Below are 72089 nucleotides of genomic sequence, written 5' to 3'. Positions count from 1 at the left end.
CTCTTTCTCCTGCATCAAAAATGAAACCAGTATGTGCCTAGGGGGGCGTGTATCGAACTATAGTTCCTCAATTGTTGCACTATGCGTGTTGTTCCCGTGTTGTGTCGTTATTTCGTGCAAAGATAACTTAACCTGGTATATTCAGGACACCCTCTTCCTCACGAGGCGATCATTTCCTCGTGTCCATCTTGCCTTGGTGGCCTGCATTCGCTCGGGAACTGCAAAAAATCGTCAGGAAGTGCATTAAAAGATCCGTCGTTCACCTCGCCCTGACCTGGCGCTTTGTATCGTGGTACCCGAGGGGCACGGACTAGGAGAAGCACGCCAGCTTTTGGGCTCGAACGAGGGTGGCTCGCGAGAAGGCAGAGAAGCGAGAAAAATGCTCGCGAGGGCACCTACCTAGCTCCCTCGCGAGGAATGCGAGAGAGAGAGAACACGAGCAAATCCGAGCCAGAAAAATGCAGTGAGAGGTGAGGGGGTCAGATCAGCAAGGAATGACAAAAGAAAACTTCGGTTAAGGAAAAGCGAGCCAACTACGGAATGCAGATGAAAAGCCGCGTCCGGCACCTAATCTAGTCTTCAAGTCTTGTCACCTGTGCGGAGCTAAGTGCTGTCACTAGGCATGGGCGGGAACCCCAGGTCCTAAGGCCGGCACTCCTGAGACTCTAGGGCGTCTATAGCCCCAACTCATTATTATGTGAGAGTGTCACGGGTGGCGATTCTTCATAGGCACTGGCTTTCTTCACAGGCTCTGGGCCTTTCTTTACAGGCTCTAGGCCTTGCTTCACAAGCTCTGGGCCTTGCTTCACACACTCTGGGCCTTGCTTCAAGGGTAGAACTTCCTGAGGTGCTGGATGTTCCAGGCGTTTTGGATTGGTACCCCGTCTTTTGTCTCCAGGCGCACGACGCGAGGCCTGGAGATGTGGACGACCTTAAGCGGGCCCTCCCACATTGGTGAAAGCTTATGCAGCCCTTCCCTGGAGAGGACCTGCCTCAGGACTAGGTCGCCCGTCTCGAGTGTCTTGGTGCGGATGTTGCGGTAGTGGTGTCGCCGCAGTGCTTGCTGGTACCTTGCCGCCCGTAGCACAGCGACGTTCCTCCCCCAGCACGAGGTCCATCCCCTGCGTGGCGTCCTGTTGCATTTCGTCGAACGCCAGGACCTGTGCGGAGCGATACTTGACCTTGTGAGGAAGGACCACTTCAGCTCCATAGACGAGGAAGAATGGAGTCTATCCCGTTGGCTTGGTGGCGGTGGTTCGGATGGACCACGGTACAGACTGGAGCTTGTCATGCCAGCCCCTGCCGCAAGCCTCCAACTTCTTCTTGAAGGTCCTGGTCTTGAGGCCCCTCAGGACCTCCGCGTTAGCACGTTCGGCCTGACCATTACTCCTGGGGTGGGCCACCGAAGCGTAGCATATCTGCGTTCCAAGATTAGCACAGTAGGTTTTTAAGAGGTTGCTAGTAAACTGCGAACCGTTATTTGTGATGATGCGGTTGGGGACCCCGAAAAGGCTTATGAGGCCCTTGATGGACTTGACAGCAGAGCCGTCTGGGATGGTACAGATGACTTCCACTTCCGCCCACTTGGTGAACTTGTCGATGGCGACGTAGAGGGAGCGGTAGCCCCTGGCTCCCGAGGGAACGGGCCTAGGATATCCAGCCCCCAGACCCCGAACGGCCATGTGAGTGGGATAGTTTGAAGGCCCTGAGCTGGTCGATGGATTTGCTTGGCGTGGAATTGGCAAGCTTCGCAGGATTTCACCAGCTCGGCCGCGTTGTTGAGTGCTGTAGGCCAGTAGAATCCACTATGAAACACCTTGCCGATGAGGGTCCGTGACGACAAGTGGTATCCGCGGTCCCCGCCATGTATGTCAATCAGCAACTCCCTTCCTTGATCGCTAGATATGCAGCACATCATGACATCGTTCGGTCGTTTCCTGTATAACTCGCCTTCTTGGATACAGTATGCCGTGGCTTGCCGGGCCTCGCGCTCCGCCTCCTCTTCCTTCTCCGGCAGCGTCCCATGATTTAAGTACTCCTTGAATTCCTTGGTCCAGGATTCCTCCTTGGGCTCGAGCACCAAGAGTAGCCGAGCTCCTGACATTAGGCCACAGGCTGGGGCTCCTGTGGCCGGAGGCTGGGGGAGCTCCTCTCGAGGTTGAGCCGAGCTTGAAAGAGGTGGCGCAACTGATGGCTTGAAGAGCCGCTCCTCAAAGACGCCTGGCTCCTGCGGTTGCCGCTTGGATGCTCTCCTGGCGATGTCGTCGACTTCCTTGTTGGTGCCCCAGGGCACGTGCTGCAGCTCCAGGCCCGAGAACTGCTTCTCCATCTTGCGCACCTTCATGAGGTAGGCCTCCATATGCTCGTCCTTCGGCTCGTACACCTTGTTGAAGAAGTTGACGAGGAGTTGTGAGTCGCCTCTGACGGTGAGGCGCTTCACCCGTAGAGCCGCCACAGCCTTCAGGCCAGCTATGAGGCCTTCGTATTCTGTGATATTGTTGGACACCTTCTCCTCGTGCTAAAAGCGGAGTTGCACAGCGTAGTAGAGCTTGTCCTGGGTGGGCGAGATGAGCACTGCTCCAGCCCCCGCGCCCTAGTGCACGAAGGCGCCATCGAAATACATGACCCAGCCGTCCAGAGCCTCACTTCCTGGGGAGGTGGACCGGTCTTCTCCTTCCTCAAGTGTCGGGGCATCTGTCCATTCTACCAAAAAGTTAGTGAGTGCAGCCCCCTTGATGACCCTGGTAGTGCTGAACTCCAACTGGAATTCTTGCAACTCGATGTTCCACTCAGCGACCCTTCCGGCTGAGTTAGGGCTCCTAAGTACCCTCTCCAATTGGTAGGCTGAGACGACCTTGATGGCGTGGCCCTGGAAGTAGTGTCACAGCTTGCGCAAGGCCACTAGGAGTGCGAGTAGGAGTTTCTGGGGCATGGGGTAGCGTGCTCTTGTGTCCCGTAGTACGGTGCTGACAAAGTATACCGAGTGTTCGATGAGGGCTGGCACATTGTCGAGGCTCGGGTCCTGCGGAGATTGGGGCATATCCTGAGGTAGAAAGATCCCTAAGACCCGATTGTCCTCAGGGGCTTCTGCGATGCCGCCCTGCTGAGCTTGGTCTTCCACTGCTGATGCCTTTGCTGCGCCTTTCTGACCCCGCGCCACTTCAGCCCTGGCTTGGCGCGGCGCGCCCTTGGCTTGGCGCTCCTCCCGAACCGCCACCAATGCCGCGCTGGCGGAGTACGGGGTGGCAGCAAGGTAGAGTACCAGAGGCTCAAGGGGTCGTGGTGCCACTATCACTTGGGGGCTACTAAGGTATTTCTTGAGGTCTTGGAAGGCCCGGTCGGCCTCTGGGTTCCACTTGAACGGGCCCTTCTTCTTCATGAGCTTCAAGAAAGGTAAGGCGCACTCTCCCAGTTTGGAGATGAAACACCCTAACGCGGTCACCCGCCCCGCTAGCTTCTGCATCTCTTTGAGGGTCTGTGGTGGGCTCATGCCCTCGATGTCCTTGATCTTCTCTAGGCTAGCCTCGATCCCTTTGTGGGATACGAGGAATCCCAGCAGCTTGCCAGAGGGGACGCCGAACACGCACTTCTTCGAGTTGAGCTTCAAGTTCACCTAGCGCAGGCTCTCGAAGGTCTCCTCCAAGTCTTGAATCAATGCCATCGCCTCGCGAGACTTGACCACTATGTCATCGACGTAGGCCTCTGCGTTTCTCCTGAGCTGCCTCCCCAGAGCGATGTGCATCAACCGCTGAAAGGTCGCGCCCATGTTGCGCAGCCCGAAGGGCATGCAGGTGTAGCAGTACACCCCACATGGTGTCAGGAAGGCCGTCTTCTCCTCATCTTCCACCGCCATCTTGATTTGATGATACCCTGAGAACGCATCCAGGAAGCACATCAGGTTACAATCGGCGATGGAGTCAAAAATCTGGTCGATGCGCGGGAGTGGGAACGGATCTTGGGGGCAGGCTTTGTTAAGATTGGTGAAGTCGACACACATCCGTTCCTTCCCCGCCTTTTTCAGCACTACGACAGGGTTCGCCAGCCATTCGGGGTATCGGACCTCTCGGATGGCACCTGCCGCTTCTAGCTTGCGTGTCTCATGGACGATGAAGGCCTGCTTCTCAGTGGACTGCCGTCTTGCTCGCTGCTTCATGGGACGGATGTTGGGGCATACCCATAGATGATGCTGGATCACCTCCCTCTGGACTCCTACCAGCTGATTGGGCTCCCACGCGAATAACTCCTTGTTCGCGCGCAAGAACCTCACCAGGGCTTCTTCTTGTTCCGGGTCAAGGCCGGCTCTTATGGTAAAGGTGGCTCCTGAAGACCCGTCCTCACTAACCGGCACCTGCTTGGTTTTCGCCTTGTCTTGGGTGAACAGCTGCTTCTTCTTGGTGGGCGCGGCCTTCCTGGCTGTGGGGGTACCGGCGTCGGCGGGTTGTGCTGCTGCCGCGGTATTGAAGGCGAGCCTGAGCGCCGTCATGGCCTCCTTAGTGTCCCCCTTGATGGTGAGGACGCACTTCCTCCCTGGCATCTTCATGAGGTTATAAGCCGGGTGAGTCGCCGCCATGAACTGAGCGAGAGCCGGATACCCGAGGATGGCGTTGTACGGGAGACCGATGCGAGCGATGTCGAAGTCCACCAGCTCGGTATGGTAGTTGCCGCGTGTGCCAAAGGTGACAGGGAGGCAGATATGCCCCAGAGAGTGGGCAGCTCCACCACCCACTCCCGAGAAGGGCTTGCTGAGGCCGAGCCGCTCGAGTGGCACATGGAGGAGGCCGAAGGCTTCTACAGAGAGCAAGTTGAGGCCAGCACCACCGTCGATGAGCATCTTGGTGACGGCCACGTTGCAGATGGTGGGCGTGCAGAGCATCGGGAGCATTTTGGAGCCGGCGGTGGAGTCGGGGTGGTCTTCTGAGCCGAAGGTGAGGTCGGCCTCTGGCGCAGCCCAGCCCGGCGGAGCCCCGGGCGCCTGGAGGTGGCCCCGATCTAACGGAGGAACGGCTTGGCATGGCGGTCTGATGGTGGTCCTTGAGAGCCGCCCAGCAGGGCCACGACTGCGTGGTGCGCCGGCACCGTGTAGCGAGTGGCGAAGAGGTCGCGGAGATCCCCCCAGGGGGGCACCGTGGATCCAGGGAGGCCGAGCAGCCAGGCGCACGGCTCGCCGGCGAGGGCCATGGGGAACCAGCTAGCCATGGAGATGATGGAGCGATGGAGCGACGAACTGATGGAAGGGAAGCTACGGCGCACCCCTACCTGGCGCGCCAAATGTCGGATGTGGGGTTCCGGCAAACCCTTAAGGCTCGAACACTGGGGTGCGCGTGATGTCTTTTCCTCCCACCGATCTACGCCCTAGCTCGCTAAGATCTCGCGGACGAACTCGACGAACTCGCAACACAGAAAGACACAAGATTTATACTAGTTTGGGCCACCGTTGTGGTGTAATTTCCCTACTCCAGTGTGGTGGTAGTGGATTGCCTCTTGGGCTGATGATGAGCAATACAAGGGGAAGAACAACCTCCTCGTGTTGACGTGTTCTTGTTCTTGGCTAACTTGTGTGGGTGAGTGCTGGATGAACTGCTCGATCCCCTACTGCGGTGGCTAGCTCTACTTATATAGGCCCTGGTCCTCTCCCCAAATATTGAGCGGGAAGGGAGCCAACAACGGCGGGCAAATTTGAAGGGGGGCAGCTAGTACAAGCCATCCTAACAAAGGTGGCCTTCGCCTGCGAAAGGCTCTGGCGGTGACGCCGTTTTGGGATCCACGATGACCTCAGTCTTGCCGTCCTTCTGGTCTTGGTCTTGTTGCACCGATATGGAAACCTTTGCATGATGCCTCGGTACTCCTCGCCTGCATTGGCCTCCTTAGCACCAAAGAGGAAACAAGGACGCTGCGCGCTGGCGCCCGCCTGGTGTCGATCGTCATGGCTCACGTCACGCGAGCCTCGTGAGGTTCACCTCGCCTTGATATCTCCGCTCCTCGTGAGACTGCCCGACTAGGCCACTCCAGAGGAGGTCTCATGTCGTCCGCCTCGCGAGGCTTGGTTCCTTGCGAGGGTGTTGGATGCCTTGTTGATGAAGATGGGCCGTACGGCCTACTGGCTTAGCCACGTCGCGGGCCGCAGGCAGGCAAGTCTGGGGACCCCCGTTCCCAGAACGCCGACAACCTTCACCATAGGCGCCAACCTCAAACCAAATCAGGAGGAGGCATTGGTGAGGTTCCTGCACGCAAACAAGGACGTATTCGCCTGGGAACCCAAGCAGCTAGTGGGGGTTCCAAGAGGGGTGATCGAGCATCACTTGAGGGTGTGCCCCAATATGCGCCCAGTGAAGCACAAGGTGCGGCGACAATGCACGAAGAAGCAGTCCTTCATTGTGCAGGAAACCCGCAAGCTGGAGGCGGCGGGTGTCATTCGCGAGGTTCGGTACCCTGAGTGGTTGGCGAACCCTATCGTCGTGCCAAAGAAAGGCGGGAAGGAGCCCATGTGTGTTGACTTCACCAACCTCAACAAGGCTTGTCCCCAAGACCCGTTCCCGCTCCCGTGCATCGATCAGATTGTCGACTCCACCACCGAATGCGACTTGTTGTGCTTCCTGGATGTGTTTTCAGGTTATCACGAGATCAAGATGGCAGTGGAAGATGTGGAGAAGACGGCCTTCCTGACCCCGTGTGGGGTGTACTGCTACACTTGCATGTCGTTCGGGCTGCACAACGCAGGAGCGACCTTCCAACGGCTGATGCACATCACCCTGGGTCAGCAGCTCGGGAGGAATGTTGAAGCCTACGTCGGCGACATTGTGGTAAATCTCGGGAGGTAAGAACTTTGATTCAGGACCTGGAGGAGACCTTCGTGAGCTTGCGCCAGGTGGACTTGAGGCTCAACCCGGAGAAGTGCGTGTTTGGTGTCCCTTCCGGCAAGCTGCTAGGCTTCCTCGTGTCCCACAGGGGAATCAAGGCCAACCTAGAGAAGGTGAAGGTGATAGAAGATATGAGCCCACCGCAAACTCTTAAGGAGATGCAAAAGCTTACAGGCTGCGTGACCTCACTGGGGCGCTTCATCTCCATGTTGGGAGAGCGCGCCCTGCCATTCTTCAAGCTGATCAAGAAGAAGGGCCCGTTCGAGTGGTCCCCAGAAGCCGACCAAGTGTTTCAAGACCTCAAGAGATACCTGACCAGCCCTTCCGTGATGGTGGTGCGTCCCCCTCTCAAGCCCCTGGTGCTTTACCTTGCCGCCACTCCCTACTCCGCCAGCGCAGCTCTAGTGGCGGTCCGGGAGGAGTGCCAGGCCAGGGGGCTGCCGCGCCACCAGCCGAGGTGATGCAGGACCCGGAGGGCACCGCAAGGGCTGAAGCAATGCCAAAGGGTGACCAGGCCTAGCAAGGCGGCGTTTGCGGGCCGGCAGAGGCCCTAGCAGGCGATCATGCTCTTGAGGTCCTGTCATCTCAGGAGACGCCCCAACTGCCGGCATGCACAAGCTTCGTCGACGTTCCTGACCATGTCGAGCACCCGGTGTATTTCATCAGCACGGTACTACGGGATGCAAGGGCACGGTACCCCATTCCTCAGAAGCTCTTGTTCGCGCTTCTGGTGGCCTCATGGAAGCTGCGGCACTACTTCCAAGGTCACCCAATCAAGGTCGTCACGGCCTACCCGCTGGAGAGGGTACTCAGGAGCCCCAATGTTGCCGGAAGAATTGCCAAATGGAACATCGAGCTGCAAGCATTCCAGCTGGAGTTTAGCACAACTAAGGTCATCAAGGGGGCCGCACTCGCCGACTTCGTGGCAGAATGGACTGACGCCACGGGGTTTGAAGTAGGCGAGGACCGATCCCTCTCACCAAGAAGTGAAGCACCAGATGGCTAGGTCATGTATTTTGATTGCGCATTCGCGTGCCAGGGCGCAGGGAATGGAGTAGTGCTCATCTCGCCTACTCAGGACAAGCTCTACTACACCGTATAGCTCTGCTTCTAGCAGGGCGACAAGGTCTCCAACAACATCGCGGAGTACGAAGGCATCATCGCCGACCTCAAGGCCGCGGTGGCCCTGGGGTGAAGCGCCTCACCATCAAGGGTGACTCGCAGCTCCTCGTCAACTTCTCCAACAAGGTATATGAGCCAAAGGACGAGCACATGGAGGCATACCTCGCGGAGGTACGAAAAATGGAAAAGCATTTCTTGGGTTTAAAGTTGCAGCACGTACCCCCTGGCACCAACAAGGAGGCTGACGACATCGCCAAAAGGGCGTCCAAGAGACAACCCCAAGAGCCTGGTGACGGTGTCCGGGACTAGGGGGTACTCACCACGTCGTCTCCCGATCTGTTAGATTGGGCCGAGGACCCCCATGGCCGTATACTCATGGGCCAGTTCGGACAACTGCCGCATACATGGAACATTCCACAAGACTTGGTGATCAAGACAAGGACTCCTCCCCACCGGCGTATTCAGCTAGGACTCTTGTTATCCTAGGCCTCTGGTGCATTATATAAACCGAGGCCAGGCTAGTCAATAGATCACATACATACAATCATACCATAGGCTAGCTTCTAGGGTTTAGCCTCTCCGATCTCGTGGTAGATCAACTCTTGTAATACCCATATCATCAAGAATAAATCAAGCAGGACGTAGGGTTTTACCTCTATCAAGAGGGCCCGATCCTGGGTAAAACATCGTGTCCCCTGCCTCCTGTTACCATCCGCCTTAGACGCACAGTTCGGGACCCCCTACCCGAGATCCGCCGGTTTTGACACCAACATTGGTGCTTTCATTGAGAGTTCTGCTGTGGATCGACAAAAGGATCGATGGCTCGTCTGCGGATTAACTGCGACGTCGACGTCTTTGTCACCGGCTCGACTGGTCACCTTGGATCGACCGAGGACCGCGCTCCATCTCCGATCGTCATGATTCGGACGGGGGCCTTCATAAACATCAACTCCGATCTATATCATGATCATAGAGGAGTCATCCATGGAGCTCGAGGGCTCAACGTCAACATTGCCCTCGGGCGGCCGTGCTGTTTTTATGGACAGCGAACTTGTATTCACCGTCACCACCTCCTCGAGCGTTGGTTTGACGATTGCTTCAGTGAAATAGTGCGGAATTATGTCTACAACAGCCATGCAAAATTTCGTCGAGTTCTGATGGAGGAATCTCCGACAATCTACGATATACCGGAGCCCTGTCAAATCTGGACGGGAATCTGGACAAGTTTAGGGCGTGGTCTTCAGAGCCCAGCTCAGAGGTTCTTCGGATGATCCAACCGTTCATCTACTGCGGAATTCCCATATCTACCACCCCTCCAAAGTTCAGCTCGATCCGATGGTTCAAACTCTGGGAACCTTCCGATGAGTGGACCAATTTTCGGATCCATTTTCTGCGCGAATACGGATCCGACCCGAATTCATGTTTCTTTATGAACGTGATATTGGACAACCTTTTTAGAGGAATTCTCTTCTAGGGTATTGTGCGTTGTTTTTAAACACGTGCCCATAAATTTTTATGCCTCCCCTGAGGTCATCTTCATCATCATGCTGGTGTCAAACCAGTCCGGCAATATTGCTCCAAGGCTGCCAACCTGCGCTAGACACGTCGTCACTTTGTTGAGCCGAGCTCAACTTCTTCGGATCATCATCTCGGCAAGCAGAACAAGAGTCTGGCATCACGAAGGATAAATCATCACCAACATCGCCGCCCCACGGATCACACAGAACGGACATACCGGCATCGTCGCACGGTCACTTCATCAAGCCGGCATCGACCACGTCACGACCTGCATCGGCAGGGCCGCATTATTGCTTGTTCAAGCTGGTGTCCATCACGCCGACCTACTTCGACTCATCAGCTGACATCGAGGCTTCGACATCTCGGCTGGACCGGGGGCTTCGTCATCTCTTCATCAACCTACTCCGGAGACTTCGGCGTCACTAGCCGACCAGCTCCGTCACGTTAGCTGGACCGAGGGTTTTGCCTCGGCGAGCCAACCTTTGACAGCATCACCATACCGTCGCTTTATCGCCCATCAGTAAATGGGTGTGCAGATCGAGTCCCAATTTTCGGATTCACCTTTCTTCACATCGGTACAACAAATAAAACAGGTGCTATTAATCCTAGTATTTTTGCTTGTTCGGATTCAGTTTTCCTAAGGAATTATTACTCTGATTTGTTCATCATATGTACACAGGTCTATCAAATGATGGCCGCATTAACGACGGTCACATGGTGGTTCGGTCAGTCTCCGTACATAGTCCGGCGAACGCCGCATCCGGAACTCAGACCGACCCGTGAATTCAGGCTTTGCCACGCCTTTACCGCATCACGCCGACGCCCTGTATCGACATTGACTTTGGCGCCAGGCCATATTTCTTTTATTACTCACTTTGCATAAATTATTTCTTATGCAACTTTTTTTTAAATTATTATTATTACTATTATCTCCGGTTTGCACTATTTTTTGTGTACAGGAAAATGATCCGGGTTGCGCAGTATCGTCAACTCAGCATACTGACATACCACGTCACCTCGGCTGGACGGGGGGCTTCGTCAACACTTCATTACCCAATGCCAGGGACTTCGGCATCACTGTGCCGCCCCGCATTGACCGTGCTTTGTCACCACTTCAAAGTGCCGAGCTCTTTGCTCCGCCACCTTGGGACCGGCTTGGGGGATGGAACCTTGTCCCGCATCAAGCTCGGGATGCGTCATCAATACCGAACACATTAACCAGCTAAGTTGCCTTCATGCTCAAAGTTTTAAATTTTTAACTTGTGTTCGGTTCGACCAAGCATTATATCTTTTTGAAAAAAGTTGCTTGTAGAGAATCTCCTTGTAAAAACTTTGTTTGTGACACACAAATTCAAATACCCCGTTTATTTGGGGGCTTCCTTTATGAAGCTTTTCCTCTTGCATATGATTATACTTGTACGGCTTCGTTCCTTGTTCGTGTATTACGCCACAATATGCACCATATTGACTTAAGCGATTTGCAAGCTGGGTTGCCTGGCTCCTGTGCTTACCCCTACGTTCCCGATTGTTCGGCTAGGGAGTAAAGGGAGCACCTCTGCGATTGTCACGACCGGGTCCTCCGAGCTCTAACCTCAGACTGGTGAAGCCGAAAGCTAGCGCTCTTATTGTTTTCAATCATGGTCTGCACACAACGGAACAAATGAGTACAAAAAATCTATTGCACAAGTCTCATAGTAATAATGAGCACCGAAGAAAGGTATCGGTGGGGGTACTATTTTCTTCGAAGATGCTTCTTACACTTTGTCTGTAATATAGCATAAGTTCCCTGAGCGCGCTTTGTCTGTTATAGCCTGATGGCCCGGTTGCCTGGTTATCGGAAACATTGTCGTTATTCTCGACAGGTGGAGTACATAACACTTTTCGGTCCTTGACCGAAGAGGGAGAAGCCGGCAGTCGGTTAAGGCGCGTTTAAAGTTTGGGTGAACAAAGATATGATATTAGTACTTCGCTACATACAACCATTATACATAAAAATTTTACCCAAGTCACTTGGGGGCTCTTAAAATTTATATATGAACTGTAAATGTGTTTTCTTCTTGGTCGTTGTCAAAACACGACAGAAGCACAATTTTTCTTTCTCTTCCAATTTTCGGATTGGCACCGAACACTTGATCTTGTTAGGACGTCATATTTTTACTGACGTTTTTTTGGTTTTCCAAGCTTTTTGGCACTTTTAAACTATTTGTGTGTTTTCAGCACAAGTCTCGCAGTGCAGCGCCCGACACCTTTAGAGATTCGGCAAAAACATTCTCGGATATTGCTAAATATGCATCGGTTTCGAATTGTGTCTTCGGTCAATAGTTGGGTTGCCCGGCTCCTGCACTTGCTTCCTACGTTCCGCTTTGTTCGGCTAGGCGTGCAAAGGGAGAACCACTGCGATTGTTCTTCCAGCTCACATGGTTAAGCAGCTCAGTGGAGAAAGCCGAAAACTGACTGTCATAATAAGCGTAAACTGGTCAGCGATCCGATGACTGCATTAAATGACGGGCCATTCATAACAATGGCCGAAGTGTTTACGGCTTGACCTCGATTGTCGCCGAACACTACCGGGGGCTATTAACTGGCCTCCCAAACTAAATCCTTGATATTTTGCTCTTACATTAGAGCTGAGGTTTCGTGATCATGCTTAGCATGACAACCCAAAGAAAGGAACCGATAGCGGGACTATTTTCTTTGGAAGACATTTCTTATGTTAAATAGTAATATAACATATCTCTCTGCGTACCTTTGTTTATAAAACCGTATGTCCTGATTGCCTTGTTTGTCGTAAATCTTTGGCCTCATAAAGGCTTTATAAAGTAGGACATGATGGTCAGTCAACAAAGTTTTGTACAATGCGGATCCGAGCATTAATGACGTAAAGTACTTGGATACATAGAGTCACACATAATTTGTGATGGATATCGATCCTTAATTCGGCCACCCGTGCCTGCATTAAGGCTCGGGGGCTACTGGGCTTCGGGCTTTTTATTTACAAATATTAAAGGGGCACATCGATCCCCTGATTTGGTGTTGCCACCCGACCAGTGTCTCGGGGCTACTTCATTGCCTATCCAATGTAGAAAATTTTATGTGCAATATAGTTTCCGAGGAGATTTTGATCCTCAGGTTGGTCGGCCGCACCCAACCTGAGTCTTGAGGACTGAGCATGCCGGTTTTTGTGTTCCGGAGTATTCTACCAAGCTAGGACTTGATCCTCAGGCCGATTTTGCAAATCAACCCGAGTCTCAGCGGCTACTGGGATCAGCGGTCTTACATCATCCTTCAGGTGCATCTCGGGTTTTAGACCGATACCCACCTTGAGGGCTACTGGCTATATATCTCGGCAGAGAATAAATTGCACCAATCAAAAATATTGACAAAAATTGGCCCACAGTCAGGATGGTGCACTACCTCGGAAGCAGTCCGGCATAAAGCTCGGGCGCTAGTGGCTGGCTCCATAGAGGGCATTTCCAGCATTAAGCTCGGCTAAACTCCTTTAACTTTTTTGAACCAAGGTGATATGACGTTGGAGTTTGGACATAGTCCGGCGTTGGAGCCCGGATACAGTCCGACGTTGGAGTTTGGACATAGGCCGGCGTTGGAGCTCGGATACATTCCGGCGTTGGAGCTCGGAAATCGGTCCGGTGTTGGTGCTCGGCTGCAAAAGATACCTCGAATGCAGTCCGGCGTTGGAGCTTGGACGCAAGAGGACGCTGCCGCCCAGGAACAACTTCAAACCCGAGGTGTGGCCTAAAAATAACAAGGCATTCATAAAGGCCGGAAACTTAAAGGGGCTCCTCGGATACCCGACGTGCAAACTCGTCGAATGCATTTCAGCGATCCTCAAGATTGAAGATGAGAAGATTTGTTGAACCAGTTTTCAAGACCGACAACCGAAGATGAAGAATAGTTCGTAAGAATTGAGGAGCGTCCCTAACTTGAAGACCGGCTCAGGGGGCTACTGACGTTGTCCTGGACTAGGGGGTACTCACCACGTCGTCTCCCGGTCTGTTAGATTGGGCCGAGGACCCACATGGCCGTATACTCATGGGCCAGTTCGGACAACTGCCGCATACATGGAAGATTCCACAAGACTTGGTGATCAAGACAAGGACTCCTCCCCACCGGCGTATTCAGCTAGGACTCTTGTTATCCTAGGCCTCTGGTGCATTATATAAACCAAGGCCAGGCTAGTCGATAGATCATATACATACAATCATACCATAGGCTAGCTTCTAGGGTTTAGCCTCTCCGATCTTGTGGTAGATCAACTCTTGTAATACCCATATCATCAAGAATAAATCAGGCAGGACATAGGGTTTTACCTCCATCAAGAGGGCCCGAACCTGGGTAAAACACCACGTCCCCTGCCTCCTGTTACCATTTGCCTTAGACGGACAGTTCGGGACCCCCTACCCGAGATCCGCCGGTTTTGACACCGACACCTGGCGTCTTTGAGGAGAGGCTCTTCAAGCCGTCGGCAGCACCTCCGCTTTTGGGGCCAGCGCCGCCTCAGGAGGAGCTTCCCCAACCACCTGTCTTGGGAGCCCCGGCCTACGGCCTGACCTCGAGAGCATGCCTACTCCTGGCACTCGAGCCTTAGCAGGGGTGCTGGACGAAGGAGCTTAAGGAATACCTGACGCAAGGGACGCTGCCGGAGAAGGAGGAGGACGCGGAGCGCGTGGCCTGACAGGCTACGACATACTGCATCCAGGACGGTGAGTTATATAGGAAGCGGCCAAATGATGTTTCCTTGCGATGCATCTCCAAGGAACAGGAGAACAAGCTGCTGGCTGACATACACGGCAGAGACTGCGGGCACCACTCGTCATCACGAACCCTCATTGGCAAGGCGTTCCGTAGCGGGTTCTACTGGCCTACAACGCTCAACGACACAACTGAGCTGGTGAAGTCCTGCGAGGCCTGTCAATTCCACGCCAAGCAGATCCATCAGCCAGCTTAGGGCCTCCAGACCATCCCACTATCGTGGCCATTCGCAGGCTAGGGGCTGGATATCTTAGGCCCATTCCCTCGAGCGCCTGGGGGCTACCGCTACCTCGACGTCGCCATCGACAAGTTCACCAAATGGACGGAGGTAGAAGCCGTCCGTACCATTCCGGCCTGATCCGCGGTGAAGTTCATCAAGGGTCTCGTAAGCCAGTTTGGGGTCCCTAATCGCATCATTACCGACGATGGCTCACAGTCCACTAGCAGTCTTTTCAAGTCATACCGTGCTAACCTTGGAACGCAGATCTGCTATGCTTCAGTGGCACACCCTAGGAGCAATGGCCAAGCCGAATGCGCCAACGCGGAGGTCCTCAGGGGCCTCAACACCAGGACCTTCAACAAGAAGCTTGAGGCCTGCGGCAAGGGCTGGCACGACGAGCTCCAGTCTGTGATGTGGTCCATCCTCACCACCGCCACCAAGCCAACAGGCGAGACCTCATTCTTCCTCGTCTATGGAGCAGAAGCGGTTCTCCCTCATGAGGTCAAGCATCACTCCGTGCGGGTCCTGGAGTATGATGAGATGCAGCAGGACGCCATGCGGGGGATGGACCTCGTGCCGGGGGAGGAACGCCACCGTGAAGCCTCGCTCCGAGCAACAAGGTACCAGCAGGCACTGCGACGGTACCACTGTAGCAGCGTTCGCTACAGGATGCTGGAGGTGGGCAATCTCGTCCTGAGGCGGGTGCTCTCCAAGGAAGGGCTATACAAGCTCTCACCCACGTGGGAAGGCCCGTTTAGGATCACCCGTGTCTCCAGGCCTGGCGACGTGCGCCTGGAGACACAGGATGTGATCCCCATCCAGAACGCCTGGAACATCCAGCACCTCTAGAAGTTCTACTCATGAAGCAAGGCCCAGTGCCTGTGAAGCAAGTCCCCGTGCCTGTGAAGGTCTCCGCTTGTGACACTCTCACGTAATAATGAGTGGGGCTGTACACGCCTCGGAGTCTCAGGAGTGCCGCCCTCGGGCCTCGGGGGCTCCCTCCCACGTCTTAGTGGCAGTACTTAGCTCCGCGCTGGTGAGAAGACTAGACTAAATGCCGGACGCGGATTTTCATTTGCTTTCCGTAGTTGGCTTGCCCCTTCTTCTTAATGGAAGTTCGCATTCTGGTTTTTTTGCCATCTTGGTTTGATCACCTTTTCCTCTGTTCTTCCTTGAATCTTTGTTTTGGTCTGTGCTCTCCCTCGCATGCCTCGTGAAGGGGCTGGACAGGTGCCCTCGTGAGCATTTTTCCTGTTCCTCGCGAGGCACCCTCGCCCGAGCCCGCAAGCTGGCGCACCTCTCTCAATCCGTGCCCCTTGGGTACCGCGATACGAAGCACTAGGTCATGGCCGGTAGCGCCTGTGACCAGGATTCGAAAGAATAAGCATCTCCTAACAATTTTTTGCAGTTCTTAGGCGCCTCCCGAGCAAAGGAGGCCTCGCCACGCACTGGGAAATGCGCGCCTCACGAGGCGAAAACTACTTCAGACACATCAAGCTAAGTTATATCTACATGCCTACATAAAATGTTGGTACCACAACATGATGCGGGGACGATAAACATAACATAGCAACTTGGAAATCATGGTTCATTACACGCCCCTGCAGGGGCCATACTTGTTTCTTCTTAAATGCAGGAAGGAAAGAACAAAAAAAAAAGTGGCGCATGCCCCTGCAGCAGTTCGCGACGACGGACCCATGGTGCTCTCATGGGCTTAGCCAGACCCCTCCTCGCGCTTCACTGGAGTACCGCGACGAGATGAACCGTTGCCACCCTCGAAACGGGCGCGGCAGCGTGGCGGCTAGTCATAGCCGCCGCTGCTGGAGCTGTCACTGGAGGAGGATCCGCCGTAGCTGGAGGTGCCGCGGCCGCCGCCGAGGGCGAAGCCATGTTCATCCTCGCCACGACCATTACCAAGGCCGAGCACCTCGTCGCCGTCATTGTCCTCAGGGCAGCACCTGACGCGGCGACCATCTTCCCCAAATACCCTCACATAGAGGGTCGCATCGCCGTTGTACTAAAAGTGGAGGGTACACCGCCTACCTAGGCCGCGCGCGCGGGCAAACGTCTGCCAGCCGTGGGCCAAGGCTGCGTTGCCCGCGGCGGAGACTTCCATCGCGACCCATGAAGCCTTGCTGCAGCAACCATCCGCCTACAACCAAAGACCGCCTGGACCTGCGGACGGCAGTTCGCCGACAAAGAACCACGGGAGCTCAAGCCAGGTGCCAGCCGGGTTCTCCGACCACACGATAAACTTCGGCATCACCTCCACCGAATGAAAGCGCGGCCGAGGAGGCCACGCAACCATGGCGTGCCTCACTTCATCAACGGGACTGCCACGACTAGGGCAACTCCCACCGTGCGGGGAGGCGCCGCTGCTGCCGCGAGGGGCCACGGTGGGGGTCACGGCGTGCTTGCGCGGGCGACCACGCCCCCTCTTGGGTGGCGGCGAGCCGGGCCCCTCCTAGCGGGCCTTACCCTTTTCTTCGACTGAGAACCTCTTCGCCGGCCCCTCCTGGTGGGCCTTCCCCTTCTCTGCGGCTGAGAACCTCTTCACCGGCACCATGAGTGTTGCTGCTAGCAAGGGAGCAAGGAAGAACAAGGAGCAGTAGGAGTGAAGGAAGAGATGGTTGATGGGGGCTCCACTCCCCCTTCCCATTTATAGCCAAGAGGAGGCCAACCGCCGGCCTCCATGATCTAAGGTAATAGTGACCTTTTTCTGCATGCGGCAAGGACCCGTCAAGTCGGACAGTTGCCGAGGCAGCATGGGGAAGCGGAGACGCCCACGTCCAATCAACCGCCACGCGTCAAACGAGGTCGCAGGCTATTGGGGCCCGCGGCGCTCCGCACTTGTCCCTTGGCTTTGCCTCGAAGCAAGCCCGAGCGTGCCTTGGGACCGGGGGCTACTGTCTGCGTCCTGGGAGGCTACTACGGCCCACGGCGTGGCTCCACCAGTGGCCCTATACGACCCATCTTCACCAGCAAACACTCAAGACCCTCGTGAGGTGCCAAGCCTCGCGAGGCGGACGATGCGAGACCTCCTTGGGGCGGTCTCACCAGGCTGGCTCGCGAGGGGCAGAGAGATCAAGGCAAGGGGCACCTCGCGAGGTTCCTGTGACGCAAGCCATGACGACCAAGGCTAGCCGGGCGCCACCACACTCAGCGTCCTCGTTTTCTCTTTGGTGCTAAAGAGGCAAGTGCAAGCGCAGAGTCTCGAGGCGTCAAGCAAAGGTTTCCATATTGGTGCAACGAGACCAAGACCAGCAGGACAGCAGGACGGAGGGCACTGTGGAGCCCAGGACGACGGCATCACCAGAGCCTTTGGCAGGCGAAGACCATCTTTTGTCAGGATAGCTTGTACTAGTTGTCCCCCTTCAAATTGGCCGTTGTGGGATCCCTTCCCGCCTAATATTTGGGGAGAGGACCCGGTCCACTATAAATAGGACTAGCCACCACCTTAGAAGGTGGAGAGAGAATCCTCTACGGCATCAACTCACCAAGGACAAGAACACTTCTCCTTAGGAGGCTGTTCTTCCCTCGTAACTATTCATCCTCAGCCCCAGAGGCAATCCACCACACCACACTGGAGTAGGGTATTACACCATTGGTGGCCCGAACCAGTATAAATCTTGTGTCCCTTTGTTCTGCTAGTTCGACGCGCTAAGCCCTGAGATTGCGGTGAGGGCGTGAGATAGAGGGGGAGAGATCTTCGTGTGCACCCAAGTGTTCGAACCTCAAGGGTTTTGCCAGAACCCGAAATCCGACAACTTTGTACAACCCTAGTCCCCTCCGGTGTCTATATAAACAGGAGGGTTTAGTCCATAGAGGCAATCATAATCAGATAGGCTAGACTTCTAGGGTTTTAGCCATTATGATCTCGTGGTAGATCAACTCTTGTAACCCGCATACTCATCAATATTAATCAAGCAGGATGTAGGGTATTACCTCCATCGAGAGGGCCCGAACCTGGGTAAACTTTGTGTCCCTTGTCTCCTGTTACCATCAACCTCAGACGCACAGTTCGGGACCCCCTACCCGAGATCCACCGGTTTTGACACCGACATTGGTGCTTTCATTGAGAGTTCCATTGCGTCGTCTTCAAGAGGTTCGATGGCTCCATCAATCATCTACAACTATGCGGCCCTGAGGGAGGTCTTTCTCCCCAGCCAGATCTTCATGTTCGGCGGCTTCGCACTGCGGGCCAAGTCGCTTGGCCATCTAGAGTAGATCGACGGCTACGTCCCTAGCCACCAGGTCTGGTTTGGAACCTTGAATTACGTTGCTGATATCCGCGGAGACTTGATCTTCGACGGATTTGAGCCCATGGCAGCCGCTCCCTACCACCGCGATGAGCATGACCTAAATCTGTCATCGAACCATGCTCAGGAGATAGCGCCTGCAAGTGCTCCAACCCTAGATCCGAAGCAGACTACGCCATCCAAAGACGGGAAGCTCAACCCCACTACGGATGCGGCAGAATCAGCAGTGTTGGAGCCGCACACAGACCCAATTTCGTGCAGGATCCGCATCACCTGAACCCCGGACTCGTCTCCGGCCACTGGCACCGAACTACACGCACCCGCGTCCGCTGAGCCTATCAGGCGCCGATCGTCGAATTCAGTGCTGCAGACATCTTCCGGCACTCACCTTTAGGTGATGTGCTAAACTCATTAAAAACCCTCTCCTTAGCAGGGGATTATCAACATATCCGATCTGAACTGGGGGTTGATGATGGGGAATTTCGCTTCCCACCAACCTCCCACTTAATAGCCACTGTTGAAGACCTAACCGACATGCCTGATTATGGCTCCGAGGACATCGACGGTATGGAGGACAATGGCAAAGAGGAGCAGGCCCAAAACCCGCCATTTATCGGGCGCTAGACCACCACCCCCTCATATGACGTATACATGGTGGATACGCCCAAAGAGAATAGCGCGCCCCTCAAAGTCAGGCCTGGAAAAGACAGCAATACCGGCACATGAGAAAACAATACTCTGAATGATACCGAAGATAATGAAGACCCCGTTAAGGCAACTTCAGAACAGGACGAACGGGAAGACGGGCAAGTTAGCCCCGATGTACATGCCATAAACGAAGACTCGGAGGATAGTAATTATCTTCCGCTCTCCGAGGATGAGGAGAGTCTCGGCAACGAGGATTTTATCGTTCGTGAGGAACCTCTCGAGCAAGAGCGCTTCAAGTGCCGGGTAATAGGCATTGCAAGGAGCCTGAAAAAGAAGCAGCAGCAGCTTAAAGCTGACAAAGATCTACTCAATGATAGATGGAGTCATGCCCTGGCAATCAAGGAATATGGCCTCGAGTGCCCATCCAAAAGTTATCCGAAGCGCTAATTGCTACCTCAATTGGACGATGAGGTGCTAGAGCCTGTACCGTCAGCACATAGCGCGGCTGATCGGGCACAACGTGTCCGAGACAAAGCGGCAACTCAAGCCGAACACCAGCTAGCACTACCTCACCATAAAGGCAAAAAGAAAACAGCTCGGGGACATACATACGACCTACGGCAGGACCTGGTCACTGGAGCAGGCCAGACTAGATCGATCTACGGATCGCAGGGGCGTTCCCCAACACGCGACAGCGGCTATCAAGCCGAACATGACAAGCACAATCACGTCCGAGCTGAAAGCCGCAGACGGACTCCATCCGAACTACGTCACGACCTGGCCTGATATAGAGGTGCCACACACCCCCTCCGCTTCCCTGATGAAGTAATGGAACATGAATTCCCAGAAGGACTCAAACCCGTGAATATCGAATCATATGATGGAACCACAAATCCGGCGGTATGGATTGAAGACTTTGTCCTCCATATTCATATGGCCCGCGGTGACGACCTTCATGCCCTCAAATACCTCCCGCTCAAACTCAAGGGGCTATCTCGGCATTGGCTGAACAGTCTTCCCAAGAATTCCATTGGCAACTGGAAAGACTTGGAAGACGCCTTCCGCGATAACTTCCAAGGTACATACGTCCGGCCCCCGGATGCCGATGACCTATTATCCAGCAGCCCGGGGAGTCAGCTAGGAAGCTCTGGACTATGTTCTTAATTAAAAAGAACCAAATTGTCGATTGTCCGGACGCTGAAGCCCTTGCAGCCTTTAAACATAGTGCCCGAGATGAATGGCTCACCCGCCACCTCGGACAAGAAAAACCAAAATCCATGGCAGACCTTTTCGCTCTAATGACCCGCTTCTGCGCAGGAGAGGATAGCTAGCTCACTCGTAGAAGCAACAACACCAGTGACCCGGTCACTTCCGAAGTTCGAGACGACAATGGCAAGTCATGATGCAATAAACACAAGCGTCGAAATAATAATGAAGGAACGCACCACACGGCGGTCAACACCAGATTCAACGGCTCCAAACCCGGTCAACAGAAAAAGCCATTCAAGGAAAACATAGATGAACCATCCAATTTAGACAAGATACTAGATCGGCCCTACCAGATTCATGGCACCCCCGATAAACCCACCAATCATACCAATAGAAGCTGGTGGGTCTTCAAACAAGCCGGCAAGCTTAATGCCGAACACAAGGGGAAGGGGCCGCCCAGTGACAACGATGACGAAGAGACTCGCCCACCAAACACCGGGGGTTAGAAGAAATTTCCCCTCGAAGTAAACACGATAAACATGGTATACATGACGCACACCCCTATAGGGAAGCGCAAGTGCGCACCATGGGACGCCTATGCCATAGAGCTGATCCCCCAAAAATTTAACCAATGGGCGGCCTGCCCAATCACTTTTGATCACAAGGATCACCCAGTCAGTATCCGTCACGCAGCTCTGGTCCTCGACCCAATCATCAATGTGTTACATCTCACGAAAGTCCTTATGGACAGTGGTAGCAGCCTTAATTCTCTTTGCCAACACACCGTCCGCAAAATGGGCATTGATCCTTCAAGAATCAAGCCCACCACAACTACCCTCAACGGAGCAGTACCTGGCATAGAAGCTCACTTCATGGGCTCCATCACATTGGAAGTAGTTGTCGGTTTGCTGAACAATTTCCAAAGCGAAGTCTTGACCTTTGATATTGCCCTGTTCCACATTGGCTACCATGCACTTTTAGGTCGTACTGCTTTTGCTCGTTTTAATGCGGTCCCACACTACGCCCATGCAAAACTTAAGATGCCCGGTCCACGCGGCGTCATAACAATAAATGGAAATACGGAACGCTCCCTCCATACAGAGGGTCACACTACGGCTAATACAGCCGAAGTACAAAGCAGCCTCATCAAGTCGCATATCTTATCGGCCATTAAGCCACCGGTCTCTATTAAACAGGACCGATCAATCTTAGGGCTAGATTAGAAGTTCGGCCTTCGTTGTTCGCCTCATATGCCTGTGAAGTCTATACCGCGCATACATAATTGTGACTTAAAATACCCTGGTCATCGGTGGAGGCACAATACGGACAGGCCTACAAGCACTCCCATAGCCTGTTTTTCTTTTCTAAATCATGTTTTATCTTTTACCACAGGTAGCTCAAAGGCTGGTCATCTCTCGGACTCTTTCGGAGTTTAGCTTCATACACTTACTCAAAGGCTATTCCTGTTAAAGAGTCCTTTCACCGAGGTAAGGAGGCACAGACGTGCGACAGGAGGTCCGAATAATTCTTTGTAGACCGCACTCTCTATTTCGAGCCTGTAAAGTGCCTTTTTCCCTCAGCCTTCGATCCCCAGCATGTCAAATATCCTGGGTTGTGGTGTTATTATCTGTAAGATGGCGATTTACGTATCAATTAGGTCCCAGTGAACATAATCTGTATTCAGTATTCGCTTTTTCCACAGAACCACATCTTGCTTCTTCGGTTGTTTCACATACGCACCTCGGCACAAATTGCCAGGGGCTCCATATGGGAACAAGTGAGTCGCCGACAAGTCCGAATAGCTTTACAGCACACTTCGGTGTCACGAGTTTGGCCTTATATGCATCAACTCCAAATCATGTCTTTGGTCCATAGTTGGGTTGCGCGGCTCCTGTGCTTACTACCTTACGTTCCGCTCTATCGGCTACGGTAGTAAAGGGAGAACTATTGCGATCGTGTTTCTGGTTCATTTGGTCAAGCACCTGAGTAGAGAAAGCCGAAAATTGACTGGCATGATGCGGCAAGAGCTGGTCAACCACTCGATGACTTATCAGAATCTTTCATGATTCCTTCTGTATTACACGAAGGACCGTTTTTAAGGTCACCTATGTAGCGCACCGTATTGGGATAGCCGCGTACATACCTAGGGCTATATCGTAGACCCACCGTCAAACTCCTATGGCTATGTGAAAGTGTTAAAGCCCTATAGTCCAATTGCCTAGTTCGCCGCCTTGACACCTCCTTCACGGACCAAGACGTTGGGTCAAGAGTGATCAAGTGCTTTTTTGAACACCCACGTATTTTATGCATGGGGGCCGAAGGCGACAACTGGAAAACTTTCAAATTATACAAGGACGGCCGCACAGGAGGAACCAAAAATTTTAGGCAAAAATATAAAAACGTAGCCTTGATATATCATAATATTGTTTTTTACAATCTTGGTACATTCACTCAAAGATCATATCCTTCGAGCACTGACCCTCTATTAAGCGGGCGCCCTCTGGGACATCTTCAAAATACTGCTCCGGCATGTGTTTGTCCTTGCCCTCGGGCGAACTCTTCGCTGCAATATCGGTGGCCTCCATCTTCGCCCAATACGTCTTGACACGGGTAAAGGCCATCCGTGCACCTTCAATGCACGCTGATCGCTTCATGGCGTCGATACGTGACACCACTTCCACAAGTCGCTGCACCAAAATGAAATAACTATTCAGAACTGGCTCTGTCGGCCACAGCCGGACCACGACATCCTTCATGGCAGAACCAGATATCTTGTGGAGCTCGGCCCACTGGGCCATCTATTCGTTCAGCAACAGTGGGCGCTTTGGCATGCCGAATTGTGACCAGAAAAGCTTCTCCGTTGCACACCCTTCTTGCGCTTGGTAAAACTGTGCCACATCGGAGGTACTCCTCGGCAAGTCCAAGAATGCGTCTAGAGAGCTCCACATTTGATTAAGCAGGGCATACTTCAGATCGTCGAATTTAGTCTGTAATAGAAAGGGCTTACCGACCGCTCTCTCCCCGGCTTGCCGGATCTCCTCCTGAGCTGCTCTCGACTCAGATCGTGCCTCTCTCGCCTCTCGTAAGGCCTTCTCGAGTTTGGCTACTTTGGCCTTGTTCTCCTCCTCGAGTGCTCGGCATTCGCCAATGGCATCCTTTCGATCTTGCTCTATGGAAGATATTCTCTCTTCGCACTGGCGCCGAGCAGCCTGTTCGGCCTTTAGCTCCTCAGCTGCCTTCTTGGCAGCCACATTCCTCATCCTGACTTACTCCTTGGCCCGGACGAGCTCAGCCCGCAGGGCCTCAACCGCGGCAGCACCATCTGCAGTTATGCATATTTCAATATATAGTTCTCAGATTCGTGCTCATATTATTATACATACACATACTAACTGCCCCAAAGCATACCTTGTGCCTCGTCAAGCCGCCTGTTAATAAGGGTGATGCCGTCATCCGCCACATCAAGTTTCCGCTTCAGATCGGCAACCTCTGTAGCACGGGCAGTCGCCATGGATGAAACAACCTGTGTTCCACTTAATTAGATTATTTCCTGGGTATATCATTTTTTATCCTCTGATTTCCTCCTATCGGACGCCAAACAGAGTCTCATGGGCTACTATCTATACACGGGTGCATTCTTTGCATGTAAAGTGCAATTGAAGATATCACATTGCATACCTCGAAGCCTCTTAGCAGGCCCGTGAAGGCTTCATTCAATCCGCTTCTCGCAGACATAATCCTCTTGGCTACCATACCCATTAAGGTACGATGCTCCTCTGAGATGGACGCATGTTGCAACACATACATAAAGGTATCCGGGGCCTCTTAATTCCTGGAAGCGGCGATGGGAGTACGGACTACCTTCGAAGGGATGTGTTTGCTTGACTCTAGAATTGTCTCCGGCTGTAAACCGGATAGTTCGGGGCCTTTACTATTGGTCCCCAAAGGGGCTGCGTGCCCCAAACCCTGGGCCGCCGAAGTATCACCTTCGGGTGCGGTCTTCATTGTCCCTCGCACCACTTGTTGATCAGGAGAAATCCTCTAGGACGACACCTCAAATTCGTCCACCCTATTGGGTGAGAGGGCATAGGAGGTGTCTCGCTTTCCATCTTCTCCAGAGGAAGATCCCCCGAGGAGGAGGACTATTGAGGAAGACTACGTGCCGGACTGCAAACATATATTTTCAGATGTTGCCCTTGTAAGCGAAAAGGAACGGGATATGTTTAGGACACCTTTGTTCACTTACGATTCGGCTAAAGGCTTGTCCTTACAGAGGAACTGCGCGTCGACGTCGTCTTCTGAACCCGAACCGCTTGGCAAGGACATCTTCCCTCGCTTAAGAGCTCCTTCCTCTAGAGGCAGTCCTCTTCTTCCCATATGGGGAACCGATGTCGGCTTCCCCTTCTCTTTTGTCTTCGGAAGAGGGATCCCCAATATGTCCGTCTGGTGTACCTTTAGAATGGAGGTCACCTTTAGCCTTCTTGTTCTCCTCCTTGTCCTCCATCGCCGGCACTTGATATGGCGTCGGAGTCAGCATCCTTGTTAACACAGGATCAGCTGAGTCTTTGGGAAGAGGGACCGAACACCTAATTCGTTCCGCCTTCTTTACCTAGCCTTGTGCGAAGATGGTTTTCTCAGTATTACGGGATGTTTAACTAAGTTGTGTTCGGGACTCGAGTGCTTACCGAGGTATCCGGATGATTGCAGTCGAGGCTGATGTCTTCGGTGATATCCGACCACTGCCTTCGTGTCCCGAAGAATAACTTCCACATTCCTTTGTGCGTCATGCCGAAGAAGTGCTAAAGGGTATGTGGTCCTTCCGGATTGAACTCCCACATGCGGAGGGGCCGTCGCTGGCACGGTAGGACCCGACGGACTAGCATTACCTGGATTACGTTGATAAGGCCGTTGTCCTTTTCAAGGAGGCTCCGGATGCGGCTTTGTAGCATCTGCACTTCGTCAATGGATGCCCAGTCTAGCCCCTTATTAATCCATGATGCAAGCTGTAATAGAGGGCCAGGTCGGAACGCAGCTGTGGCTGCCCACCTGGTACCACGAGGTTCGGTGATGTAAAACCACTCCCGCTGCCATAGGTCGTAAACTTCTGTGAAAGAGCCTTTGGGCCAAAAAGCATTGGGGAGCTTGTTCACCGTGGCACCTCCACACTCTATTGCCCCCCCTCGATTACCTTCGGCTTCAAGTTAAAGGTCTTGAGCCATAAACCGAAGTGAGGGGTAATGCGGAGAAAAGCCTCGCACATGACGATAAACACCGAGATGTGAAGGAAGGAGTCCGGAGCTAGATCATGAAAATCTAGCCCGTAATAAAACATGAGGCCGCGAACAAAGGGGTGGAGAGTGAACCCTAGCCCCTGGAGGAAGTGGGAGATGAATACGACCCTCTCGCCAGATCTGGGAGTAGGAATAACATGTCCTTTAGCAGGGAGCCTATGGGGGATTTCCGCAGTCAGGTATCTAGCCGCCCAGAGCTTCGTGATATCCTCCTCTATGACAGAGGAGGCCACCCATCGGCCTTGAGGGCTGGGTCCGGACATGACTGGGAGGCTCGGAACAGTTAAGTTGAAATCTGGGTGCTAGAACTCAAGGTTGGAAAGATTGTGGAAGGGGTAGGCGTGGAGGAGAAAGACGAGCCTGCATCCCTTTATAGAGGCAATGAATATCAAACACCTCCTCGTAGGCCTTAAAGCCTACCTATTCCCAAGGGATTATGCCAACAGAACGGTTGGGTTATCCACGCCCATATTGATGAGAATCCTGTAATAAGGGGACACGATCTTTGCTTCGACAAGACGTGCCGATAAAACCGCATCTTGAAACGTGAAGCGGGAGGCTGAAAAACAATTCGAAATAATGACCGCGTTGTGTCGGGGGTTTGGTGCGACATATGCCAAAGGATGGCTTATCATGGTGGGGGAGAGTAGAACGTCGCCGGTGCCTGGAGACGGGATGAGGCGAAGACATGCACGCCGGTGAATCTTACCCAGCTTCAGGGCTCTCCGAGGAGATAATACCCCTACTACTGCTCTACGGGGTCTCCACATGATCACTATGGCCAAGTGTTTACACGGTTGCTCCTTGAGCTGTTTCTAGGAGGTAGGAGAGGGCAAGGCTAGCTCTCTCCCTTCTATATGATCTATCCCCCACGGGTACAATGGTAATCCGGCTGGGTTTCCAACCCTTTGCATGGGTGCCTTGGGCGGTTTATATAGCCCTATCCCCCAGGGGTACAATGGTAATCCGGCTGGACACGGGCCCAGCCGTCAGTGCCTCTGGCCTCTGTCTTCTCTGCCGACCGCTGGGGCCCGCCGACTGGCCTGGTACGGAGCCGACAGGCCGCGTCCGCCGCGGGCGGGTCTTGTCGGCTGCTGATTACTATAGCCGTGCTTCTGATGACGTGGGCTTGATCATGAGGTCGTGGCAACAGCACCACCGCCCGGTGGGCGATCACTGTCGCCACTCCCCATCACATCTTGATTAATGGCGCGTGGGCCCCGGGGGAGGGCTCGGCCGACTCCCCCTGGGCCGACTCCCGACGGGTCCGACTGGTGGTCCTCTTGCCATCTCCTGAGGTCTCATCGACTGGTGGGACCTGCTGCCTCTAGGCCGTACAGACAAGCCGTCGTGGGTGCAGGATTCGGTCCTGCGGTGCTGATGTCAGGGCTGGCATGGCAACAGTGCCACACCGCACGGAGATCTTCCGGGGTACGGCATGCTGTACCCATGCCTGCCCTTAGTAAGGGGCAGGAGCAGGCCTCATTGTTGCCACTCCCCTGCCCCGTCCCACTTGATGAGATCGTGAGGGGTGTTGGAGTCGCAGGCCGACTCCCCAAGGCCGGCTTCTCTCGAAGTCGCTAGTCAGGAGTCGGCTCTCCCTGAAGTCGTCCCTGGGACTCGGCCGTGGGTGGTCAGTCGGCCGTCTTGCCGTTGACGTCCTGAAGGCGGCTCTTCGTCCTGGGGTCTTGTGGGGCGCAGCCTGCCCCGATGTCTTGAAAGGTTCTGGGGCTCGGGTTGGCCTACCCGTGGCCCATTACTCTGACATTAGTCCTCGAAGCTGGTTAGGCCCCGCGGACGATCGGCCGAGAAGCCTCGGCAGTTTCTCTTTCCGGGTTCTCAACACATGGTCCTTGATTGACTTCTGCCGGGCCGACTAGGAGGAGTCGGACTCGCTCGATTTGGACTCACTCAATTCCGACTCGCACAATATTTCGAACATCGCGGCGGGATCCAAGTGGCGTGCTAGCTAAGCCTCCAGGCTGCTGCCCATTCTAGGCCTGTCACGCGATGGCACGTGGCTGGGCCACCCTGCCAGTCTAGGCGCGCGACAGGACAGGCCCATAGGCGAGGCCCGCCATTACCGCGCCTTGGCGCCCGAGCGGATCCGCTGCAGCCCCGGCGGACGGTTGGGATTCCCGTGGAGTTACTGCGCGCAGTAACTTTATCGTGGATCGTGGGGGTCGTGGGGCCGTGGGCGCAGTAAATCCCCATGACCGCCCCCTCGGCTTCGCAGCCCACAGGGCTATAAGTAGGGGGAAGAGGGGGGCACGCGCGCCCCTCCTTCCCACCACTCTTTGTTCTCTCCCTTCTCACTACTCCTCGCTCTCCTCCTTCTTCTTCTTCTTCGCTCCGCCGCGCGCCCAAGCTCCGGTGAACGCCGCGGCGATCAGCTTGCGATGAGTTCTTCCTCCGCCGCCGCGCCTCCCCCGGTGCGCTCCGGCACCTGGGATGGCTCCGAAGTTCATGAAGACCACATTGAGTTCCTCCGCCAGACTCGTCGGCTCCCTGGCGAGGATCGCGTGCAGGTGCGTCTTGCGCCGAAGGGGGAGATTTCCCCCGCGCCGCAAGAGGGCGAGCGGGTTATCTTCCGCTCGCACTGCCTGCACGGGTTGGGGCTGCCAGCGAGCAGTTTCTTCCGATCCTTCCTGGATTTCTACGGCCTCCAGCCGCACCACCTCACCCCCAACGCAGTGGTGCTGCTGTCCGCCTTCGTGGCCTTGTGCGAAGGCTTCCTCGGAGTCCTCCCCACCCTCGAGCTCTGGGGGGAGTTCTTCTTCTCCAAGCTCGGCACCCAGGCTGCGGGCGTGCCGGCTCAGTGCGGCGCTTTCATCGTCGTGCGAAGGTCGGAGGCCGACAATCCCTTCACCTCCATCTCGCTGATAAAGTCGGTGAAGATGTGGCAGAGATCCTACTTCTACGTCAGGAACGCCTCCGCGAGGGGGGACTGGGTCAACCTGCCGGCTCGTTGACTGCCCAACTGGTCGTACCGGGCCAAGTCGCTGACGCCTGCGGGAGCCAGCGCCATCACACGACTCCGAGTACTGACGTAGTCGGAGGATTTGACTGGTCCAGATCTGCTGGCCGCCTTCATGGCACGCCGAGTTCTCCCACTCCAAGGCCGCCCCCATATGATATGCCAGATGAGCGGGCACCGCGACCCGAGTCGGATGTGTACCAAGGACATGCCTCATGAGGAGGTGGCCTTCATGGTGAACTACCTCTCGGACAGCAAGCTCCTAGAGGATTGGCGGTTCGGCAAGGAGCCGTACTCCCGCACCAAACCCCCGCCCGTGGTGAGTCGCCTTTCCTTTCTTTCTTTGGATTGTCTTCTCTCTCTCCGAGTTTGTTTTGACCAGTCAGCTTTGGTCAGAATCCCCTCCTCCACCCGCCAGCCGGCTCTTCGGGGCCTGCCCACGAGTTCCTCACCGACCGGGCGGAGAGCGACGTCGACGACCCCGATCTGGGGGCGGCGGCTCTGGAGGACGACGCCGAGGGAGGAGGAGGAACAACAGGCGACTTCAGGCCTTCGGCTACTTTCGCCGACTGGCCTGACGACGACGCCGAGGGGGAAGTCGCCCCCGCCATCGGCCAGGAGCCAGTCAACCTGGCACGGGCTCTTCTACCGTGCCGGGTGCTCCAGGGCCGTGCCGACCTTGTTCGGCAGTCGGCCGAAGAAACCCAAGGGTTCGGCTGCAGCGACCCGGCGGGACGACGCGGCCGCGAAGGCTATCCGCTTTCGTAAGGAAGTGAAGAAGCCGCCATTGGTCTCCGCGTGAGTACTCTGTCTTAATGCTTTATTCTTCCTTTGTGACTTTGTCTGAGTCTTTGCTTGCCCCCCTTGCTTCAAGGCTCCACTCTCTCTTGAGAGGGTCACCACCGCCTCTGTCATGGGGTCAGTGGAGACGTCTGCCACCACTCGGCGGATTGACCCCGCTGCTGACCTCCGGGAGGCGACGGAGCGGAATGCGCAGGAGAAGCGCAACGAAGATGAGGCCCTTCGCCTGGAGAAGGCGAAGGCCGACAGGGCGGAGGCCTCCACCAAGAAAAAACTGGCGGAGGCCGAAGCCGCCGCCGTGACGAAGCGGCAGGCTGAGGAAGCCGCACGCCGCCAATCGGCGGTGTTCGTCACCCCGTTGAACTCTGCGTTGCCGCCTCCGGAGCTCACGGGGCAGACTGGAGAAGCCGGCAGGGAGAACCCCATCGTGGAGAGGGAGGGCGGCGACCCCTCTGCGCCGGATGTGAACGTTCCGCCGCCGCCTCCACCGCCGTCTGAAGGTGCGCACGGCGAGCAGCCGGCGGACCCTACGGTGCCGCCGAACGAAGACGAGGCCGTGGCGAGGCTACTCCTCCAAGTGGGCTCGCCAACGCGCCGCTGTTTGGAGAAGGCGACTTCGGCACCCCGCCCCCTGGAAGCCGGCACTGCCAGCTCGGCGATCCCAGACGCCGAAGCGACGAGCGTCGCACCCATTGGGTGGGTGCGAGGAGGTGGCACAGGGCCGCTGAACCAGGCGCTCCTGGACGTCCAGGCGAAGCTTCGTGCTGAGGGCGACGCTCTCCAGAGTTGCACCAAGGCGTTCCTAGCGTCGCGGCAGCCGTCCGGGTATGTTTTTTCCTTTGGTTTTTGTTTTCTTGTTCCTCTCTGTGGGGGCGCGCCAGCGCACCCACTGGGTGTAGTCCCCGAGTTTCGGGCTGGCTGCTGAGCAGGCGGCCCAGAACTCCAATTGATGAACTCTGGGTATTGACTTTTGGTCTGAAATGCTTGACACAGGATTACCACAACCTCCGCGTCACTGCCTTCAACCGTAACGTTGAAGAGCTGGGCAAGCGGACCGCCGATTTGTCGGAGAGCCGGAGTAAGCCTTTTTCCTTCTTTGCGGGGGCGTGCTGGCGCACCCGCGGGCTGTAGTCCCCGAGATTCGGGCCGACTGCTGAGCAGTCGGGCCGGATCTCCCCGGCGACCTTCTTTACTGATGACTTAACGCCTTCTTTCTTCCTTCTTTTCAGGGGCCAACGCTGCTCTTCAACAGCAGCTGAGCGACGCCAACTCCGCTTTGCGCGCTAAAGAGGAGGAGTGCAGCAAGCTCGCCACGGAGCGCGATCTGCTGGCCACTAAATTGGAAGAGCAGAAGGAGCTGCTTGTGAAGACGCAGAGGGAGGCTGAGGAGACGGAGACCGCCCTCCTGGCCGAGTTCGCGAGCGAGCGCTCCTCCTGGTCTGACAAGGAGGCGATGCTGGCCTCCGGCTTCCTTGAGATTGAAGACATCGTTGATGGTGAGTTTCTTTACTTTCTTTCTTCGATCTGCCAATTTAAGTCGTGCCAACTCCCGGTTTTTGACTTGCTTCGTTGTTTCTTCCTGTCTTTGCAGAATTCTTTCCTGGGCATTAGCAGGCCGCCGTCCAAGCCATCGAGGCTGACCGAGAAGGTCGGAGGGCAGAGGGCGCAGAGATTTCCGCCGACGCCCCCCGAACTCTTGACAAGCACATCCTGAGCATCGAGGCTCACCTTCGGCCGGCTCACCGGATGCTGCGCCGGCTTCAGCGTGTTGTCGCCCAGGCGATTGCTGCCCTGTGGCCGGACATGCAGGCTCCCTGGACCCCTAGCCTGACAGCCGACTGGCTAGAGGTCGCGGCTGGTCGTCTTGAGGCATGGAAGGGTTCTTCGGCCCAAGCTGGATCGCGCCGGGCCTTGGAGTTCGTCAAGGCATGGTATCCGGGGCTGGATCTAGACCGGCTGGCCAGGCTTCGGTCGGAGGCCCAGCCGGAGCTGGCAGCTGCGGAAGACGCCCTCGTCAAGCGTGCTGCGGCGATCGCCGAGTACACCGACACCAGCATCTTCGTCCCTGAGCGGTCTGAAGATGGCGAGGAGGTACGGCCAGAGTGGTTTGGGATGAACCCAGACTACGGCGAGGACTCGGCGGAGGTGATTGGTTCCAGCGTCGAGGAGGAAGGCGAGGCGGAGGACGGAGGCGAGACGGAGGCACCAGAACACGGAGCAGGCGGCCAGCCTCAGCTCGACCGCGCCTCCAGCAACGAGCCGCGTGCGACCGACCCGACTGCCGCCGGAGGCGATCAAGCCGAGACTAGCCAGCCGGTCGCCCCGACGCCTGACGCTGCCGCCTCCTCCGATCCTCCGAATCTGTCTGCTACTTCCTAAGCTGCCGCTTTATCTTTATTTCATCTGCTTCAGTAGTCTTTGAAGAACTTGTTAATTCGCACAATTCCACTCGCCGGGTGTATTTTGAACCTCTGCTCGAAAATTCGGCCAAGGGCCTATGTTATGTAAATATATTTATCCGAGTTCTATCTTTTCTTGCTCATTGCTCTTTTGGCTTTTTTCCTTTGCCGCTTTCTCTTAGTTGCCTGCCTTGCCAATTGGACAGCCGCTCTGCGGACTATCGCTGGATCAAGTGCTTGGCTACTTTGGGAAAGAAAGTACTTAGCCGTTTTTAAGAGTTTTTGAGCAAGTTGAATAGAAGGCGGCAATCCGACTATTCGAGAATCGGTTTTGCGAGAAAACGTCTTGAGCTATGTTTTATGCTTTGAGTCCTTAACCATTTTTCATGCGAACGCCCATTCTACCTTAGCTCTGCCCACCGTACAGTCGCTCTGCAAGCTGCGGCTTCTGACAGAAGACGGTTTAGGTCTTACACACTACTTGTCTGGCTGCAGGAAGCATTTCATAGTGCAAGGCGGCAAGTCCCGGGCCGACTTGTCGAGCCCGGTGCCAAGCGGCATGACAAAGAGTAACATACTTGTAGGCATAATTTTTATCATACAGACAAAAGAGGGCAGTCCCCGAGCTTGTCTCGGGGGGCCCGAAGTCTTGGTACATTAATACAAAAGGTAGCATGGTACATACTGCATCAACTGTAAAATCTTCGGAGGAGATTTGCATTCCATGGCCGCTCTGTCTCCTTGCTGGAGTCGTCCCTCTTGCGTGCTCGGGGCTTCTGAGCATCAATCAGGTAGTAGGAGTCGTTGCCCAGTACTTTGCTGATGATGAAAGGGCCTTCCCAAGGCACCGACAGCTTGTGCTGGCCGGCTGTTCGCTGGATCAGCTGGAGCACAAGGTCGTCTTCTTGAAAAGATCTTGGTCTGACCTTCCTATTGTGGCTGGTAGATGCTGGACCGGCTGAGTGCCAATAGCCGGCCCTCTTCCAGCAGATCGACGCTGTCTTGACGTGCTTCTTCTGCTTCCTCCTCGGTGTACATGGTGACTCGTGGGGAATCGAACTCTATGTCTGTTGGGATGACGGCTTCGGCACCATAGACGAGGAAGAATGGCATGAAGCCGGTTGACTTGTTTGGAGTCGTGCGCAGACTCCAGAGGACGGCTGGTAGCTCATCGAGCCAGCAGCCAGCCGAGCGCTGCAGAGGCTCAATCAGCCGGGGCTTGATGCCGGACAGGATGAGGCCGTTTGCTCGCTCCACCTGGCCGTTTGACTGTGGATGGGAGACGGACGGTAGGTCCAGCCGGATGCCCTGTGTTGCGCAGAAACGGGCCAAGGCGCCTTTGGGGAAATTTGTGCCTTTGTCGGTGACGATGCTGTGTGGTATGCCGTACCGAATTGTGATATCAGCGATGAAAGTCACGACAGTTGGACCGTTTAGCTTCTTGATTGCCTTCGCTTCTATCCACTTGGTGAACTTGTCCACCGTGACAAGTAGGTGAGTTAAGCCACCTCGTGCTGTCTTGAATGGTCCCACCATGTCTAGACCCCAAACTGCGAAAGGCCAGGCAATGGGGATGGTCTTGAATGCAGAAGCCGGCTGGTGCGGCTTGGAGCTGAACTTCTGGCACCCTTTGCATTTTTGGACCAACTCCTTGGCCTCTTCCAAGGCGGTTGGCCAGAAGAAACCGTGTCGAAAGGCTATGGAGACGAGTGCTCTTGAAGCCGTATGGTGGCTGCACTCGCCTTGATGGATGTCTTTGAGAATCGCTTGGCCTTGCTCTGGCTCTATGCAGCGCTGGTAGACACCAGTGACGCTGCGCCTGACCAGCTCTCTGTTGACTATGGTGTCGGCTACCGCCCGGCGTTGTATTTGCCGAGCTGAGGTGTCATCAGTCGGCAGCTCTTTGTTCACCAGGAATTTGAGGATGGGCTGGGCCCATGAGGGTGTTGCTATTTCTTCGACTGCCAGAACTGCGACCTGGACGAGGGCGGTTGGGCTGGGAGGCGGCGGGTTAGAGTCAACAACCGCTTGCTGGGTTAATGAAGTCCCCAGGCCGATTGGCGCGGCCCTTGGGCCGAGTTCTGGAGTCTTCGAGTCCGCCACCGTAGTCCCCGGGCCGGGTTCGACTGTGGCAGCTTTGGAGTCATTCGCCAAAATCCCCGCACCGACTGCCGGGGCTCTGGAGTCGGATCCGACGTCTGCGGGAGGAGCCGGCACAAAAATGGAGTCTGATTCTGGTGAAGGCTTGACAGACGGCTTGAGGAGGCGTTGAAGGGCGACGCCAGATGGTATTGCTTGGCGGGTGGAGCCGATTCATGCCAAGGCATCTGCTTGGTCGTTGTCATTTCTTAGCACATGGAGGAACTCGCATCCTTCGAAATACCCACTGAGTTGCTGTACGAGGAAACGGTAACTCGCCATGTTTGCATCTTTCGCGTCCCAGTCGCCAGATGATTGCTGGACCACTATGTCCGAGTCGCCATAACACAAGATCCAGCGGATGCCAAGTTCTTTGGCAAGCCGGAGCCCGTGAATGAGCGCCTCGTACTCGGCAATATTGTTGGAGGCGGCAAAATGGATTTGTAGTGCGTATTTGAGGTTGTCGCCTTTAGGTGAGGTGAGGACTACACCGGCTCCCAAGCCGGTGCGCATCTTAGAGCTATCAAAATGCATCCGCCAATGGGTGGAGTCAGGCGCTGGAGGTAGGTACTGGGTCTCGTCCCAGTCGACGAGGAAGTCGGCCAGTGCTTGTGACTTGATAGCGATGCGGGGCTGGTAGTGGATGGTGTAAGGAGCCAGCCCTATGGCCCACTTGGCCACTCAGCCAGAAGCATCTCGGCTACCAATGATCTCGGCAAGTGGGGCCGTGCAGACCACCGTGATTGGATGCTCTTGAAAGTAAGGCTTCAATTTCTTGGCAGCAAAGTGTACGCCATAGCACATCTTCTGGTAGTGGGGGTAGTTCTGCTTGGAGGTCGACAGTACCTCACTCAGGTAATATACCGGTCTCTGGATAGGTAGCCCCTTCCCTTCCTCCTTGTGTTCCACTACAATGACCGTGCTGACTACCCGGCTGGTGGCGGCGATGTACAGGAGCATAGGTTTCTTGGGAGTCGGAGCCGCTAGGACGGGTGGAGTAGTCAGCATCTTCTTTAACTGGTGAAAAGCTTCGTCCGCCTTATGGTTCCACTCGAAAAAAGTGGTCTTCTTCATGAGTTGGTATAAGGGGAGAGCTTTCTCGCCCAGCCGACTGATGAATCGGCTGATGGACACCAAGCAGCCGGTGAACTTCTGCACATCCAGCAGTCGGCCGGGTACCTCCATTCTCTCAATGGCCTTGATCTTTACTGGGTTGCATTCTATGCCGCATTCAGAGACCAGGAAGCCAAGGAGCTGGCCGGCTGGTACTCCGAAGACGCACTTCTTGGGATTGAGCTTGATCTGGAATCGGCGCAGGTTTTCAAAGTTCTCCTTGAGGTCTTCTAGCAGTGTCCCACGCTTTTCCGTTTTCACCACCACGTCGTCCACGTAGACGTGGGCGTTCCTGCCGAGCTGCTTGAGGAGGCACTTCTGCATACAACACTGAAAGGTGGCACCAGCATTCCTTAAGCCGAACGTCATGGTGAGGTAGCAGAAGGCTCCAAATGGCGTGATGAAGGTGGTCTTCAGTCTGTCAGCCGGGTTCAGCTTGATCTGGTGATATCCTGAGTATGCATCCAAAAAACTCAACAGCTTGCATCCGGCTGTGGAGTCTATCACCTGATCGATTCTTGGTAGAGCAAATGGGTCCTTGGGGCAGGCCTTGTTGAGGCTTGTGTAGTCGATACACATTCGCCACTGCTTGTTCTTCTTCAGTACCAGGACCGGATTTGCTAGCCATTCTGGAAAGAACACTTCCATAATGAAGCCGGCGGCTAGGAGTCGGGCTATCTCTTCTCCGACAACTCTTCTCTTTCCTTCTGATAGGCGGCGCAGGGGCTGCCTGACCCGCTTTGCATCAGATCGGACATGTAACTTGTGCTCAGCGAATTCCGTCGGTACACCCGGCATGTCTTTGGCGGACCATGTGAAGATGTCCCGATTCTCACGGAGGAAATCGACGAGCTTGCCTTCCTATTTGCTGTCAAGGTTTGCACCTACGACGGCGTACCTCTCTGGGTGCTCCGGATCCAAGGGTATCTTCTTTGTCTCTTTGGCCGGCTTGAACGAACCCTCAGCCTCTGATTCTTTTGGGTTGGGCGATACCTCAGGCTGCTTGCCGGCCGTCGCCACAACTCGCTCAAGGAGCCGCTTCTCGGCCGCGATTACCAGGGACTCGGCCAGCCAGCTGCTCTCGGCCGCGCAAGCAGACGACTTCCAGTAGTCGCCAGCAACAGTCAGAATCCCTCTAGAACTGGGCATCTTCATCTTGAGGTACGCGTAGTGGGGGACCGCCATGAACTTGGCCAAGGCGGGTCGGCCGAGCAGCGCATGGTATGGGCTCTCGAGGTCCACCACCTCAAACCAAACAGATTCTTGGCGGAAGTGATCTTTGTCTCCGAAGAGGACGTCCATCAGGATCTTGCCTATTGGTGAGCAGGAAAGCCCGGGAACAATGCCGTGGAACACAGTTCGGCTGTTCTGAAGCTGTCTTTGCTTGATTCCTAACTTCTCAATGGTGTCCTTGTACAGGATATTGATGCTGCTGCCTCCGCCTATCAGGACTCGCGAGAAACGCGCGGCTCGTCTATCCGTAGCAAAGGTGGCGTCCAGGACCAAGTCATAGGAGCCTAGACTCGGCATCACTTCTGGGTGGTCGGCCCTGCTCCAGCTGATGGGCTTCTCGGACCAGTGCATGAACTCTGGCGTCTCCGATGCTACGGCATTCACCTCTTGTCCCTGCAGCCGCCTGCTGCGTCGATCATCAGCCACACTGGTGAACACCATGTAGGCTCCATGCTCTTCAGGGTATTCGTCTTGTACTGCGCCGACTGGCCTGATAGCCGGCTGCTGGGGCGGAGGCGGAGGCGGCTGCCCAGCAGGCGGGGGAGGCAGGAGGCCGTCTCCCTTAGCGATCCTGGTGAGCCAGTGGCACTTTCGGGTGGTGTGATTCGACGGCTTCGCGCCGCTATGGAACTTGCAAGGTCCATCCAGGGTCTGCTCATAGGAGAAGGCCGACAACCAGTTTGGCTTGCCGCCTTTCTGTCGCTTGGGCGGAGGCTACTCATCTGGCTGCTGGGCTTCAACGGTCGCAACCTACCGGCTGCTGGAAGCCGGCTGCGGGGCCTTGCGCTTGTGGTCGCCCTGCTGTTGTCGCCGGCTGGCGTCTCCCGCTGGAGTTCTTGGAGCTTGTGGGGACACTTTGCCAGTCGTGCTGATTTGAATCTCTGCCTTCATGGAGGAGTCGGCCGTGCCGTACTTGTCCGCTATGATCAGCAGCTCGTCAAGGGTTTCTGGCTCGTCGCAGAGGAGCTTGTGCTTGAGGAGGGTGCCTTCTCTGCACCCGGCTGTGAAGTACTCGATGGCCTGCACCTCGTGCACGCCCTCACAGGAGTTCCGAAGCTCGGCCCAACGCGTGAGGTAATCGCGAGTCGACTCGTCGGGGCCTTGCACACACAAGGAGAGCTGACGGGGCTTGGGAGGACGCTTGTAGGTGCTGGTGAAGTTGCGGACGAACGCTTCGGTGAAGTCGACCCAGCTATTGATGCTGCGGGGCTTCAGGCTATTCAGCCATGTCCGGGCCGTGCCCTGGAGCATGAGCGGAACGTACTTTACAGCAACACGCTTGTTGCCGTTTGCTATGCTGACAGCCGTGGAGTAGTCGACTAGCCAGTCTTCCGGCTTCACGGAGCCGGTATACTTGGGCATGTCTCTTGGGAGCGTGAATCCTCTGGGAAAGGGCTCATCTCGAATGCGGGGCCCGAAACAAGGCGGACCCAGCTCATCCTCTTCTTCCAGCGCCAGGGATCGGTGAAGCCGGTTGATCCGGTGGCAGGCGTCATTCTCTCCAACTCCCTCTCGGCGGCCAAGGCGGTCGCCGAGAGTCGGATGATCAACAGGCGGCCGGGAGACTCACCTCTCCTTGCGAGGAGGGGGAGGCGGACAGTCATCCCGTCATTCCATTGCCCTCGGGCGGCCGTCTCGGTCGCGCTCTATGGTAATGCGAGTCCGAATGCGGCTGACAGCCGGCTCCTTGTCTCTTCTTCCTCGGGCGCCACCAGTCGGTGTCCGAGACGTCGCGCCTCGATCTCGGTGAAGGTCGTCGTTTGGACGCTACGGCGCCTCCGTGCGGCAGCCGGCCTCGTTCTGCGCGGCAGCCGCGCCGAGGAGCCGCTGGACTCGCTCCATCATGAGGTGGCGTTCTTCGCCCTCGAAATTTTCCAGCTCATCCGCCGCTGCCTGGGCGGCTCGGATGTTCTCCCCTGGTGTAGCGTACACGGGGCGGCTTGCCCCAAACAGGTTGGCAATGGCTACGCCGCGCTGCTGGACCACGCCAAGGCGGCTGGGCCCCGCCGGGGCTGGCGAGCCGCCGACAGCGCGATCCATCTCCCGCTGGTAGGCTTCTGACAAGCGCCTCATGCTGGCCAGCTTCTTCCCGCCTTCAACGAGCTGAAGGCAGCGCACCTCCAACGTCTCTGCGTCAACGTCTTCCGGAATGGGCGTAGTTAGGTCCTGCAGCGCCGCGCCGAGTGAGTCATGTGCTCCTCCGCCGGGGAGCCCGTCATGACTGATGACTAGCACGTCGGTGATAGTGCTTCCGTTGCTCTCCGCGTGAGGGAGAGGTTCGTCGTAGACCACCACATTGGTGGGGAAGGCGTCGAGCGACGCGGTGTCGGAGTCGACCAGCATCGGGTCGGTGGAGCCCATAGACTCCAAGTCTACGGCAGGCTCGCCAAAAACGTGGAGTTGATCGAGGAGGCCCGCGAGGAGGCTCTCGGGGCCGCCCATGCCTGCATTGGGTGCAGGTTCGTCGGAGAGGCGGACCTCGCCGACAAGTTCGGCCAGGCAGCTGGCTGCGCAGGCGATCTCAACGCCGCTTAGCGCGTCGGCGCAAACTCCGTCTGGCGTTCCTGGCTGGCTGCGCTCGCCAAGGAGAAAATGGGTTCCCGTCCAGAACAGATCTCCGGACGGCGGTGCACCAGGCCCCACGGTGGGCGCCAAATGTCGGGGGTTTGGTGCGACATATGCCAAAGGATGGCTTATCATGGTGGAGGCGAGTAGAACATCGCCGGTGCCTGGAAACGGGATGAGGCGAAGACATGCACGCCGACGAATCTTACCCAGCTTTAGGGCTCTCCGAGGAGATAATAGCCCTACTGCTGCTCTACGGGGTCTCCGCATGATCACTATGGCCAAGTGTTTACACGGTTGCTCCTTGAGCTGTTTCTAGGAGGTAGGAGAGGGCAAGGCTAGCTCTCTCCCTTCTATATGATCTGGTCTAGAGCTAATGGGTTTCCAACCCTTTGCATGGGTGCCCTGGGGTGTTTATATAGGCCTACCCCCCAGGGGTACAATGGTACACTACTAGGGAAAAGCCTAGCAGCAGCGCGGGTTTTCGGCCTTTTAGTAGCGCGGGGGCCGCCGCTACTAATAAGGCGCTACAGCTAACGTATAGCAGTAGCGCTGGTCCACCCGCGCTACTGCTACACAAGTGTTGCAGCAGCGCGCTTAAAGGAACCTCGCTGCTGCTAATAGCTATAGCGTGCTTCCCCTGTGCGCGCTACTGCTACAACCGCGTTGCTGCTAACTTTTCTCCACTCGCTACTACTAATTTTAGTAGTTTTTTGTTTTTTTCGGCATATTTGTTTTGTATTTGAACAGGCTTTATAGAAGAATCTTTAGCACATACAAATGTCATCATGATACACATACAAATGCCCGCGAGACCACAAATGTAATCATAGCATATACATACAAATAGTCTCGTCATAATCATCATCCAACACAAAGTGGTATCTTGTCATCATCTCGAAAATAGCGATACATGCAAGTATCAAATACTTGCAACTACAACGTCATCCATCTAAACAAAGGTATACGCAAGAAGAGCTATCACTATGAGTGAGAGCGGAACTATGCAGTACATGAGATGGCGGTTACGAGTCCTCTCTCACGCTAGCGTGAACCTCAAGTAACTAGCTTCTCCTTCTTGTCTGCTTTTGAAGCCTTTATGGCTGGCGTCCGAGAACCCATTCACTTGTGCCTGACACTCATGCCACTCGTTGTACACCCCCGGAATCTTCCCTTTGTGCCGGCGCCATCGGTGTCGGTGTCGGTGTCAGTACCATCATCGAGGCGGACCTGCAAACCTTGCTTAGCAGTCAAAAAGTCGAGGTAGTCTTGTTCACCCTCATAATCCATCTCGTCTGCATCTTGGTCAGAAGGCCCTGTTTCTTCGTTGTTCGACATGTTTCCTATGATCAAGTGTCCTCATTTATTTCTAAAAGTATGAATAAATGAGAAATGAGATAAAAAAGAAATCTATGTGCCAGCACTCGATATGCCAACTATGTTGCACAAATCATGCCTTTATTCACGGGAAATTTTGGCATGACCTTTGCTAAAAAATGGACATATCAAGCGCCTGAAATTCACCGGAATGGAAATGAATCAACATTCCGGCGTAACATAGGCAACTCGGATCATTTACCAAAACATGACATGTCCAAAACATGACATATCCACATATCACATGTCCAGTTCAAATTTGCATATAAATTCAGCAAATTTTGAAACCTATCTAAATTCATAACTAAATAGATAACCTAATTAACATAACTAAAACCTAAGTAAATTCACCCTAGCTACCAGAGAGAGAGAGGGGGTGGTTTACAGAGGGTGCAGGGCGAGGAGGCAGGCCCGACGACGGCCGAGGTTGGGAGGGGAGGAAGCAGAGGAGGGAGGCGAGGGCCGAAAGGTCGGGGGCGAGCGCCGGCGCCGGGGGCGAGCGCGCCTGGGTCGGGGGCGGCGGGGTCGGGGGCGAGCGCGCCAGGGTCGGGCGCGGCGGGGTTGGGGGCGAGCGCGCCGAGGTCGGGGGCGGGCGCGGCGGTGCGACGGGGCCGGGGAAGAGAGAGTGGGGATTTGGGGGAAAAGAGGCGGGATGAAGCAGGGAGAGGGAGAATTTTGGGTTAAGTGGACGTAGCAATAGCGTGTTTACACGAAACGCGCTACTACTATTACGAGCAGCTATAGCGATTTTTTGCAGAAACCGCTATTGCTACCTTGACTAGCTGTAGCTCTTTTTCACTAAAGCGCTACTGCTATAACCAGTTTCCCTTTTTTCTTTTCCTCAGCATAATAGGAACATATATATTACATCATTGGACCCTTGCATAATAATGGCTAAGTGTGTATACAAAATAGGAACATATATATATTACAACATTGGACCCATGCATAATAATGGCTAATTAAGTGTGTATACAAAATAGGAACATATATTTCCATTTTGCAAAAGCATGAAATATTAATCACACCTCTATCTCGAGATCGAGCACACGGTGGAGATGATGATGTAGGGAGGTCAAAAGTGCACAAAGCTCTTCTTGACAAAGAAAGATCTAGTTAGGGGGCAAATAGGTCACTTAACTAAATGCTACATCTACCTAGCTAGCTAATTTGGGAGGAGACAACTTCAACTAGTGGAGGGGGGAGGAAAAAGAGAAAGGAGATGAATTAATGGAGGTGGTGTAGTTATAGCTAGGAGTAATGAAGAGAGAGAAAGGTAGGTAGAAGAGGGAGAGTAATGGGGGGAGAAGTATTGAGGAAGAAGAAGAGTGAGAGAGGGAGGATGTGGGAGGTAGGGGAAAGGGAGGAGAGGAGATGGGGAGGGGAGGTGGAAAAGGTGGTGGGTGCTGCGTCTTAGCAGTAGCGCGGGAGAGAAAGCGCGCTGCTGCTAAGAGCGTAGCAACAGCGCGCTTTCCTGTCACGCGCTACTGCTAAACGGGCCAACCCTGTGCACAATTTCAAAATTAGCAGCAGCGAGGTGACAAAAAAGCGCGCTGCTACTATGGCATTAGCAGCAGCGCGCTCCCTGGCGCCGCGCTACTGATAAACTTATGTCGTTGTGTACTGTCGGTGGATTTTTGTAGCAGCGTAGTTTAAGAGTCACGCGCTACTGCTAAGTTTGCACCAGTAGCGAGCTTTCCGTAGCCGCGCTGCTACTACTTAGCAGTAGTGCCTGTTTTTATGCTGCGCTGCTGCTAAGATTCTGTGTATAAGGTTTTCCCTAGTAGTGGTAATCCGGCTGGACGCGGGCCTAGCCGTTAGTGCCTCTGGCCTCCGTCTTCTCTGCCGACCGCTGGGGCCCACCAGTCTGGCCTGGTACGGAGCTGACAGGCCGCGTCCGCCGCGGGCGGGTCTTGCCGGCTGCTGATTACTGTAGCCGTGCTTCTGATGACGCGGGCTTGATCATGAGGTCGTGGCAATAGCCCCGCCACCCGGCGGGCGATCACTGTCGCCACTCCCCATCACATCTTGATTAATGGCGCGTGGGCCCCGGGGGAGGGCTCGGCCGACTCCCCCTGGGCCGACTCCCGACGGGTCCGACTGGTGGTCCTCTTGCCGTCTCCTGAGGTCTCACCGACTGGTGGGACCTGCTGCCTCTAGGCCGTACAGACAAGCCGTCGTGGGTGCAGGATTCGGTCCTGTGGTGCTGATGTCAGGGCTGGCATAGCAATAGTGCCACGCCGCACGGAGATCTTCCGGGGTACGGCGTGCTGTAGCCATGCGTGCCCTTGGTAAGGGGCAGGAGCGGGCCTCATTGTTGCCACTCCCCTCTCCTGTCCCACTTGATGAGATCGTGAGGGGTGTTGGAGTCGCAGGCCGACTCCCCAAGGCCGGCTTCTTTGGAAGTCGCTAGTCAGGAGTCGGCTCTCCCTGAAGTCGTCCCTGGGACTCGGCCGTGGGTGGTCAGTCGGCTGTCTTGCCGTTGACGTCCTGAAGGCGGCTCTTCGTCCTGGGGTCTTGAGGGGCGCAGCCTGCCCCGATGTCTTGAAAGGTTCTGGGGCTTGGGTTGGCCTACCCGTGGCCCATTACTCCGACACGTTGTGACATGATGTCATGCCATAAAAAGTTGTCAGTGGATTAGACTTGTGAAATATTATATTCTCTGTGGTTGTGTGTGGTGCTTGTTTTGCAGAGCCGAACACGTTCTTTTTGTGTTAGAAAACCGTTTTGAAGTATTCGGAGGAGGAACCCGCCTTGCAATGCCGAAGTCAATCTGCGTGCCGGACACCTTTTCATTGAAGCTTGGTTCAGGGGCTACTGAGGGAGTCCTATACTAAGGGGTCCTCGGGCGTCCGGCCTGTTGGACATTGGCTGGACTGTTGGGCCATGAAGATACAAGACTAAAGATTATCTCACCCGTGTCCGGATGGGACTCTTCTTGGCGTGGATGGCAAGCTTGGTGTTCAAATATGAAGATTCCTTTCTCTGTAACCAACTTTGTACAACCCTAGTCCCCTCCGATGTCTATATGAACCGGTGGGTTTAGTCCATAGAGGCAATCATAATCAGATATGCTAGACTTCTAGGGTTTTAGCCATTACGATCTCATGGTAAATCAACTCTTGTAACCCCCGTACTCATCAATATTAATCAAGCAGGGCGTAGGGTATTACCTCCATCGAGAGGGCCTGAACCTGGGTAAAACTTCGTGTCCCTTGTCTCCTATTACTATCAACCTCAGACGCACAGTTCGGGACGCCCTACCTGAGATCCGCCGGTTTTGACACCCACAGTGGGCTCCTATGTCTATGACAAAAAATCATGATAGAAAATGGGCTTTTAGTCCTGGGTGGGCCGGAGACGCAGCTGCATGACATTCTTTGGGCCGTCCATGACGGAAAAAACGTGGTAGAAGCGAGGGTGAGGAAAATATCGGGGAGTTCCCGGTTACGGTGGGTGGTCGGAGCCGAGCGATGCACGGAGGTTTGCGTGTTTCTCTCGCACATGTACGCGCGTGTGTGCGAGGCGTTGCTCTCTAACTGAACCCGAGCGATTGCACTAGCTACGTTACTGAACTCTGTAAGTGCATCTAGTGCCACCCCTAGTTGGTTTTGGAGTATTGACGACAAACCTAGTTGAGGGACTAATGTGTTTGTGAGAATTGCAGGAAAACACAGGTAGAAGTCCCTCATTGATTCGGTTTTACTACCAGAGATGACCCCTAAAAATGTACGAAGACATTGAAGACAATGGTGGTTTATGAAGATATTCATATTGAAGACAATGACATGAGAAGACTCCCTATGAAGCTTTTGAAACTCGAAGACCTAGATACTTTGTAGTTTTATTTCATTCATGTTGTGTCATAGGAACCACCGTACTGTTAAGTGGGGTCGAAGAGAACCAGTCAGAATGACTGAAGTGATGCCTAATTCAAATCCTATGTCTTCGAGCGAAGCCTATGAGAGAAAATCTTGTCCAGAGTCAGACAAGTCAGCTTTACTTGTAGCCCAAGTAAAGTTGCCGTGTGAGTTCGAAATCCGACCGTTGGTACACGTGTCAGTTCCTTGGTGACCCAGGGTCATTTCGGACAGATCAGGTCGGGTTGCCAAGTGGCTATAAATAGTCCAACCCCCACAACCATAAACGGTTGGCTGCTCAGATTTGAGTGCACGGCTTTTGTCGTTTGAGAGCAACCCACCTCGAAGCCTTTGAAAGAAAAATTCCCAGTGAGGAGAAAAGCCCTAACCACCCAGAGCCAGAGTAAATTGGGCATCACTTAAGTCTTCATGTCTGTGTGATCTGAAGACTTATTACACTTGAGGACTGTGCATCCTCCAGACGGTTAGGCGTCGCGTTCAGAGCATCCAAGAGAAATTGTGGATTGCCAGTGAACGAAGTCTGTGTAGGTTTGGGAGTCTACTTTGAAGACTTACCAGAGTGATTGGGCGAGGTCTGTGTGACCTTAGCTCAAGGAGAAAACGGTGAGGACTGGGTGTCTTGGACTAAGTGTCCTTGACTGGGTGTCCGGGACTGTGTGTCCTTTGGTTTAAATACCTAGCCACTCCAACCAGACGTACAGTTGTCACAGCAACTGGAACTGGTCCAACAAATCATTGTCTTCAATGTGTCACTGGTTTCATCTTCACTTCCTTTTACTTACAGTTATTCATTGTGAAGCCATTACATGCCTGCTTTACCGTTTGTCTTCACAACATGAATGTATGATCTGTTTGGCTTCATAACTTCTTCCTACCTGATCCTTATTACACTGAAGCTGTTTGTCACCGCACTTTCACTCTATTGAATACATGACCATGGCTGGACTAGTGTAATCTAACTTCCGCTGCATAGTAATAGGCATAATCTTCACTGTTTGTCTTCATAACTCTCAAGTTATGAAGACTTTCATAAAAATCGCCTATTCACCCCCCCTCTAGTCGATATAACGCACTTTCAATTGGTATCAGAGCGAGGTGCTCCCTTGTTCTGTGTGATTCGGTTTAACCACCTGGAGTTTTAGCTATGTCGACTGCAGGGATAATCAAAGTCTCCGCTGCTTGTTCCGTCGAACTGGAAGAATAAGATGCGCATGCATCTTGAAGCCATTGACGTCGACCTATGGTATGTCGTCGAAAACGGCGTTCCCAAGGCTGGAGAAGGTGTCACTGCTGCTGATGTCAAGAAGTTCGTTCAACTGGACTCTACTGCCAAGAATATCATCTGTGGTCATCTGACCAAAGGACAGTATGGCCGTGTGAGTGCCTTGAAGACATCCAAACTGGTCTGGGATTGGCTCTCCAAAGTTAATGAAGGCATATCAACCCAGAGAGATCAAAGAATCAGTGTCCTTCGCAATCTCTTCAACCGCTTGAAACGAAATGACAATGAGAATGTCCAGCACACCTTTGATCGGCTCACTGACATCACAAATGAGCTTCAAGCCCTCGGCGCTACTGAGATCACCAAACATGAAATCGTCAAGACGCTGCTGAGATCACTTGATAGTTCGTTTGACATTCTGGCCCTGATGATTCAAGAACGTCCTGATTTCAAGACACTCGATCCATCTGACATACTTGAGAGGCTCAACACACATGAGTTTCAGCTTTCTGAGAAAAGAGATATCTACGGTCCAAACTATGGGCGAACTCGTGCCTTGAAGGCAAAAGCTGTCTCCTCATCTGAAGAAGAATCTGACTGAAGTTCTGATGATCCTGAAGACATTGGAAGAGAACTTGCAATGCTAGTGAAGAAGTTCCAAAAATTCCCCAAGAAGAAAGGCTTCAGGAAATCTTCACGATCAAGCTCAAGGAATGATGAGGCTTCTGCTCATGACTACAAGAAGAAAACATGTCACAAGTGCAAGAAAACTGGACACTTCATCTCTGAGTGTCCACAATGGGACAATGAGAACAGAAGGAAGAAGAAGAGCAAGGAATATGATTCTGACGACAAGAAGAAGAAGAAATACTCAAAGTCTTCTTCCAAAACTTCATCAAAGTCTTCATCACACAAGAAGAGCTCATCTGGCAAGGCACGTGCGTTTGTTGGAAAGGAGATGGATTCAGAGGAGGAGTCCGCATCTGAGGAGGCAGAGGTGGAGTCTGAGGAGGAGTCTGATTCTGGCATTGCGAATCTGGCTACAGCATACGTCGCCAAGTCCATCTTCAATACTGAAGACAATGACTGCATCAACGACACCGACGGAAATGACAAGAACGACTCCACTCCTACCTACTGCTTCATGGCACGCGGTGCCAAGGTAACCACACGCACAACTCGCTATGAAACATCTAGTGACGATGACTCTGAATGTGATTCAAAACCTAGCTACAAAACACTTGCTAAAATTGCAACTGAACAACAGAAAGCTATGGAACATATTCAAAAATTGTTAGACAGAAGCTATGATCTGTTGGGTGCTGAAATGACTCGATCTGAATCCTTAATTGAAGACATAAAAAACCTTAATGTTAAGTATCAGGAACTTGAAGATCGTCATGATACTCTCTCAACAACTCATGAAAAGCTTTCCTATGATTATCTTCAAAGGAAGCAAGAACTTGAGAAATTGAGGGTGGCTCATGAAGATATTCAAAAGGAAAACGAGTCACTTCGCGCTGAACAGATCAGTCCCGCTCAGGAAGGATTTGAACCACCATGTCTTAAATGCATTGAGCGTGATAATGCTGCTTCTGTTGCTGAATGTTCCACTGCTACTACTGTTTCAATATCTTCAACTGTTGATGTGGTAACTAACCCCTCTGCTGAGGATACCACTGCTATTGCCCATGAGAATGCTAGGTTGAAGACATTGCTTGAAACAGGGATGTACAAAAGTCTGAAAGGGCATCAGACATTATGTGATGTCCTTAAGAAGCAGATTCTGAACCGAAACCCTATGAAAGAGGGCGTTGGGTTCGTGAGGAAAATCAATGCAGGTGGCTCTTACTGGAAACCTGAGCAGTACCCCAAAACTACATGGGTTGCTGCAAAGGAACTTTCAGCAGATCCATCCAATTTATCTGGCTTCACTTGTGCTAACCCAATTGTCATTGATGAATCCTTTGATGCAAACTATAAACTGTTTAAGAATCAGAATGGTGAAGTGTTTGCCAGGTACATTGGTACTAACTGCAGGAATAGACTGGCTATGAAGAAGATCTGGGTTCCGAAAACATGTCTGGAAAATCTTCCTGTGAATGTCTTCATGACACCTCACTTGAAGAAGACAAACCTCGGTCCAAAGGCTTCATACAGACAGAGGACTCACCTGAGTCACACTAACGCAAATGTTTTGCAGGGAAACCATACTCAGGCGTATGAATATGAGAGCGGGTCATCGAACCGTCATATTCATATGACCAAAAATTATTCTGCTTATGCCTATGAGTATTATCGTCCCCCTGCTAGACTGTTTGCTAAGGCTTCAAAGCCAAAATTCTCAGATGCTGCTCTTAGACTCATAGCTTCTAAGCCACCCTTGAAGATGTGGGTGGTTAAGAAAGCTTAACCTTTTTTTGCAGGGAAAGGTCTCCAGCACAAAAACAAAATCTTCTGATGCTATTGCTGGGGACCATAAAAATCTTGTGGGGCGCAAGATAAACTGCCCAAATGGCATCATTATGTACTTCGTTCCTGAATCGCATGCTACTCTCCCCATTAGTCCTAATCTGGATCTAAGTTTTCATAACCCACTGGTTCGTCAAATGTTTATACTTCACAACACTCTTCGTGAAGCCTATCCCCCTAACTACACTGTAGGGTACGATACCAGCAACTTCAAAGTCTTCAGAATGGATTATTGACAGTGGGTGTACAAATCACATGACTGGCAGAAGAAGCCTTCTTATGGACTCAACTTTACGTCCATCCGACAAGAGCCACATTACATTCGCTGACGCTGGTAAAAGTAAGGTATTGGGTCTAGGTAGAGTTGCAATCTCAAAGGATCAACACATGGATAAAGTCATGCTTGTTGAATCCCTTGGCTTCAACTTAATGTCTGTCTCAATGCTTTGCGATTTGAATATGATTGTAATGTTTGGCAAGTATCGCTGCCTGGTGCTAATGGAATCTGACAAATCTCTAGTGTTTGAAGGGTATAGGAAAGGTGATTTGTATGTGGTAGATTTCTCAGCAGGACCACAACTTGCAGTATGTCTTCTTGCAAAAGCTTCAGAATGCTGGCTTTGGCATCGAAGGCTTGGGCATGCTGGCATGAGGAACCTCCACACCCTTGCGAAGAAAAAGCACGTCATAGGTATCGAAGGCGTCAAGTTCAAGAAAGATCACTTATGCGGTGCCTGTGAAGCAGGGAAGATGACAAGGGCAAAACATCCTTCGAAGACAATCATGACCACTACTCAACCCTTCAAACTGCTTCACATGGATCTTTTCGATCCCACTCACTACTCAACTTTTACTACTTCTGCATGCCTCTATGGCTTCGTAATTGTTGATGATTATTCTAGATATACTTGGGTGCACATAATCCTTTACAAGACTGAAGTGCAGGATGTCTTCAGACACTTCGCAAATCGAGCTATGAACAATTTTGGCGCCAAGATAAAGCACATCAGAAGTGACAATGGCACTGAATTCAAGAACACTGGCCTTGATACATATCTGGATACCTTGGGCATCACACATGAATTCTCAGCTCCATACACGCCACAGCAGAATGGCGTCGTCGAACGCAAGAACAGAACACTCATTGAGATGGCCAGAACAATGCTAGATGAATACAAGACTCCAAGAAAATTCTGGACTGAAGCCATTGATACTGCATGCCATACAATCAATCGTGTTTATCTTCACAAGCTTCTGAACAAGACATCCTATGAACTCCTAACTGGCAAGAAGCCAAATGTCAGTTATTTCAGAGTATTTGGCGCAAAATGCTGGATCAAGGACCCACACCACACCTCAAAGTTTGCACCAAAAGCACATGAAGGCTTCATGCTTGGATATGGAAAGGATTCGCACTCCTACAGAGTCTTCAATCTCTTCCACTACAAAGTAGTTGAAACAGTGGATGTGTGATTTGATGAAACCAATGGATCACAAAGAGAGCAATTGCCAAATGTGCTAGATGAAGTTCCAGCAAATGAATCAATCAAGCTTATGGGAACTGGAGAAATTGTACCTTCTGAAGCTCAACCTGAAGAAGAACTTATCATCTCAGCACCTGATCCACATGAAGACAATGCTCAGCTTGAAGATATACCTTCAAATGACCACATAGATCAGCAAGAGCAAAGTCTTCGCCCCACACACCCTCGTGTTGCAAATGAAGTACAAATTGACAAAATACTGGACAGCATCAATGCACCTGGTCCACTCACTCGTTCAAGGGCAACTCAGCTAAAAAACTTCTGTTGGCATTTCGCATTCGTCTCAATATCAGAACCCAAGAAAGTTGAAGAAGCCTTCATGGAACCTGAATGGATTCAAGCTATGCAAGAAGAGCTTCACCAGTTTGAGCTGAACAATGTATGGGAACGGGTTAAGCGTCCTGATCCACATAAGCACAACATAATAGGCACCAAATGGATATACCGCAACAAGCAAGATGAGCATGGTCAATTTGTCAGAAACAAAGCTCGTCTAGTTGCTCAAGGATATACTCAAGTGGAGGGCATTGACTTCGATGAAACATTTGCTCCTGTGGCTAGGCTTGAAGCCATACGCATACTGCTGGCCTATGCAAATCATCATAACATACTTCTCTATCAGATGGATGTGAAAAGTGCCTTTCTCAATGGCAAGATTCAAGAAGAAGTGTATGTTGCACAACCACCTGGCTTTGAAAATTCAAAACATCCTGATATGGTATACAAGCTCAACAAGGCACTGTATGGCCTCAAACAAGTCCCTAGGGCCTGGTATGATACACTCAAGTACTTTCTGAAAAGCAAAGGCTTCATACCTGGTTCCCTGGATCCCACTCTTTTCACGAAGAGATATGATGGTGAACTGTTTGTGTGCCAAATATATATGGATGACATTATCTTCGGCTGCACCAATCAGAAGTATAGTGAAGAGTTTGGATACATGATGCAAGAGCAATATCAGATGTCCATGATGGGGGAGCTGAAGTTCTTTCTCGGTCTTCAAATACGGCAACAACGCAATGGCATCTTCATATCACAAGAGAAATATCTTAAAGAGTGCCTGAAGAAGTTCGGTATGCAAGACTGCAAAGGCTTCACAACACCAATGCCAGCCAAGCATCATCTAGTTCCCGACGACAATGGTAAAGAGTTCGATCAAAAGGTATACCGCTCCATGATTGGGTCTTTGCTTTATTTATGTGCATCTAGGCCAGATATCATGCTTAGTGTTTGCATGTGTGCTCGATTTCAAGCGACACCAAAGGAGTCGCATCACTTAGCTGTGAAGCGAATTCTTCGATATTTGGCTCACACCCCAACTCTAGGATTATGGTATCCAAAGGGCTCAGAGTTTGATCTGGTTGGATTTTCGGATGCTGATTATGCTGGTGACAAAGTTGATCGCAAATCTACATCAGGCACATGTCATTTTCTGGGACGATCACTTGTATGTTGGTCTTCAAAGAAGCAGAACTGTGTATCTCTCTCCACTGCTGAATCTGAATACATTGCTGCTGGATCTTGCTGCGCTCAGCTTCTGTGGATGAAGCAAACACTCAAGGATTATGGCATTCATCTGAAGCAAGTGCCACTTTACTGCGACAACGAAAGCGCCATCAAGATTGCCAACAACCCAGTTCAGCACTCGAAGACAAAGCACATTGAAATTCGTCATCACTTTCTCAGAGATCATGTTGTGAAGGAAGACATTGATATCATACACGTCAACACTGAAGAGCAATTGGCAGATATCTTCACAAAGCCCTTAGATGAGAAGAGATTTTGCAAGTTATGGTGTGAGCTAAATATCTTGGAATCCTCAAATGTCCTGTGATCAGGCACACATCCTAACACTTATGCATATTGATGACTTAGATGTGCAACACACGAAGTAGCGTATATCTTCAATCAATGAAGACATACATTCTAAGTGTGAATACATTAATGTGGAATTTGACTTCGGAGTGCCACGATAATTGTGCGCCGTGTATGGGTCTAATACTTCCTATACGGTGGGTAACGCCACCACCAAACGTTCTATTTTGAAGTATTTCACTAATGGCGTTACCTCTCAATGTCTTCACAATTGGTTTGGTTTCATTCTCAATATGTCTTCATGATTATCTTCACTGCGTTGATTATATGGATATATATGTACTGATGTTCTGTCCTCTACAGCATTCACTTATAGCTATGTCTTCTTGGTTGAATCTTTTTGAACTAAGTGAATGTGATCGGACCCTAACCTCTCTATGCTTTCTATCTCAAACTCTATCTCTCCAAGTCATATGCATTCTGTTGAAACTGTCAAATGTCTTCACTGTGTCCTTGTCAGCTGAAGACGTTGAGACAACCATAAAAGTCCGTTTTCAATGCTCATTCCTCCACATAAGATCCAGAGAAGCAGGAACGACCGTCCGACAATTTAGGCATGCGTGGGACGTGGAACAAATCCCAACCTTCCTCTAACTGGCCACGCGTGCCCCAAATGTGAACCGCCAGGGGCACCTGCGTAATAGCGCAGTGCCGCCTCTATCCCTATAAATACACGATTCACTGCGGTCATTATCTCCTTCTTCCACCCTCGCATGAACCCTAGCGCCACCGCTAGCACTCGACGACGCCGGCGACGAAGCACTTCACTGCCGCAACCTCTCCGACGCTGTTTTCACACCGACAGCGGACATCGCTCTCTCCGCCGTCGCCGTAGGTGTCTTCCGTCGCCAAGTTAGGGCACGGAGGATCGAACTGCTCGGCCTCAAATCTCACTTCGTCTAGCAGTTCCAAGCGTGGTAAATAAAACCTCTTTTTACAGCTTCTTTTGATCCTACAGTTCAGTCACTTTCTGCCATAAGAAGTTTCTCTTCACACCAGTTAAATCTCTCGCTGCATCTCATAACATGCCTAGTATATTCACTTGTGCTTCATAAAGTAGTTAGATTCCTCACTTGTACTGATCTATGGGTTCGTACAAATCTGGAACCAACTTCTTATCTATAAGTGAATGTCTTCGCATAATGAGGTCAATGTCTTCTAAACCGATTTATCTTCAAAATCTTCTGAGAATGCATATGACCTCTTCCCCTTCCCTCGCACCTTAATGCTGTCACAGGTACATGTCCGTGGGAGAATCCTTTGGTTCTCATAGTCTGCATTCATTTGCAGAGTACTTGCAGCATCACATCAACTCGCCTGAAGCCAGTTCTTGCAAAAGGAAGCCTTTGAAGCCTTTGAACATCTTGAAGCCTTCCAAGTTATTCATGGCTTCAGAAACAGCAGCAAGGAAGGGAGGAAGACAGCGACGTGGTGAAACGTCCAAAGATCTGCCTGATGAATTGGCAGAGATGTACAAAACTGATCCTGAAGAAAGCTATGGTCAGCGCAAGACACGAATCCAATGGATTCGAAGATATTGGGCAGAGCAATGGTTTCACTACCGCTTCGTCACTCAGGAATATGCGGAGAAGTGCGCCATCAAGAGACCGTGGGGAGATGTATTATACAAAAACCTCGTACCCAGGTCCAGAGACGAAGCCATTGCTCAAGGCTTCTATCCATGCATGGTGAGAGGACCACAGCCAGCTGAGGCACATCCGTCATCACTTCTCTAGTGCCGCGATGATAATCTCTTCAAGCGCAACTTTAAGTTTGCACAACAGTCAGCGAAGATAAACAAGAAGAAATTTGGGCTTGACTTCAACCCTGGTCCCTCCTCACCAAGGGCAGATGGCACACGCAACGCCGATCCCAATATCATCGGGCCGTATGCCAATCTTGCAGGCCTCATCACTCGCATCCTAGTCCAAGGGACTGCTGTGAATGACCCTCCAGCAGATACTGAGTCAGATGACGCCCCTGCTGCTCTGAAGCCAAAGCAGAAGAAGCCAAAAGCTCCAAAAGCTTCAAAGCCAGCCGCTTCTCCCAAAATCGCAAGAGTGAAGCCTTTAGCAACTGCACCTCCTGAAGCCAGTGTGCAGTCAGAAGGCTTATCACGAGTGTCCAAGCCCCAAGAAGTCAAGAAACCTCAGCCACTCACAGGCAAAGAGCTCACAGCTGCTGACGTTCTGCGCTGCGAAGCCATTGATCTCTCAAGTGATGAAGATCTTGGAGATGATGCTCTTGAGCAGCTCATCAAGAGCAAGGAGGAGGCTGAAATCTTCAACAATCTGCCTCTGTTTGATGTCGCCATCATCCACAACTTCATCGATGAATGGTTTGACACACCAGACATAAGCTTCAATGATCTGCAGCTACCCATAGGCCTCAGCGTTGCCTTTCAAGGTGCAATCGCTTCAGAACTTGCAATAGCCCAGCGAATTGTAGAACTGAAGCAGAAAATTGATCATGAAAAGGCTCAGTTCAAGAAGCACGTGGCCAAGCTCAGTGTGCAAGAAGTGAAAAACTTCAAGATCATGTTGCACGAGCTGAAAGAAAACTTCCTGAAGACGCGTGCCGAAGCTCAAGGCTCGCGAGAACGCATGAAGACTTTGGCTGATCGCTGCGTGCAAGCCTACAATGAGGCAGAAAAGCGCAAGGCGCTTGGGCGTCCCGGCATTGACCCCAGGATGGCCGCGAAGAAGAAAAAGAAGGCGGCTATGCCCGAACCTGAAGTGCCAAGGTCAGAACCTGATGCTCCGATTGTCTTCCCTGATGCAACGACTGGCTCGAAGCCAAAGAGTCGATCAACCGCCTCACAGCACAAGAAGACACGGACTGCAGAGGCTGAAGCTAAGAAGAGAAAACATTCTGAAGCCTCTCCTTCTGAACCCATCATCAAGAAGCGCAAGACCAAGAGATCTCAGGCTGCTCCCACAGAGCCCCTGATAGTTGAACCACTCTGCGTCCGCTATCCTGACGCATATCGTCAGTTGACAGTGCATGAGCCTGCTTACATAGAGGCTCCGCACGCTGAAGACATTCCAGCAGCCAACCCCAATGCTGCTGAAGACATTGGTCCCCAAGACATTGTGCAAGGTGATGCATCCCTTCCTCTGCTTGAGACAAGCGAACAGATCAGTATTGGTCGTCCATTGACGCCAATCACACAAAATGCGTCGTGGGCAGATCGCCCACAGGAGGAAGATGAGCCCCAACCCACTGCAACTCCACCAGCACCTACACTCCATAGGCTTCGCAGAGGGCCAAGGGCTCAGGCTGCTGAAGACATTCCGGCTGCATCAGCCGAAGAGCAAGCTGAAATACCACAAGCTCCAACTCCTCTGCACCAACAAGAAGCAGTTCTCAAGGAGAACGTGCCTGAAGCTGAAAATGTTGGGGCTGCCACAAACAACGCAGAAGCAAATGTGGAGCCCTCCCCAACAACAGCTTCAGAAGACACCGAAGCTACTGCTCCTGAACATTCTGTGCCTGAGTCTGCTGCCGGACCACAATTCAACTATCATATTGCACATAGGCCTCAGGTCCAGAAGCCAATCCCACGACTGCCAAGATTCCCAGGTCCTGCATCAGCTCCTGGTTCCTTCAACATCAACGGCTTCAGGGCAAATAACACGTTTTTCGACCGCTCCAAGAACCCTTATTCAAGGGAACGGATTGTATCAGATAGGTTCTGGAGCCATCAACAGCGCAGCTATTATTCATGCATCCTCTACAACCAAGGCCGCATCTTTCCTCACAAGCGCCTTGAGGTTGAAGCTGTTGCAGGTCTGCCTGGTCTGGAAGAAGCACTGGATTGCTTCAAGCAAGTGGGTTTGCTGCCATTTATCACCGACGAAGAGCACTGGAACGAAGAGCTTCTGCTCCAGTTCTATGCCACTTTGCATATCAAAGGCTATAACAGAGACCCGAAGACATGGATCCTGGAGTGGATGACAGGCAATATCCATCATGAAGCCAATGCTTTCGACCTAATTGAGCTTACCGGCCTTCCCACTCCTGGCGAATTCTTTGAAGAAGGGTGCCAACTCCATGCTGAAGCAATTGAGAGCATATTTCAGTGTCCTAAGCCAGACATGAGTCAGATGCTCTCAATGATGAAGCCATTTCCTCCAAATGCACCCTATCCAACTAAGTTCTTCGTTGAAGACTTAGAGTACCTGCCCAGAACAATATATCACATCATAAGGCAGACTCTCTGGCCAGTCAAGGGACACTCTCGATATGCAACGATTGATGGTGCAATGAAGACTCTCATCTTCTGCATTCTTCACGGCAAATGCTTCAATACACAGGATCTCTTCATCCGTCAATTTGCAGCGTCTGCTTCAGAACTGTTTGGATTAAAATTTTACGCTCCTTGGGTTATGAGGCTGATCAAGCTTCACTCTGCAATCTCCTATCAACCCTCAGCCCGCAATCATAGGATATTTTTGCCAGATGTGGACACGTCTGCTGAAGCAATATATCCAGAACCGGCCAAGCAACCACTAAGTCTTCAGAATGCAGAACACCAAAGCTTCACTCAAAATATTGAAGGTGTTGAAGCTCTCTCCCGAGTGTATCCAATGGCTGGCACCACACGTGCCCCTGCATCAACTGAAGCCACCAACAGCATAGCTGCCAAGAGACCCAAGAAGCGCGCTCGTGCACTCAATGACAGAGAGCTTCTTGTGGCTCTTCACCAAAAGCAAGATAGGCATCACGACTGGCTCAAGAGGCAGATGAGAAGCATCATGCAAGAAGTCAATCGCATCAGAAATCTGGCAACCAAGAATGCATTTGTCACACACAAGACCTGTCGCTGCACTTGGAAGGGCCTCACCATGATGTGCCCTGAAGCTGAACTGCATGAGGATGGCTTCACAGAGCACTTCAAATTTGAATCCACGCCTCCAAGAAAAGCGGTGATGCGCAACACACCATCACTTGAAGAGTCAGAGTTCTCATCTTCTGCTGCCACCGTGTCTGCCCGGATTATTGAAGAAGAAGACGACGCGACATCATCTCCACCTGCTTCAACGCGTGTCGAATCTGCACCAAGCTCGTCTGCACCGCCGCCAAACAACTCCACCGACCCTTCTGCGCCTGGGAACGCGTAGAAACCTCTATGTCTTCAAACCTTTTTGGTCATCACTGACAAAAGGGGGAGAAGCATATGATGGTTATAGTCTTCAAGCGGGTCACTATGGGCGGGTGCCTTCATATTTTGCTACATTTTGCTTCGTGCTTACAACTCCTATTTTTTTTGCTACATTTGCTTCATTGAGTTGTCACTTAGCCTTGATGGTCGTCTGCTACCTGTTTGTCACTCCGTTCTGCGAAGATAAATTCCGCATGTGCGACGATAAATTCCGCACTCATCTCATTCTGCAGACGTCCATTTTCCATTATGCATGTCATTATCTTCATATAATTTCACATGCATAGTGGATTGTCATAAGTTGAAGTGGATCTCCACAAGTACAACCTGCCATGTGCATTTGCATTCAAGAAGCAAATTACTTATATGCACATCTTCAGGGGGAGCCCTTGCAACTTATGAAGACAATTCTTTTACAATTTCACAAATTATGTTTCCCGTTGAAAACTTCAACTAGTTTGTCATCAATCACCAAAAAGGGGGATATTGTAAGTGCATCTAGTGCCCCCCCTAGTTGGTTTTGAAGTATTGACGACAAACCTAGTTGAGGGACTAATGTGTTTGTGAGAATTGCAGGAAAACACAGGTAGAAGTCCCTCATTGATTCGGTTTTACTACCAGAGATGACCCCTAAAAATGTACGAAGACATTGAAGACAATGGTGGTTTATGAAGATATTCATATTGAAGACAATGACATGAGAAGACTCCCTATGAAGCTTTTGAAACTCGAAAGCCTAGATACTTCGTAGTTTTATTTCATTCATGTTGTGTCATAGGAACCACCGTACTGTTAAGTGGGGTCGAAGAGAACCAGTCAGAATGACTGAAGTGATGCCTAATTCAAATCCTATGTCTTCGAGCGAAGCCTATGAGAGAAAATCTTGTCCAGAGTCAGACAAGTCAGCTTTACTTGTAGCCCAAGTAAAGTTGCCGTGTGAGTTCGAAATCCGACCGTTGGTACACGTGTCAGTTCCTTGGTGACCCAGGGTCATTTCGGACAGATCAGGTCGGGTTGCCAAGTGGCTATAAATAGTCCACCCCCCACAACCATAAACGGTTGGCTGCTCAGATTTCAGTGCACGGCTTTTGTCGTTTGAGAGCAACCCACCTCGAAGCCTTTGAAAGAAAAATTCCCACTGAGGAGAAAAGCCCTAACCACCCAGAGCCAGAGTAAATTGGGCATCACTTAAGTCTTCATGTCTGTGTGATCTGAAGACTTATTACACTTGAGGACTGTGCATCCTCCAGACGGTTAGGCGTCGCGTTCAGAGCATCCAAGAGAAATTGTGGATTGCCAGTGAACGAAGTCTGTGAAGGTTTGGGAGTCTACCTTGAAGACTTACCAGAGTGATTGGGCGAGGTCTGTGTGACCTTAGCTCAAGGAGAAAACGGTGAGGACTGGGTGTCTTGGACTAAGTGTCCTTGACTGGGTGTCCGGGACTGTGTGTCCTTTGGTTTAAATACCTAGCCGCTCCAACCAGACGTACAGTTGTCACAGCAACTGGAACTGGTCCAACAAATCATTGTCTTCAACGTGTCACTGGTTTCATCTTCACTTCCTTTTACTTACAGTTATTCATTGTGAAGCCATTACATGCCTGCTTTACCGTTTGTCTTCACAACATGAATGTATGATCTGTTTGGCTTCATAACTTCTTCCTACCTGATCCTTATTACACTGAAGCTGTTTGTCACTGCGCTTTCACTCTATTGAATACATGACCATGGCTGGACTAGTGTAATCTAACTTCCGCTGCATAGTAATAGGCATAATCTTCACTGTTTGTCTTCATAACTCTCACGTTATGAAGACTTTCATAAAAATCGCCTATTCACCCCCCCTCTAGTCGATATAACGCACTTTCAAACCCCGATGGATCCCTTGTTGTTAACTGAACCCGAGTGATTCCTTCGCTACTACTGCTAACTGAAGCCGATCGATGTTGCCTCTTGATGAACAGTGAGCGTTGTTGGGGGCGGGGTTGGATGAACAGTTCCCGGTGGGGGTGGATGAACAGGACCCCGTGGTAGTAGAGGTCATAGCCGCTGGATGAACAGGACCACGATCGAGCTGGTTGGGGGTGGATGAACAGGACCCCGTGGAGGGCTAGATGAACAGGACCCCGTGGAGGGCTGGTTGAACAGTAGCCGGTGGAAGGATGGATGAACAGTAGCCCGTGGAGGGGTGGTTGAATAGGACCCCGTGGAGAGGGTTGGTTGAACAGTAGCCGGTGGAGGAGCGGTGGAGGCTGGATGAACAGGGGCCCGTGGATGAACAGTCGCAGGTGGAGGCTGGAGGAGGTCGACGGTGGATGAACAGTAGCACGTGGAGGCTAGAGGAGGTCGATGGTGGAGATGAACAGTATCCCGTGGAGTCCCGTTTTGCGGTACGCCACACCCCTCCCGGTGAACAGGACCCCTGTTTCGACCGTAGCGCTCCAACACAAGTCCGTTTCCTCCGTTTTGCGGCACGCCACACCACTCCCGATCAACAGGACCCATTTTGACCGTAGGAGGTCCAAGAGAAGTCTGTTTCCTCCATTTTGCGGTATGCCAGACCCCTCCTGATGAATAGGATCCCGTTTCGACCATAGCCGATCGAACACAAGGTTGTTTCCTCCGTTCTGCGGTACGCCAGGCCTCGTTCCCATCAGTTGTTCCATCCAAGCCGGTTGGCTCCCAATGAACATGACGACGCAGTTTCTCCGTTTCGACCCAACCATGTACATGAGCCCTGGCTGTACGTATGCGTGAGTAGGCGTTCGAGACCCCGCCCATATGTACGTACGTGGTCGTATTTACTTTCTTGCACCCTGGCTGTACGTACGTGTACATGATATTAACGGGACTGCGTGACATGCTACGTGCGCACCTCTACTACGACACGTGCGCGCCTATACTACGACACGTGCCCTTCCTTACATGGCCACGGTTCATCGCTGCAGCCTGCAGACAGACCAATCTTATGTACGTACACATTCACGACCAGAATGACAACGCTACGTATGCTTCGACCAGGTGGGTCCCGACTGTCAGGCACTTCCTTGCATGCGAAGATGTAGCTGGTGGGTCCCAGCAGTCAGGGGGAAACATTTTTTTTCATGAAATACGATGGCCCGTCCGGTGGGTCCCTACTGTTAGGTGGAGGAATTATTATTTTCCGCGCAATTAGGAGGCACTTCCTTGCTGTGGCCATGGACCCAGCTGTCAGCCTCTCCACGTACAGTACTATTCCGATGGAAGTCATTCCTTGACCACATTGACCATGCCGCGCCGAGAGCACCAAGGCGATGGACGATGGCGAGGCCTAGGAAGGGGACGATGCGGAGCCGGGGAAGACACAACAGTGGATGCCCACACAGAGAGGAGTACGAGGGTTCACTGTTTCGGCTGCGGTGTGAGGCTGCCATCGCCGCAGGGCCTGGCCAACAGTGGGAGTAGTAGGGGGCGGTGAGGCCCCAGTGGCAGCACAGCCGGCCACTTGAGGCAAGAGCAGGCGGTCTCGCCGGAGCTGGTTTGGGCGGCTGGTGCAAGAAGAGCAGCGATTGAAGAAGCAACAGGACCGTTCGATTCAAATCCAACGGTCACTGCTGCTAGAATCGTTTGTTGAGTAAGTTGACAAAGCCTTGCGTACGCGTCAACTTAGTAGGCCCATGGGTCAGCCCCCGAACCTGTGCGCCCCAGATGTCATTGGGAGGAATCATTTTTTTGCGTAATAAGGAGGCAGTTGATTGCGTGCTGCTGATGATTCTCCGCCGTATCTATAATTTTTTATTGTTTCATGCCAATATTATACAACTTTTACATACTTTTGGCAACTTTTTATATGATTTATTGGACTATCTTATTGATCCAATGCCCAGTGCCAGTTCCTGTTTTTTGCATGTTTTTTGTATTGCAGAGTATCCATATCAAATGAAGTCCAAAGGAAATAAAATTTCATGGAGAATTATTTTGGAAAATATGTGATTTTTGGGAGTTGGAATCACCGCAAACGGAGGCCCGTGGTGGGCACAACCCACCAGTACGCACCAGAGGAGTCAGGCATGGCGTAGTGGGTTGTGCCCACCTTGTATATTGGTTCGGCCTCTACTTCGGGCGCAAGGAAGATTACATCTAGAGAAATATCATGTGAAAATCTCAGCGCAATCGGAGTTACGGATCTCCCGGGATAAAAGAAACGGTTTTCGGCCAGATCTGGAAACACGAAAACAGAAGAGAATAGAGAGGGAGATCCAATCTCGGAGGGGCTCCCGCCCCTCCGCGGCCATGGAGACCAAGTACCAGAGGGGGAACTCTCCTCCCATCTAGGGGGGGTGAGGAAGAAGAAGAAGGAGGGGGGCTCTCTCCCCCTCGCTTCCAGTGGCGCCAGAGTGCCACCGGGGCAACGATCAGGACGACGATCTACATCAACAATCTTGCTACCATCAACACCAATGTCGGCGTTCTGGGAATGGGGGTCCCCAGACTTGCCTGCCTGCGGCCTGCAGCGTGGCTCAAAGGGGGGCCCAGCGCAGCCCAACTTCACCAACACAAAACCAAGACCATCGCGCGGGCCAAGCCTCGTGGGGCGGACGACGCAGAGCTTCCTCAGGCACGGCCTCATCAGGCTGGCTCACGAGGAGGCGGAGAGACCAAGGCGGGGTACCTCACGAGGTTCCCGTGATGCAAGCCATGACAACCAAGGGCGCTAGGCGGGTGCCAGCCCGCGAAGTGTCCTCCTTTCCTCTTTGGTGCAAAGGGTGCAAGCGCAGCCGCGGAGTACCGAGGCATCAGGCAAAGGTTGCTATTTCGGTGCAATGAGACCAAGACCAGGAGGACTACGAGACGAAGGTCATCATGGAGCCCGAGACGGCGTCATCACCAGAGCTTTGTGCAGGCGAAGACTACTTTTGTCAGGGTAGCTGGTACTAGTTGTCCCCCTTGAAATTAGCCCACCATTGTTGGCTCCCTTCCCGCTCGATATTTGGGAAGAGGACCAGGGCCTCTATAAATAGGACCAGCCACCCGCAAGAGGGGGCAGCTGGATGAGAGGAGGCTCTTTAGAGAGGGGTTCGATCAGAGAAAGAGAGAGAGAAAGGTGACTGAACTCCTCCCAGCAGTTCATCGCCCCAGCCAAGAACAGACCCTCGCGAGGCTGTTCTTCCATGTATTGTTCATCATCATCAGCCCAAGAGGCAATCCACCACACCACACACTGGAGTAGGGTATTACACAACAACGGTGGCCCGAACCAGTATAAACCCTGTGTCTCTTGTGTTGTTCTTTCCATAGTTTAGATCTTAGCGAGGCGGAGGGGTGTAGGTAGGTAGGAGGCGAAATCTCCGCGCGCACCCCAGTGTCCAAACCTCAAGGGTCTGCCGGAACCCGAAATCCGACATTTGGTGCGCCAGGTAGGGGTGCGCCGGGATTCGTCTTCCCCCACCCCGTTCTCCCCCGACCCTCATGCCCATGTCTGATGCTCGTCGGGCCCGCGCCGAGCGCCGGGCCGCTGTCGCTTCCCGTGTCGCCTAGACGGCCCCTGTCGGCGGGCGTCCTTGCCGTTCCCCATCACCTGCCGTCAACGCCACCACCGACCCGGCGGGGGACGAGCAGCAAGCATCGTCTCAGCATCCGTCCGTGCGGCAAGACGGCCGCACCGCAACTCCCTCGCTCACCCCAGCTGGTTCTTCGTCCCGCGCGCTCCGCGCGCCCATTGAGGCTCGGGCTGCACTCATCGCGGCAAACGAGCTCCTGCGCTACCGTCCCATCGATGATGTCTATGAAGAATGGCTCGACCGCATCGCCGAGCTCGTTCGCGCCGCAGGGGGCTCTCCTGCGCCGTCCGTTCCGCTGCACCGCACCCCGCCCCGCGCGGGCGATGAAGCTCCGCGGCGCCCCGGCCGCCTCCTCCTCAGGAAGGTGCAATGGCTCCAAGGCGCGTGGCCCCTGGGCGGAACCCGCTTCGTCAGGTGCCAGCGCGGCAAGAGTAGAGCTGTCAAGAAGTCCCTCGCCCGCAAGAAGCTGCCCGGGCGCTCCCTGCTCCAGCACGTCGCGACCATGCTCCTGCTACCGCGCGTCAAGACCCCGCGCTGCTCCCAGCTGCAGCGCGTGGGGACATGCAAGACCAAGCTCCCCGTCACCCAAGGCCTCCCGTGGCCACAGCAAGCTGCCGCGCCTACACCGCCGAGCTACGCAACGTCGCGTGGCCCGGCAAGTTCAAGCCAGACCTGCCTCCTCGCTACGATGGCACGGCTGACCCTGCGGAGTTCCTCCAGCTCTACGAGCTGGGCATCGAAGCTGCCAACGGAGACGAGAAGGTCATGGCGAACTAGTTCCCCATGGCGCTCAAGGACGGGGCCCGCACCTGGCTCCTAAACCTGGCTCCGGGCACAATCTCCTCCTGGGACGAGATGCGCACCCGCTTCATCGCCAACTTCCAAGGCACTCGCGACTGGCCACCCGCCGTGAGCGACATGCGCCGCATCAAGCAACAGCCCAGGGAGACCCTGCAGAAGTACATCCAGCACTTCAACAACGCACGCCTCAAGATTCCCAAGGTAACTGAGGAGGCCAGCATCTCAGCCTTCTCCGACGGCGTGCGCGACGTCAAGATGAAGGAGGAGCTGGTGATGCATGAAGACCTGTGCACTTCCTTGGAGCTGTTCAACCTGGCAACCAAGTGTGCCAGGGCCGAGGAAGGGCGTCTCTCCCTCCTCGAGCTGCCTGCCGCAGACCCAGAAGAGAAAAAGCCCAAGGCCAAGGATGTGAAGCGCAAGGGGGCTGCCATGCTCGCGGCAGAGCCAGACACCAAGCGGGGCAGAGATCAGCCCGAACCTTCCAAGGGCAGCCGGTACTGTGTGTACCACAACCTCCACACCCACAACACCAATGAATGTCAAGAGCTCCGAGCCGTGCGAGAAGGAAGGATCGGCCATCACCCTGACCGCGGTGACCGGGGCTACGGTCGAGGAGGAGGAAGGAACTCAGGACGCTGGGAAGACCGTGGCCCGCGCCAAGGGTGGCGCGATCAGCCTCGCGAGGATCGCTGGCAAGACCCGCCTCGTGAGGGAGACTCGAGGGTTCAGCCTCGCGAGGATCGCCCGCAAGGCAATGCAGCCCTCCCACCGCTGCCGCCGCTACCAAGTAGAAACGAGGACCGCCACCAGGATGAGGGGGCCGGGGGCTTCCAGGAGCCGCGCGCGATTGCCTGCATCCTGGGCGGGGCACAAGCCCCAGCCTCTCAGCGCATCTTCAACCAGTTCGCCCGCGAAGTGAACGCAGTCCTCCCCAGGCTCGAAGCCACGCGCCCTCTCAGGTGGTCGGCGTGCGCCATCACGTTCAGCTCAGCAGATCAGCTCAAGTGTGCGGCTACAGCCGGAGTCCTCCCGATGCTTTGTTCCCCAATCGTCAGCAACATGGTGGTCACCAAGACCCTCATCCATGGTGGGGCAGGGCTCAACGTCTTGTCCGTGGAAACATTCAACAATCTCCAAGTGCCCTACAGCCAGCTTCAGCCAACCAAGCCTTTCTCCAGTATCACCGACGGCTCCACGGTCCCGATTGGGCAGGTCCGCCTCCCTGTCACCTTCGGGGCACGCGACAACTACCGCACCGAGCTCATTGACTTCGACGTCGCTCACATTCGCCTGCCGTACAACGCCATCCTTGGGTACCCAGCGCTGGCCAAGTTCATGGTCGTAACTCACCACGGCTACAACGTCCTGAAGATGCCAGGAAGCGGCGGAGTCATCACGGTGCCCTGTGAAGAGAAGGACGCGGTGTGTTCCCTGGAACGAGCCTTTTAGGCCGAGTCACTGGAAGACCCGGATCGCGGAAGCAGGAGGCCTCCCGAGACCACCCCTAAGAAGAAGAAGACGTTGTCCGGCCCGACCACTCAGGAGGCAGGCCCCTCTGGGACCGCGCCTGCCCAGGGGGAACCTCCTTCCATCGCATAGGAAAGCGCGCCCGGCGCCCTCCTCAGGCAGGGCTCGGGGGCTCTCCCCTGGAGGGCCACTGACCTAGCTAGGGTCACGAGGGAGGCGCTTGGGCACCACATGGAGGCGTGTTTCGAAGCACGTTTCCCTCAAGAAGGATCAAGGCAAGGAGATCCAGACCCTCAGGAGTTCGTCAGCAAGGCCATTCAGGAGCTACAGGAGTCAAGAGTCATGAAAGACGGCCGCCGCCTACCAGCAGTGGCTCTCCATCCAGGCGAGGATGGTGGGCTGCGCGTCTGCGTCGACATACCAAGGCTCAACCGAGTCGCCTCTCTGGAGCGCCTCTGGCCCTCACGAGTGGGGCGCTGCGGAGGCCCACCCCACAGCTACGTTCGCATGCCTTACGGCTTGCCGAACGCGGCTGCCACGTACCAGGGCCTCATGAGGGGCATCACAGAGGCACGAGAGGCCAGGCGTTCTGCAGCCCTGGCAGGGATGGAGATGGTCCGCGAGGAGCCGCCAGCGCCTCCGAAGCTTCCCGAGGCCCCTGGGCCTAGGGGCTCGTGAGGATCGGCTCCCGCAGCCCACCGAGCCTGCTACACCAACGCTCCTTCGTCCTCAACGTCATCAGGTGACATCTTTCGAGTTTCATTTCCTGCTGGGAGCTCCCCCAAGGGCTGCATTATTCCTAGGCCGCATGGGTCCGTCCCTGCGGCGTGTATCCCTGTTTATTTCATGTTGTTAGCTTACCTTGTTGGGGGCGCCCCTCGGGCTGCATGATCCCCAAGCCGCTCGGGCCAGGCCCAGCGGCACATATCCCATTTGCGTTTATTTCCGGTTATGCGTTAGACCCACCATGCTTGATTATTTGATGTCGGTCCACGGCACCTCTTCTTCTCCATGCCGACCACTTGCATGTTAAAGGGGGGGTACCTGAGCATCGCGACTCAGGGCTCTTACTAGCTCTCCAGCCCTCACCCTCTGGCCTTGTCCATGGCATCGCGACCTGGCATACCAGCGACGGCTAAGACCAGCTCGAGGGCCGGGACCCGAGGACGTAGAGTGCCGACATCTAACCAAATTTGCAGGGACACATCACAAGATAAGGCCCAGTGCCAGGCGCAACCCGCCTAGAGGTAGGGCCCCGTGAGTCCCGTGCTGGCTCACGGGTGCCAAGATACACCTCGCCAGGCCCTACCGTGCCAGCCACGTGTCAGGGCGGGGCTGTACACGCCCCGAGGGCTCCTCCCGGAGGGGGGCCCCCTCCCACGTACCAGTGGAACCACCATGCTCCATGCTGGCTGACGACACTGCCGAGGAGCGGCTATGCCCGTACACATACGGAAGTGCTATGCTCCGCGCTGGTGATAAACAACTGAGGGTGGCCCCCGGGCCGCATCAACCTCAGGGAGCCCAGAGCTCAGTGTCTAGCCTCATCGTAACGCCTCCCCTCGGGAGTGCCGCATGAGGGGGCTGGGCACGGGGGCTGCTCCTGGGTCACACCCAGACGCACGCCGCCCAGCCAGGTCCCCCCGGGCCTGGTTCGTCGCGCGTCTCTCCCCGAGCGGAGCCAAGGTACGAAGGCTGTTTGAGCGTTAAGGGGGACTCCTGAGCATCGCGACTCAGGAGCCTAACTGGTCACGTAGCCCCTCACTCCGTGGCCCCGTCCTGGTTTCCGGTCGGGACCAACGCTGGGTGAGGCACGCGCGCGGCCGGGCTCTGCAGACATAGAACGGTAGATCCACCCGCATCACACCTCCCTACTTGCTGTTCGTGCGCCAAGGGGGACTCCTGAGCATCGTGACTCAGGAGCCTAACTTGTCACGTGGCCCCTCACTCCTTGGCCCCGTCCTGGTTTCCGGTCGGGACCAACGCTGGGTGAGGCATGCGCGGGGCCGGGCTCTGCCGGCATAGAACATAAGCAAGTAGGAAGGAAAAGTGCAAATTTCAAGGTATTCAAAAGCAAATATTACAGTCCACACTATTATCTCAATGCCAAACGCAAGTTTAAACGCCTCCCCGAGGCATGATACATGTGCAGGAATTAAAGGCAGGACAGGAGCCATGACGGAGTCACTTGTCGGCGGTGGAGCAGCGCGGATTGGGTCTGCCTCATGGAGCGGTGGGGTCGGCAGCGCCTTGCTTCGGCTTGGTGCTGAAGGCCCGGAACTTCCCCAGCAGGGCCTCCGCACGACCCTTCACGGCCTCGGCAGCGGCAGCGGCACGCTCGCCGCTCACTAGCTCCAGCAGGCTGTCGAGGTCGACACCGGGATTGCGAAGGTAGATGTGGGTGAGGACCCGCGTCAGTGTTGTAGAAGACAGGACACGCGCCTCGGCCTCGGCCGTGGGGCCAAGGCCAAGGGCGACATCTTCAAGAGCGCGAACCAGGAAGGGAAGCAGCTTGGCGGGGCCGTCCTCGGCGCCAGCTAGTGGGCTCTCCAGGCCGCTGTCGTAAAGCGTCCTCAGTGAGGAGCGAGCCCTCGCCTCCATCTCCGTGAAGGCCACGCGGTCCTCGGCAAGAACCAGGGCCTCGTCGTCCAGCTTGGCCTTCCTCGCCCCCAACTCCTGCTCCAGCGCGCCTAGGCGGTCGCGGCGTTTCCTGAGCTTGACCTCCCTCTCCTTGTGTAACATCCCAAATTTTCAATTTGGAATGTTATACATTATATCGTCATTGCATATCATATTTTATTTTTGCCTTTTGGTTGATCCTAGGAAATTCTACGCAACTCAAGGACCCATGGAGAGAGTTGGGGATTTCGTTATTTTCATATTTGAGTTTTCTCAAATTTTGAGAATACGATCATTTGATTTTATTTATTTTATCATCAATTATTTTTATTACAAAAATATGAGAGAGGGAATAAAATGACTTCCCCAAAATAGAGAAATATTGAGGATTTAATAATAAAATCAAATAAGATTTTATCTTGGAGTTTTTCGGTGTTTTATTTGAATTTAGGAAAAATGTGCGTTTTTCAAAATTGCATTTAGGGCCCAAATAAATGTTCACTTTGTCGGGCTTGATTTTAGAAGCCCGGGAAAATTTATTTCAGGATTTTTGGAGTCCATTTAGTATTTCCTTTTATTTTTCTTCCGAGCGGAATAATTTAGAAAAATACGAACCGACCTAACGGGCCGTGTACGACTAGGACACTGGCCCGACTAGGCTTTATAAGCCGGCCCAGCCCCCTGGGGAGAAACCATAGCCGCCCTAGCTGCCCCAGCCGCCGCCGCCCGCCCGCGCCGCCGCCGCCCCCGCGCCGCCGCTACCCGCTGCCGCACCACCGCCGAGGTTCGCCGTCGCGCCTCGTTTTTCGTGCCATCGGTTTAAAAAAAACGATCGGTTTTCGTCGGTTTTCATCGGTTTATTAGATTCAGTTTTTTTTAAATAGATCGGTTTTTCCGATTTATTTATTTTAGCAAGCGTTCGTCGTTTTTCTTTTTCTCGGATTAAATCCGCGATTTTTCTGATCGCGATTCCTGATCCGATTTTCGTTTTAGTTTAACTTTTCGCTCGTTTATCGGAATCAGGCGATTCAAGCGCCTAGTGTTTCGTCTCGAAACCCTCTTTCCACCAACTTAAACAAGATTTTGCTACTGTAAAATTTGCCCTAGATCCAGATTAGTAGAACGAAGTTGTTTTTTTTCGCCGTTTGACTTTCGTTGCTTCGTTCGATTTGATTCTTTTTGCCAACCGGAGTTCTTAAGTTGAACCTTCTGGTTAGATCTCTTATTTGAGTTTTACTTGTGCATTAGATGAGTACTTATTGTATGCTAGTTTGTTTGTCTGCGATAGAGTATCCGGAGTGCGCCGCCTGTTACTTCGAATCATTAGGTTTCCTGGATCATCAGCAAGGCAAGTAACACTTTGATCATACCTTTTCTACTACCCAGTTTTATTGCATCAGATCAATCCTCACACATTGCATGATTAGGATCTAATTAAATTGTGGGATGGGAAGTAGATGAGGTAGTACCTATTACCTGTTTATTATCAAACCTTTGGGGGTTACTTCTACGTTTGCTTATTATGCCATGCTATGCTAGTAGACGTGGATTGGGTGAGTGATATCCATGCCAGATGTGAGATTGTTAATTAATGGTTTATCTAAGGTGGCAACTTAAACACACATCTGGGTGGATTGAGGCACCTGGGTATTCACAGACTTGCCTGTTTTCTTTTGGACCGCCACCCAGGCTCAAAGGGATCATGAGACTATTCATACTAGAAACTTCCGTGTGCAGCCACAAGCTATTATGGGCTCTAGCATAGTTGACTAAGTTATGCGAACTCTTACAGTGGTAGACTAGCAGATGTAGGGGATGTAGGTGGTACGGTCTACCCGATCATAAGGTGCTAGCGCTTCTGAAAGACTATGTCTCGGTCATCCGTCTTCTCAAACACCATGTAGTGCGAGAAACCAAACGGAGGCGATCGAGTCTTGTGGGGAAAAGTGCGCAAACCTCTGCAGAGTGTAACAAACTAATCATGGTTAGCCGTGTCCCCAGTTATGGACATCTTGAGTATCTAGTACTTGGATTATCATGTGAATGTCAACATGTTACTCTAAATTAATTTTGTTGGGTTATGTTTAATGATGATGCTTAATTGGGATTGAAAATGCTGTCAACCATTCTCAATGTTTAACAACCACCATGATAGTAATTAAAATTTTATTCCTTTGAAGTAGGGAAAAATTGGCTTTATGCAAAACTGTAACCATAGAGCTTTCCACCAGCCAAATATGCATATAGTATAGTTGTTTCGTTCCATTACTCTCTTTGTGTTACCTTGCCAGCATATTCCATGTGCTGAACCGTTTTCGGGCTGCAACGTTAATGTTGCAAACTTTTCAGACGACGATTAAGGAGTTTTTAGGTCGTGGTCCTATACTCAGTGATGCCGTTGGAGTTGATGGACTCACTTATCTTCCAAGCCTTCCGCCGTTATCGTTATTAGATGGCCTTAAGCCATATTTATTGTAATAAGTTCTCTTTTGAGACACTCGATGTAATAAGTGTGTGATTGCTACTCTGCTATAAATCCTTCGAGTACTGTGTGGTGTCAGCATTACTGATCCAGGGATGACACCGGAGCACAGAGATCAGACTGTTTGAGGTCTGGTCGCTACAGAGATGGTATCAGAGCACACGCTGACTGTAGGACACGACCACTAAGTTACAGACCTAGATCACACTCTTCTCTTCTGACTTCTCATCTTTTCTACTCTTTAGGATGGCGGATGCAAGGAACATGTTCACGCAACCGGATGAAGATGCACCCTTTGGACGCCACTTGAAGGAAGTCACTAGATACCTGAACATAGGAGTACCAAGCTTCACGGGAACCTACAACGCCACTTTACCTGAAGAAGAGCGCTGGATGATTCAAGTTCAAGTTCCAGGAAGGACGTTCATGCCAGTCACTGAGCCCTTAGAATTTTCTTTTGATGCACCAACTTGGAGTCTAGGAAAGAGCATGGAAGCTCACATCCCCATGGGACGCATTGAAGAAGTCTACCGCAAGGATCTCAAGGATACCAGATTGTTGGGCGCCGAGATGAACACTGGGAGATGATCAGCACCAGGAAGGATAGATCAATTGCAGCTTTTATCCAAGAGTTAAACCAGCACATTCGACGACAGAAGAACCAGATGTGCACCGACATGATAGATCTGAAGAAGGCTAAGACCAGAATCAAGGAACTGGAGGAAGAACTCAAGGCTACACGTGAAGATTATGAAGAGGAAATTGAAGTATTGGTGGATAAGAATGCCGACCTAACAAAGAAGATCGGAATATTTATGGAGGCCCGACACCAGTAGAGGAAGACGAAGAACCCAAGGAGATTAGCCCAGAAGACTACATCATCATCAACGGCACCGACTCGGAAGCAGATAGTAGCGATGATGACTATGTTGATGAAGCTGGAGCAGATATTATGGAGTCAACAACCGTAGAATATTTCTAGTAGACCACCTCATCAGTAGTAGTAGTAGTCCACCATGTAAATATAGTAGTCCGAGCACTTTTGCGATAGTTAGATCATTGTATGCCTTTGTTTGATTGATTGAAGTGAATTGTTTGCTTTTGCCTCATGTGCATATGGGTAGTGTTTTTTCTTTAGACCCTCTCTATTCTTATATCTCATCTTTTCTAAACCCTCAGATGCCTCCGAGACGTGACCCCGGATTTGCCTTTCCACCGGAGCTCACCCAGTTGATCTAGCAGCAGAACACATTGATGCAGTTGCTAGTCCATAATCAGAATCAGGGGAACAACAACAACAACAACCCACCACCACCACCACCTGTTGACCACTTAGCCCGTTTTCTTAGGCTGAATCCGCCGGTGTTTTCCAGTAGCACCGAGCCGATAGTAGCAGATGATTGGCTCCGCACGACAGCTAGGGAGTTGACCACAGCAGGATGCACAGATGCGGAGAAGGTGAAGTTTGCCGCACATCAGTTAGAAGGACCCTAGCATCATGGTGGGAGAATTTCACAGCCACTTTCCCAGTCGACATTGTCACATGGGACTAGTTTCAGCAGGCTTTCCGTACTGCCCATGTTTCAGCAGGAGCTATGGCCATGAAGAAGCGTGAGTTTCGTAACTTGCGCCAAGGAGGACGGACAGTTGGCCAGTATGTGGAGGAGTTTAGTAAGTTAGCACGTTATGCCCTAGATGACGTTGCTACGGATGCAGCTAAACAAGAGAAGTTTCTGGAAGGACTGAATGATGAGTTGAGCATGCAGTTGATGGTAGCCACCTTCAATAACTACCAGGAGTTGGTAGATCGTGCTCTTATGATTGAAGGGAAGCAGCAGCAAATTGAGAATCGCAAGAGGAAGTATGGACAAGGAAAGTACAATTCAGGAGCTCAGCAGAAGCCATGTTTTACCCCTAGACCGGGAGGACATTTTCAGCATACCCATGGAGGAGGTAGCTCGCACAATCACAATGGCACCAAGAATGGTAATGGCAATGGAGGAAGCAACGGCCAGAACTGCACCAACCCATCAACCCCAGCCAAGAAGCACTTGAGCCAAGTCACTTGCTATAAGTGTTCGAAGCCAGGACATTATGCCAATGAATGTCCTGAAGGCCAAAATGGCAATGGAAGTTCTGGGAAGAAGCCGAACCCTTTCAACAGGGGACAGGTGAACCACGTTAGCGTGGAGGAGGTTGAAGCTCAGCCCGATGCAGTAATAGGTAAGTTTTTGGTTAAGTCATTTACTGCACTCGTTCTTTTTGATACTGGTGCATCGCATTCATACATCTCAAGGGGATTTGTGGATAAGTATAACCTACCAACCCAAGCCCTTAGGTCACCCATGTTAGTAACCTCGCCCGGAGCAGAGTATGTGGCTAGTCTATGGTGTGATCGGTTACCATTAAGGATTGGTAACTATGCTTTTCCCTCAGACCTGGTAGTATTGGAATCTCAAGGATTGGATGTGATATTAGGTATGGATTGGTTATCAAAGTATGAAGGGAATATTGAGTGTGCTAGT

The sequence above is a fragment of the Triticum urartu genome, chromosome 2A, assembly GCF_056163025.1.
Source record: "Triticum urartu cultivar PI428250 chromosome 2A, HENAU_Tu73, whole genome shotgun sequence".
Classification (NCBI taxonomy): Eukaryota; Viridiplantae; Streptophyta; class Magnoliopsida; order Poales; family Poaceae; genus Triticum; species Triticum urartu.
This window is presented reverse-complemented; position numbering follows the sequence as displayed.